At 43.3% G+C, this 72,089-nt stretch overlaps 1 protein-coding gene across 3 annotated transcripts; it reads right to left on the reverse strand.

Moving 5' to 3' along the window:
- Positions 1–16,449: 16,449 nt before the first annotated feature.
- LOC145394638 (DDB1- and CUL4-associated factor 8-like) lies at positions 16,450–51,882 on the reverse strand. 3 transcript variants are annotated; one of them, XR_013896476.1, is made up of 14 exons: positions 51,832–51,871; positions 45,807–45,872; positions 41,989–42,470; positions 41,129–41,266; positions 39,784–40,084; positions 38,763–39,021; positions 37,363–37,598; positions 36,229–36,403; positions 34,691–34,856; positions 33,469–33,599; positions 32,560–32,679; positions 31,507–31,629; positions 30,416–30,625; positions 16,450–22,842 (listed from the first exon to the last, which is right to left on the reverse strand). XR_013896476.1 is itself a non-coding variant. In XM_080268430.1 (12 exons), exons 2-12 carry the CDS (start codon positions 42,446–42,448, stop codon positions 30,476–30,478), a joined length of 2,259 nt encoding a protein of 752 aa, XP_080124556.1. In that variant the 5' UTR covers positions 42,449–42,470; positions 51,832–51,882; the 3' UTR covers positions 29,806–30,475. The 3 variants fall into 3 exon arrangements, 1 of the variants encoding a protein (XP_080124556.1); XR_013896475.1 differs by lacking the exon at positions 45,807–45,872 and having other exon boundaries at positions 51,832–51,882; XM_080268430.1 differs by lacking the exons at positions 16,450–22,842; positions 45,807–45,872 and having other exon boundaries at positions 29,806–30,625; positions 51,832–51,882.
- Positions 51,883–72,089: the final 20,207 nt, after the last annotated feature.

Raw genomic sequence — 72,089 nt, forward strand, 5'->3', positions numbered from 1 at the left:
GATTTTATTCATGCTTCCTTCAGATGATAGGCTATTCAGCATGGGAGAGACTTTGAACTGGAGGGGTTATATCGTATCATTTATGAAGGTTCCAACATGCTTGCATGCATTGCCTTTGGTCACCTAACGGCGACTTTCCATGCTGCTCGATTGCAGTAGCTCAGTAGTAGCGCTTGCTCTTCACAACCATAAAGTTGACAGTTCGAGCCCCCACCAGGGTAGCGTATACGAGGCCTCTCCTTGCCCTTCAGAGCTATGTGGTCCATTGATCCTAGCTGGTTGGGATTAGTCCTCTGGCAACCTCTGTGATCAGCCTCCTATCCCTGATGTCACACTCTATGACCTTGTTCCAAGCCATTTTCTGTGTCCAGTTGCCATCCTCCATCCTTTCAACATGCCCCGTCATTCAATCTACCCCTTCTTATTACAGCACCGATACAATACTCTTCAGTTCTGTTCTTTCTCTATTAATCCCTTTAATACAGTACTATATGTCTGTCTCAAGTTAGATATGATGGTCTGGTGGTAGAAATAGATAGTAAATGAGAATATAACTACATCTTTTGGATTACAGGGCACAAACTGCTCCAATGATTAGCCTTTATTCTTGCTAATTTAAGACTGTTATTCAGCTTGGGTAAGACTTTTCAAACTGGAAGGGTCACATTACAACCTTCAGGAACCTGTTCAGTAGGAAAGTAATTAAAGGTTGATAGGAGAGCTTTTGGACTGAAAAAAAAAAAAGGGAGAAATGGAGTTCCCCCGAGCTAAGCCCTGTATTGGACTATATAGCCCCGCTAGGGTTACAGGAGCGAGCTACCACTCCCAGCACGGCAGCCCGGGCGAGGCTCGAACTCGCAATCCCCCGATTACGAGTTCAGCGCGCTACCACTGTGCTACCGCGCCCCCCATTTGGACTGAAGGGGTTAGGGACAGGCTTCATTAAGCCATTCTTGTTACCTTTAAACTATGTTAATCAGCAGAGGAGAGACTTTTCAAACTTAGAGTCCCATATGACATTCTTTAACATGTGTAGGAGAGACACTGGATAAAGCCTGATTGGAGATATAGTATATTGAACTGGAAGGACTGCATACCTTACATCCTTCATTAGCCATTGCTGCTACCTTTAAATAAGAATTATCATACTGAAGGTAATTACTAGCAGCCTTCATTAACATATTACTGTACTGTAATTAGGAGAGAGGTTTCATAAGTTGATTGGAAGTCAGGAGACAGCAGGAATATACCACTACTGTTGAGGGGGATGAATTTGTGTGTAGGCTATGATATAGGAAGCATATCTCAGAATATGGATGTACAAGGTTAATCATATCTTGTATAGTACTTACACTTTCAGATTTGATAGCTTTTCCTTTTGTAATCTTTACTGAATGATGCAACTTCATCTGTGTCATTGTAGTTGGCTCACCTTGACAAATTTTAGTCCTTCTACTGCTTAGTTCCTGTATCTAAGTGGCAGAATAAGACAGTATTATGGTTTTGCATCCTCCCCATAGATCTTCATTGTGATTTGCATGATAATCTAGTCTTTGTCTCTAGAAACAGCTCAGCATTCAAGGTGGAGAGATGCCAGGTTTTCGTAATCGGGGGATTGCGAGTTCGAGCCTCGCCCGGGCTACCGTGCCGGGAATGGTAGCTCGCTCCTGTAACCCTAGCGAGGCTATATAGTCCAATACAGGGCTTAGCTCGGGGGAACTCCATTTCTCACAGAAGGTATAACCACGAGTACTGTACTGTCTTCCTGTGCAGTGTATATTTTGTCATTTGTACTCTCATTGTAAGTTTCATTAAAGAATTTGTATCATATGTTTAGTTTCTGTGTCACTCAGTGTGTTAAGTTTATGTAATAATGGTTAATCGTTTAAGTCCTGCCGTTGGATAGCAGTCTAAGTTGCAGTTTTTACTTTCTCCCTTTATATAAGTAGCAACTGCTCTATATTCTTTCCATTGCACTTGTTCATGATTAGCATTAAACTGCAGGCTTAGGTATTCCAAGTAGCTCAGGAAATTTCGAAATATCTCCTCCTAAAGAGACATTAATAGGTACATGACAATTTAGTTTAGTCTGTGCATGATAGTTCAATTTCCCATTTTTTGTAACATGTAAAGAAATAAAATACAGTAGAAGTTTTAGTAGTTAGCCTAATGGGGCCACGGCGGCATAGTCAGCATGGTGCTGGCCTGCTGATCAGGAGGACCCGGGTTCAACTCCCGGTGTGATAGAGGTTCCTTTAAAATGTGGCTGAGGGAAGTTTGCGTAGCAGGCTTTCCTTAAAACCACAAGGCCCCATACTTACACTTCAGCTCACATACACCAAGACACTTACACACATTACTACATACATACACACAAGACTACACACACACCAAGACACGTACATAGCCACAGCCACCTTCACACACTAGACACACCACACACAGAGAGGGTGGGACAGACACACCACAGGCAGACAGAAAGGGACATATACAAAACACAGGGAGTGAGAGAGGAGGGGGTTTTATTAAAAAGTCCAATTTTGGTATACCTCCTGTGGCAAAATTGATATAGCCCCCCCTTTAATATTTTTTGGATATCTTCATTTAGTGCCCCCCAGGCCCCAGACCCACTCGGCTGAACCAAATTGTCTGGCGTCAGCTGGAACATGATATACCAGAGTTATGCCGGTCATGTGGGGGTTAATGGTGACAGTATAGTAACTGTCAGGCTCCTATGACTCACTCAGCCGAATAAAACCGTCTGTCAGCTGGAATGGAATACTAGAGTTGTCCCAAGCACCAGAGGATTAAGAATCTTAACCCCCTGAGTGATGCTCGGGACAACTCTAGTACCCCATTTCAGCCGACTCAGACGATATTATTCGACTGAGTGAGTCATAGGAGCCTGACAGTGTCAATACCGTCACCATTAACCCCCTCACGACCGACATAACTCTAGCATCATGTTCCAGCTGACGCCAGACAATTTGGTTCAGCCGAGAGAGGATCCTAGGATCCTGAGAGACACTTATAACATCACAAACAAAAACAAAATGCCTTCCCTCCATCTTGAACGTACTATAATTCATTTACATTACTCGTAAGTAAGCTCATATTTTCGTATTTTTGCAGCTTATTTCATGTATCTTAGTTAAAAGAAAAAAATACTACGAGCTCTGTATCTTTTCATAGCCCTTCTTCGTGACTAGCATCGTATTCTAGTTATCTATAGTTACAACTGAGCATTCAAGTTGGAGGGATCACAACTTTAAGCAATTACAGTAAACAAACAAACAAAAAGCAAGTGTCGTCCTCTTGACCTCTCGTCTTCGCAGGAATGCAGCGGTGACGCCATCTTGTGCGTGGAATGCGTGAAGTGCAGGCTCTTGAGTGGAAGGAGCACGGAGCCACGGGAGACTTAATAATATTCGCTAGTCAGCCAGTCTAAAAGCCTGGGACATTTGCCTGAAATAATAATAATAATAATAATAGAAATAACAAAAAAAAACAGTCATATACATAATTCAATATCTTAGTCACTCGATCTGTCCATTCCGCCCCTTCAGTACGAGGACGCATTTCTGTAAGCTATTTTTTTCTAACATGGGAGGTTCGATACGTTTGATTGAGCCTATCCATAAGACTCCTAAAGCTGAGTAAATGCCTCTGAAAGTTGCAAAATATGAAATATAAAACGTCTATATGATATAAAAACCTTTGTTCACCTCCGGGACTCGATTTGTGGCGCCTAGACCAAGCTCTGACGTCATGTTTACACTTTGCTACCTTTAGACGATTTCCTGGAGCTTAAAGAAACCCTCTCGGGATGATGGGACAGACACAATAACCCCTTCAGACAGAGAATGACTTAGTTACTTTGTTCTAGGTAACCGGACGATTTTATTCAGCTTAGGAGATCCCCTCCAGTAAGAAATTTCTCTCCAGAGTTGAAGAAAATCGTCTGGAGGAAGAAAGATGAATATGGAAAAAAAGTGTTAATGTGGACAATGAGTTAGATAAGACTGGTTTGGTTAAGGTAGGGTAGGGATGGGACGGTTGTGGCAGGGTGGGGTAGCGTTGGGTCGGTTATGGCCGGGTGGGGTAAGGTTGGGTTAGTTTTGACAGGGCGGCGTAGGATTGGGCCGGTTTTGGCAGGGTGGGGTAGGATTGGGTTGGTTTTGGCAGGGTGTGGTAGGAATGGTTCGGTTTTGGCAGGGTGGGGTAGCGTTGGGTCAGTTTTGGTCGGGTGGGGCAGGATTGAGTCTTTTTTGGCAGGGTGGGGTAGGATTGGGTCGGTTTTGGCATGGTGGGGTAGGGTTGGATTGGTTTTGGCAGGGTGGAGTAGGGTTGGGTCGGTTTTGGCAGGGTGGGGTAGGACTGGGTCAGTTTTGTCAGGGTAAGGTAGGATTGTGTCGGTTATGACAGAGTATAGGATAGGTTTTGGTTGGTTTTGGCAGCGTGGGTTAGGATTTGGTCGGTTTTGGCAGAGTGGGGTTTGATTGGGTCGGTTTTGGCAGGGTGAGGTAGAATTGGGTCGGTTTTGGCAGGGTGAGGTAGGATTGGGTCGGTTTTTGCAGGGTGAGGTAGGATTGGGTTGGTTTGGACAGGGTGTTAGGACTCCATATTATAATTACAAATCATAATAGTTCCGTCATATCCAACGCCTATTTCACTCAGTTATACTACACTGTCTCATCAAATTTGGGGCGATCTTCTCTACGATTTTTGTTCTTCCCCGCTTAGTTCAGTCCTTTAGTTCATTCATGACCCTTGGCTTTCCTTTTTATTTTTATTTTTTTATGTGGTGGAGCGCAGGTGCACGAGGCTAGACCACCATAAGTCCAGAATATTTAAGGGTAGGCCACCAAGCTACGCCCTGGTAACGTCTACATGTCAAAACATCTGTCCACCTCTGGGACTTGAACTGCGGAGCGCTGGACGCAGAGCTCTCGGTTTGCGAATGTCACTTTTACTCTGCTAGCTTCTGATGATATCCTACAGCTTCAGAAAACCCTCTTAGGATGACGGGACAGAATCATTTAATCTTTCAAGCCGAGAACAACTTATTTACATTGTCCTAGCTGACCGCATGATTTTATTCAGCTTAGGAGATCCCCTGATAGAGATGGGGTTGATGATGGCAGTATTTAACCCTTCCAGTTCGAAATTTCTCTCTACTGTAGAGGTGAAGAAAATCATCCGAAGGTAGAGAGAAGAAAACAGGAAAAGTAATGTAGTGGTGAAAGGGCTGTACAGGGGAGGGTAGGTTAAAGTAGGGTAGAGTTGGGTCGGCAATGGCAGGGTAGGGCAGGATAGGCTGAGGTAGGCTAGTGTAGGGTTGAGAAGAGTAGGGTAGGGTAAATTGAACTGAATAAGTATATACAATAAAATCTGGCGATACAACAACCAGGGTCATATGCCGCCGGACGACAACGAGAATAAAAGCACTCGAAAAGATGAAATACACACACAAACACACACACACACACACACAAAATACAATTCATAATTAAAACAAGAAAAACACTAAAACACTAAGAACACTCAAACCACAGTATACTAAATTTTACACGGTAGTGCAGCTGCCTACACCAAGCAAAGGTTTCCCCCTCCACCACAACAAGCATCCTCTCCAAGTACCAACAGAAAACTACAATCCCTCTCCTGCCCAGTGCTCAGAGAGGTAACGATGGCGCAATTCCTCAACAGTGGACACCATCAGCAAAAGCCGAAGAGTCAGGGGGACGAAGCATTCCACACAGAAAGTAGGAGGAGAGTCCTCCATTAAAAATCAATGAGAGAACCAGGAATGGCCCATCTGGAGCCAGCATAAAGCCGTCTCCCACCTGCATTCAGACCTCAGTAAATGAAGGGGCCCGTTTACCCACAAATATCACACATTTTGTTGGCCCCCACCGCATCCCACCTACTCTGCCAGTGGGAGCAAACAGTGAGTGGTTAGATGAATATCACTGAGCGAGGCAGGGGAGAGGTGAGGATGGGCGAGAGGCAGCAGCCTTTGCCAGAGCGTCTGCATGCTCATTGCCCACAATGGTACAAAACCACAAAGCAGTCCCTAGCAAGCACAGCCATTCTAAAACACTGTAGACAACAAAAGAGGATTGGACGGGAAAACACAAAATGGAGATCGGCAGAGTCGCTAAAAACTGTATAACAAACAGGAGGGAAGCTAAATATCAATTTGACTGCGAGTAAAATAGCAGTAAGTTCTGCGATAAAAGTAGATACGATGGGGGGAAGACTCCTACCACGAATGAAATCGGGAAATATAACACCCAAGCCTGTCCCCTCATGGGATTTCAATCCATCAGTACATATGAGAATCGAGACACTGTGAGAGGAAGCATGTTCTAAAAAAATAGCAAAGAGCTGCCTGTGAGGAAAGAAAGGCCCCTCTCTCAGAAAAGTAAACACACGGTTGCACCCCTGAGAGGAGCCAGGGAGCCATCCTTGGTACACGCACAGGACAAACAAGAAAGGTTGGAACATCCACATCCCCCATGGCAGCCTTCACCCTGTACCCAAACGGATGTGGATAGCGAGGATACGGCGAGGCAGACACTCCCTTCGGAACAGAGCCAACAAAATCTTCCTGAACTTTAGCAAAGACGGTGACACTAAGGACACTAGTTTGAGGCACTCCCTCCTCTTGAGGATATGAGGGAAACAAGGTGGCACCAATAGGGAAAAATTCCATAATCAGTAAAGGCAACCTACCACGCAAACCAAGATGGTGACCTGCAATACCCGGCTTGTGAAACGGTAGGACAACAGCCCCCCGCCAAGAAGCAGGAGTGGACGAATCTCTCCAAATTCTATTTATAAGACTCAGGAGGAAGGACACTGCTTCATCATCCAGGTACCTCAGCACTGCATGGGGAATATTATCGACTCCGGAGAAGTGTCATGACAGGGAAAGGGTAGACCAAAGTTTACACCAAGACAAAGGGATGTTGTAAGTCTCTCCGCCCCCAGAACGGATGTCCAACACCTTAATCTCCTCCACCTCCCTAAGCCTGGCAAAAACCGAAGAACGAGTATCCCTACAGGAGACCTCAGCGGTAGGATAGGGTAGGGAACGCTAGGGCAGGGTAGGTTGGGGTAGGGTAGTGTAGGGCAGAGAAAAGTAGGTTAGGATGGGTTGGTTTAGGCTAAAGTAGGACAGAATAGGAGACGGGTAAAATGTGCCTAGTCCAGGAACGAAAAATATATCAGTTATCCATGTAACTAGCGTTTTCTATTTCGGTAGATTATTTTCTTGTCTGCCTAAAGTATCGTGATGTACGAACAATGAGATTAGATATCGAAACTGTAAGATGCGAATTAGTTACAAAGACGGTATTTTGTTTTGGCTAACGTTACATCGATACGTTCAGCTAAGAGCAACTCGGCAGAACTGAACAGTATATGACGTGCTAGATGAACGCTGTGACCGGAAAATAAATATATATGTATATATACTTCAGCATACAGTAAGCGATTTTATGTTAACTGAAGAGAAGCCACCACAGCTAATGGGTTAAGTTTACACACACACACACACACACACACACACACACACACACACACACACACACACACACACACACACACACACACATACACACACACACACACACACACGTTGCGAAAAGTTTCACTGACGAAGTGGGTGGTTACTGTCCCCCTTGAGCAAGGGGGCTGGTGTGTGCGTGTGTGGTCACAGCCTTGCCCTTAGATCGGACTATATGAGCTCTCAGCTCCCTTCCGGGTGGTTAAAAGCTGACGATCACGACCATCAAGTGATCCTGACCGACCCGGTGAATTACACACACACACACACACACACACACACACACACACACACCATTACTTGCAACTGGCTGGCCTATCATACAGCCATATCCTATATTCATGAAGTACAACACATCTTACATTTATGTAGTATGTAAAAAAAAAAAAAAAAAAAAAAAAAAAATGGTTATATAATACAGAACTGGGAAATATGATGATGATGATGATGATGATGATGATGAGAGGGGAGTAAACAGGGTGAGATGAGGAGAATGAGAGAGATGGATGGACATAACAGTGAATGTATTATGTATATTAACCTGACAAATGCCGAAGTAAGCTGGTAAGGGTGAGGTAATATGGAGCCTGACCCTACCGTGACACCATATAATTATTGATTTATCCACCGATAGATCTATCTATCTATCTATAGCCCGACGCCCTAATCCCGCAAAGAGTGGCCTCAGGCAAAACGCCTCCAAGTCGCTCTGTCACCCACCATTTGACTACCCTCCCCCAACTCACCCCCTCATATACCTCTCAACTCCATCCCTCCACCTCATCCTCGGTCTACCCCTCCCTCTCCCTCCCTCCACTTCACCTACATACACCCTCTTCATTCTGTCCTTGACCTCCGCGGCAGGCAGACGTGCTTCCCAGAGCGCTTCATCACACAGTAATTTAACAACTGAGTTGAAACTGATCGGATGCACTACAAAACCAACGTCCCCTGAAATGGCTAGTGCCATGGCCATGAACGAGGGAAGGGAGGCCCCCTTGGGTGACAACGAGGAAGAAATAGATATGGATACCAGGTTTACGGAGGTCATCAGTACAAGAGAGAAGAGAAAGAGGATGATACGCGGCAGCGAGAGGGAAGCGAGTGATGAAGAAGAGGACAGAGACAACAAAAAGGTAAAGAATAAGTCGTGTGGGGTAGATGGAGGTGTTACTATACCATGTGATACGGGGAAGGCAGCTGGAGTGCAGCCGACTACACCACGTGGGTCAGGAGCAATGCCTAGCCAGGACCGTGACGAGGCCACCCCAAGGAATAGAGTGAGGCTTCTCTTCCCCACCAACACTGACCTAAATTATCACCAAAAACTACTCTGGACGGTGAAGCTTGGACTTGCATATCGACGGTTCGAGGTCCTGTTCAAGGAAGGTAGGCAGAGACCTTATGTCACAGTAGGAAGTCAGAAGGCAGTGGAGATGCTGACCACGACTGGTTTTGAGGGTGTGACACTGCAGGTTCCGGAGGAGAGGGAGAGATGCACCAAGATTATCGTGTTTAGATATCCCATAATACTATTGTGTGAGCAATAGATCATCTAAAGTAATAATGAAACTTTATCTAGCATTAGTAAGGCCACATTTAGACTACGCAGTACAATTTTGGTGTCCTTACTATAGAAAGGATATTAATTCGTTAGAAAATGTACAGAGAAGAATGACAAAAATGATACATGACGTCCGGAACCTGTCATATGAAGACAGACTGAAAAGACTAAGTCTGCATTCGCTAGAGAGGCGTAGAGTAAGGGAGACTTAATTGAGGTGTTTAAGTGGATGAAGGGTATAAATAAGGGAGATATCAGCAAGGTACTTAAAGTGAGCATACAGGATAGAACTAGAAATAATGGTTTCAAACTAGAAAAATTCCGTTTCAGTAAGGAAATAGGTAGAAATTGGTTTGGTAATAGAGTAGTAGACGAATGGAATAAGCTACCTAGTAAAGTAGTTGCTGCCTCTTCCATTGAGAGTTTCAAGCATAGGCTAGATAAGCATATGACTAATAAGGGGTGGATACAGAAAAAAGAAAATCTTATAACCAATACTAATTCATAATTTTCCCTTTTCAGGTTACACTGTGATAGTCTCTATTCTCCTTTCACACTTTCCTGTAAAATGTCCACGCCAGTTTTTCTATACGGCGTGGTGTTCTTTCTGACTTTTTCCTGCCGGCTTCGGCTGGAGGGTTTGGAGGGCGGGAGAGAGCCTTCTTCTGTGCTATCCTTATCTCATTCTAGTAGTTCAGTTACTCTTCTAGGAGCTGCCTAGCATGGAAGTTATCCTCTCTTCTTATGTATTTCACTCAGCACACATTTTGGTGCACACTGTTTTTGGTTTTAATGACATAAAATTAATCCCTCCCTGTAAAACAACTAACTCAGTGTCAAAAGGCCACCCTTTACGGATTATGGTGTCTGGCAATAGACAGATAGATAGAATATAGCCTACACCTTTTCCTGAAACTAATTTACTTTTCCTACTTTCTATCTATCTATCTATCTATTGCCAGACGCCTCAATCCCGTTTGGGGTGGCCACAAACAAATCGCCTCCAAGTCGCCCTGTCCCCCGCCATTTCACTGCCCTGCTCCCAACTCACACCCCCCTCTCTCATATACCTCTCCACCCCATCCCTCCATCTCATCCTCGGCCTCCCCCTCCCTCTTTCCCCCTCCACCTCACTCACATACACTCTCTTCATCAGTCTTTGACCCTCCATCCTCTCCACATGGCCAAACCACCTCAGTGTGTTCCTCATAACGCTTCCTATCACATCCACATCCACACCACAACGCTCCTTTATATCCTCATTCGTCAGCCTGTCTCTCCATGTGACTCCACAGGCTCCTCTTAAATAACTCATTTCTGATAATAATAATAATAATGATGATGATGATGATGATAATAATAATAATAATAATGATAATAATAATAATAATAATAATAATAATAATAATAATAATAATAATATTTATTCATCTCACAAGCAAAAGAGTGTAGCCTACCCTATAGTGATTGTATAACGAGGGTGTGCTGCTGTACTTCTTATACTAGCGGCAAACATCGGGTAGCTATAGTATCCGGTTTTACGTTTTCTACACGTTCCTCTCACCAATAGCAACCTCTTCCTTTACCATTTCCTTAGCGTGATAGTTAAATTAATGCTTAAAACTGCCTACTTCACTGTCCCCTTTTTCTTCCACGCAGTCTGACTGGGTTGGATGAGGTTATATTAATGCTTTGGAGGGTCTGAGGAGCAAAGACACCCAGTTAGGTTACGTCAGATGTGATTAGGTTTGGATACAACATGGGTTTTCTGATTTGTTATGCAATTCATGTGATACTAACCAGCATTTTCCCGTGAAAATACTTCTTTTCTCTGCATGGGTTCCCACATACAATGGAGGGATTGAGGAGGCAGGAGAAACAGGGAAACAAGGCAATTCCAAAAGAAATGAGTCAAAATCAAATGAACCACAAAATATAATCAGAGAACCCTTCTTTTACTAACAAAATTGTGTCTGACAAAGTACAAATATATTCTTTGGGGAATTATAGTTTTAAAATGATAGGATCATGAAGTTAAGGAGGGTGACAGCACTACAGTATGTAGCATACACAAGAAAAATAACAAAATAAAGCAGAAAAAGAAACCCCTTACCCTCTCAAGAAGAAGAAATGCACAGGCCTTAAAGAGGTGACGATAAAACCCTTCACTACGCTGCACGGCCCATGTTGGTGAACGGTTTTGAGTATCGGCCAGAGGTCTTCATGTGAGAGTCATCACTGGTTCACTGAGATGTGGCTTTTGAATCGGCACTTACTCAGAACATCCTGCCAAAACAGAAAAAATAGAATTAGGTCTCTATGAAAAGCTAAGAGAAAATGGGTACTCCAAAGCCTAGTATTCCTAGTTCCTGGCAGCTTTGGCCTTCATCGAATATCATCTTTTCTTACACATTTATCTGATGCCTTGGTTAATTTTACTCACCTTACCAGAGCACGGCTTCTCTGATGCAGCACCCACATAAATACGTCTCCCTCATACTACCAATATTATACATACTGATGCCAGCATGCATATTTCCGCTCTGTATGCATATTCATCTCACCACCACGAACCCTCGGCCAGGAAGGACGCTCTCCCCGTCGTTTCAAAACTAACCATAGTTTTTTCTTGAAAATATGCCCAATGTGTTCCCCAGGCAAAATTACTCACAGTATCCTAACATGGCCTATCCCACTAAGGCTGCTTGGCTGAGGTGGCAGGCAGTTGTATTAAGACTAAAATGCCCGGGGCCGGACCTCCCGCCCCGCCACCCCCCACACCACCGCCGGGCCACCACCACCCGAGGAGGAGATAACGGACAGGTTAATGACCCAGGACAAGAGGGTCATCCAACCACCACTGACCTGTGCCCCTTCTCCCCGCAACTACCTCAACACCAGGTGAGCCCAGACCCGCAACAAGTTACACGGCGGGTTAACCCTCGACAGCATTGGGGTGGGACTGATACGTCAGTCCCTCGTAGTCTTGTGGTGACGACCACAACTTCACCCCAACGGGACAGGAGGTCCCTAGGTGAGCCACGGGGTGTTTCCACCTACTGCCACCGCGAGCCACGAGGAAGTCCCTTCCTCTGCCGCAGTAACCCAGGTGAGCCACGAGGGGCTTGTCTCCTCTGCCACAGTGAGCCACGAAGGCGTAATACCCTCTGCCACTATCAGGACAGGAGGTCCTTTGACGAGGGAAGAGAGCCCTCTATAACAAATAGGGCAGGAGGCCCAATAGTGGATTGTACGGGGCTCACGCCCCTAGCCACTCTAAGGGTAAGAGACCCTCACACACCGCCACAAGTGGGTCCCAGGACCGATCAACCTGGTGCCACGGCAATTATAAAGACAAGAGAGAGAGTCGCCTCTGTGCTACCCTCCATAAGTGTAAGAGAGACCACGGCCTCCGTGTGTCCTCTAGAGCCAGCTAACTCCTGCAGGAGTAGCCGGACATCACCCGGGGGAGTTACCCCTAAAGTGTCACCTGAACAGAGGCCCGGTCCCAGTCGGGACCTACCTCCTACCCCCGGGAAATTCTTGTCTTCCCCAGGTACCAGCGGGAGACGAGGCCGCAGCCCACACCTGACGGCGCGTCCCCCGGTAGACTTCCGCAGTCCTCGGACCCCTAGGCGAGCCCGGCAACCCGTCAACGCCGACCTCCCCCTGCCGCAGACCCTACGACGTCAGGCCCGTCTGCTACACCTGTTTGGCCCCAGTCCCTAGGGCCAACACAGACAGGCCTCCCTTCACAGTGACCAGAGGAGGGCCTACAACAGGTCGAGACCCCAGGCAAGAGGGTCTCCCTGCACCGTGACCAGAGGAGGACCTACAACAGGTCGAGACCCCAGGCAAGAGGGTCTCCCTGCACCGTGACCAGAGTGAGGACCTACAACAGGTCGAGACCCCAGGCAAGAGGGTCTCCCTGCACCGTGACCAGAGGAGGACCTACAACAGGTCGAGACCCCAGGCAAGAGGGTCTCCCTGCACCGTGACCAGAGTGAGGACCTACACCTTACAGTGACAAAGTGATATCGCCCCAGAAACTCGGGCAAGAATAGTGACTTCCCCTTCCCTGTAGTGATCCAGTGACAGAGTGAACCAGCGGGATTACACCAAAAAGTGTCCGTAAATACCTTCCCCTAACAAAGACTATAAGTTCTGGGTTCATCCGAACAGTGCTATCCCAAAGTCCAATCTAGAGTAGTCTCCCCCCTTGTCAGTGTACGCGCGGGCGAGAGTTGCCGCGCCGAGCCTAAACAGTGAACTCTAGTGCTCTACCCCCCTTGTTAATTTATAGTAATAATCCCTCCTCGGCTCATCAAGCCCAGAAATCTCCATTGTCCCGACACGCTAAGACCTTTTGGACTTTGATACCAGTGAATCCCATCCACTTACGGACTCTTAACCTATTATAAAGCATAATTAAGGAGTGTGTGAATATCCCATATTACACTAACGTAACTCTGTATGTCTGCATCCTCTGTTTATAATACCATCTTATGTGATATTGTTAAGGTGTTGTAATTAAGGTAATAGATGTGTTAAAGGTGGACTGCCTAGTTTTTATGTCCTGTTCCCTTGTTAGTGCATTACTTCCGGTCCGGAAAAAGGACCCCGTTCAGTAGCTAGTGTCTTTAGTACGAGGAGTCGGCCTAAAAACACTCAGCATAACAAAGACGAATACCCATACAGAACGGAAAAATGCAGCCCTAAGGGGTCCCCGACAGACTCGGGATTGGGGGATACAGCTTACTTCCAGCCAGAGTCACATAATCATAATACATGACCTACCTTAATGTAATGGTGTCTGTGTCTCCCACAATTCGAAAAAGCAGCCATCCAGTGTGCACCGAGGTGAAAAACCGTGAAATCCACCTGCATCATAGCACATGCCTTCCTGACTCCTTAGTGTTTATTTTAACTTTTTAAGTATCTATACTTCCATCGAAAAGACGATCACACTCGAGTCTAAGAGAGAATCGGAATCTCTTCTCTAATCCCCTCGTTATACATAGGAATTTTCGTTATTCCCTCGTAAGTTCTCTGAATACGCACAAAACTTTTCAAAACCAATGTTGGAATACGTTTTATAATAAAGGGCTAAGCTGATTATGAAGTCTTTCCACTTCATCTCCCTGGAGTTGTACCCTTGTTTATCCGCTCTAATCGCGCTACAAAATGTATATATATATATATATATAAATATATATATATATATATATATATATATATATATATATATATATATATATATATAAATATCACTCGGTGTTTGTCGATTGTTCACTTGGTTAATGTCTCGTATGTATTGTATCCTAACGTTAAAGGATGAAGTGAAATATATACCTTAACTCATAGTGAACTTGCTAAATAAATTGAGATGTAAAGAACGACGGGGAATCGTCCTGATGGCGAATTGTTGCGGAACCGACTATGATAATGAATAAGGAATGTCTATCTGTCAGTTCATATCAGTCTATCTATTTGTATCTATCAGTCTGTCTGTCTACCTTTATATGTATGTATCTATCAGTTGATGTAGTGCTGCCTACTTCTTCCTTAGCCTTATCATTCTTTTTCTGTGCCTGTCCTCCTCTCTTCCTATTTCTCCCATCTTTCCTGTCACTTCTTATTGTTTTTCTTTCCCTTACAGGTGGCTTTACATTGAGTGACAAGCCAAATGGTTTCATGTAAGCCAAGAAACCATTTACAACGCTGGGTGGTAACCATATAACCAAACCATACGTGCTCCCTACGTGTCAACAGGTGGGTTGGTGGAGGGTTAGTGCCCCTCCCCGTAAAACAAATAACTCAAAGTCAGATGACCACCCCTTACGAGATTACGGCGTCTGGCAATAGATAGATAGATAGATAGATCTATCAGTGTCTGTGTCTACCTTTATATGTATCTATTAGTCTGTCTGTGACTACCTTTTTATGTATGTATCTATCTGTCTATCGCTAAATGCCTTAACTTAAACCCATAAGGGGTGGCCACAAATGAATTGCCTCTTTGTCACCCTGCCGTCTACCATCAGGCTGGCCTCTCTCCAACGCACACCTCCTCTCTCAGATAGCTTACCTCCAACCCATCCTGTCCTCTCATCCTCGGTCTCCTCCTCTCCCCCTTCACCTCGATCATGTACTTTTCTAGTCAATTTCTCATTCTTCATTCTAAGTTGTTTGGTGAATGAAGCCCCTGGTCAGACTCCGTATAATCTCATTTATCACAAGAATCAGAGGAGTAAGAAAGTACCAGGTGGAACTGAAAGAATTCCACCCAGCAATGGAGATACTTTTTAAGATGCAATAGTTTCTGCCCAACTTGGATCCTTCTCAGCTATAGTCTCTCTCTCTCTCTCGAATGCTGACTTGTAACAACACTAGAATATGATGCTAGTCACAAAGAAGTGCTATGGAGGGTGTTGAGCTATATTATTGTCTTTTTCTTCAACCGAGTTACCCGAAATGAACTATAAAAAGACAAAAATCTCGTTCAAATTAATGAGAAAAAACTAAAGCAATATGCATCTTTGTCCACTGCATCTCATTCAGGCAGCTGTGACTCCAGCAAAGTGAGAGGCGGAAGTAAATGGGCTATAGTAATGCATAACCCCTGCCCACCAGTTTCTGCACAGTAGGAGGTATGAGACAGCTTGTAATATGATGCTGAGTAATGGGGTGGCCACATCCTTACATGCAGAAACAGCAGGAGAGTCAAGTGAAGTGCTCTGTAATTTGCTGCATATGATTATAAACTCTTGATGATGAAGACTGTTCTTTTGTTCCTTACCCTTGGTCTGTCTGGCCAAGTAGACCCATCAATCAATAGGTAACTGGTTCTGTGGGGCCGTCCTATAGGTTCAGTACAGTACACGCACTGTGCGGCAAACCAGCACCCTCTTGTGGTAGACAATGCCCCACCAAGGTTGGACCAGGGTCCTTCCTATGGCAAGGTGCAGGGAAATATGGAGGATTGGCTCTGGGGTGGATGCCACAGCTGCTTCACCCACGATGTACAGTGCCACTACATGCAGGCTTCTCATCGGTGCTATGACCGCATAAAGTGACACACACATTTTATCCAGGTTCACCTGAACATCAACCCACAGTAGGCTAAAGTTGTCTCACCTGCAGTTCACCATCCCCTTTTTAGGGCACAGAGAGGGAGTTGAAGGATGTTTGTGCAACCAGGCAGTGAAGCATCCTGGTTAAGTTAGTGCCACCACATGCAGGCATCCCTCATCAATGCATCAGAACCCCGAAGGACACTTACAGCAATAAAACAAAGTCTTAAAAACATCTCTAGTTTACTGTACTTGATATTTACAAGGCAAAGTCATTAGTACAGAAATATGGGAGTACTGTAAATGGTAACTCTTACAAACCAGTATTCAAAATAAAAGACAACTGCAACCCCATTCTGCTTCAACTTAGTGACGGCGCGGGATTCACAAACATACAGTTGATCCGTCCTCTCATAAATCTTTCAGCTCAATGGCATCATTTACAGATCAATTCTTTGTTACCAAACAATTCATGAGGCTTACATGAGTCTACAATGTGTTTACTCTTACCTGTCAAAGACTGCTAACCCTTTCACCTTAGTTAATGGCCAGGTGTAGTCAGACTGGATGGCCAATTTGACTAGTAACCCAGAAGACTCATTCCTACCTCATAACTACGACTCATCTTGCTACCTTCCAAATAACTTCTTTCAGTTTACAAAGGCAATCTATAGTGTTTACTCATACCTGACAAAAATCCCTAACCCCCTTTTAGTTCAGCTGTTGGCCAGTAGTCAGACTGGATGGCTGATTTGACTAGTAACAGGGGAGACTCATTTTAACCTCATAACTAATGCTCAACAAATTTCCTGCAACCATAACTAAGTATTTGGGTGTTCGCCAGTACCATCAGGTGAAAAAAAATGATCTATAGTCATGAAGGGGTTCATGAAGGCTATATCAACCTCTCCATTTAGTATACTTTTCCCTAAGCTAAATATAATCATTTGGTAGACTTGTTTCAACCTAACTTGGTCTAAAATTGCCATCTCTCCAACAAGAATGCTGAGTTTTAACAACAGATTAACACAAAAAATTATTCTGTAGTTTCACCTTAACTTGGCCCAGATTTTCCTCCTTTTGCAGCTTATTTCACACAGTTCAGTGGCAGAACAAGTCAGTACTGTGGCTATACATTCTTCCCATAGAACTCTGTGACTAGCATTATATTTTAGTGTTAATATATTTTACAACTAGGCATTCAAGATGGAGAGATGGTAATTTATGGCCTTAATTTTTTTTTTTAATGCAAGGAAGAAGGAACCAAAGGCCACAAGCCTATAAGATTGTTTCCACCAAGAAAAAACAAAAACAAAATAACAGAGAGCCAAGTCCAAGATCTGTTCATTTCAAAATGCCTGGACACACTGCATTTGAAAGACTGGATGTCATAGGCAGTAGGAAATACAGACTGAGGAAGACAGTTCTAGAGCTGACCTGTTGCATACATGAAGGACTGCGAGTAGAGGTTAACTCCTGCACTACTGAGATGGACAGAAAAGGGATGAGAGCTTGTTACTGGACAAGTGCTCTGTGTCTACCATAAAGGTGGAGGGATGCAAGCAGACAGTTCAGAGAAGCAGCAACCACTGAAGTAACGACGGAAAAGAGATAAAGATGAAACAGTGTGGTGAAGAGGCAGAGGTTGAAGGGAGCCGGTAACAGGACGCGAGTTAATGAGACAAAGAGTCTTTCACTTCACCTTGTTGAGATGAGCTGTATGTGGGGAGCCTCCTCACGTGAAAGTTGTACTCTACACAGGGGTGAATAAAACCCATGAATAAAGTCAACAACTGTGCAGGGGTAAAGAAGGCACAGAGTCGACTTAGCACACCTAATCTCATGGATGCAGATTTTACATGAGAGATAATATGATCTTTCCAAGATATCCCGAGAAAATGAAACCCCACGTATGCTTAAAGATGATGCAGGATTGAGTTGGATATGGTTAAAAATTAGTGGATACTCCTGCGGAAAATGTTGTCAGGTTGAATGACGTAAGAACTGAGTTTCTGATGCATTAAAAACAACAAGATTACATTTACCCCAGAGATATGAGCTAAGTCAGACATGGAGATGGATGCTGTGAGAAGCAAATGGAAAGGTGAAGGGTGGAGTAATCAGTGTATGCGTCGATAGGGTTAGATGTGCAGCTTAGTTCACTGATGAAGGAAGAGCTCTGAGGAACACCAATACTGATGGCTCTAGACGAATGGAGACCATCTACAACAGCAGCTATAAAACGGCCAGAAAGGAACCTAGAGATGATGGCACTGATAAAGGTATAGAAACCATAAGGGGGCAGTTTAAAAATTGGAGATTTATGCCAGACTCAAGCAAAAGCCTTTGAGATGTCAAGTGCAACAGCAAAAGGAGGATGACTAGGGAGTCTGAATGGTAGGTAAGAAGATTGCCAGTGGAGCATCCCAGGCAGAATCCACACTGATGACTGGAAAGAGGGTTGTGATAGGAGATGTGCTTTAAAATTTTTTAAAGAACAGATTCAAAATACAGGATGTTAATGCAACTAGGTGATAGTCAGACGACTGGGAATGGTCACCCTTCTTTGGAACTGGCTGAATGAGAGCAAACTTTCAGCAAGATGGAAAGGTACAAGTTGACAGACAAAGGCGAAAGAGTTTACCTAGGCAGGGTGCATGCACAGAAGCACAGTTCTTGAGGACAACAGGAGGGACCCCATCAGGCCCATATGCCTTGTTAGTACTGAGGTCAGTGATGGCAGAAAATGCACTGAGGAAATTTTAATGTCAGCCATGAAGAAAAGAAGTCAGAGGGGAGTTGGAGGAGTGAAATGAGTACAGTCTTGAAGGAGTGCTACAGAAAGAATTAAGCGCCACAATACTGTCTTATTCAGCCCCTGGGCTATATGAACTAGCCTGTAAAAGGACAAAAATCTGGGCCAAGTTAAGGTAGTCATGAAGAAGTGCTCTAGAAAGGATCTGAGCCATAGTACTGTCTTATTCTGCTCCTGACCTACATGAAATAAGCTGCAAAAGGACAAAAAATCTGGGCTATGTTCAGGTGCAATGACTCTAGGATCAAGAATACAAGAGGAAACACATCAGCGAACTGAAACGGGTTGAAGAGTAGATGTGTACAGCTGAAACGCTACTCTAAGTGAATGACCTGGTGAAACATGCTTCTTGTTCCTGACTGAGGGGTTAAATGCACAAAAAATACACTCACTTCTAACTTCAAAACAACTTCAAGAATGAAACACTAGCACCTTCAAGTGAAGATACTATTCATCAGAAACTTAGCAATGAAATACCATTATGTGAAATGCCTAGCCCCGGGCTCCTATGATCCTTATGGGGCAATACAGGCTCCATGCTTCTAGCCATTCTTGTAAAAACAAATCCACCTCGGTGCGAAGGGTGAGAGGTGTGAACTCTGAGGGTAGAGTTGCAAGAGGCAGACCAAAAAATGTCTTGAGATAGGATCATACGAAGTGAACTCAGGGATAAAGGACTGAATAGGGAGGCTAGAGATTAAACAGCATGGTGACCAAGGCTGATACTTGCAAGTACAAGTACTGTACTGTATATTGGAGCTTGAATAAAAGAACAGAATTACTGTTCATCCATTGTAAGCGATGGAGCGTGTCATCCTTTTGCATCTATTTCCTGTAGCTCAGTAGCAGGATATAACAATACTATGACTCAGCATCCTTTCCACTGAACTTCTCCACGACTAACACCATATTCTATTGTTAATCACTTGACAGAGCTCATTATTCAAGATGGCAATTTTAAGCCTAGTTAAAGTGAAGAGAGTATAGTAATGAAAGAAACATTATCCCAAGTTATTTTATTTTCCAAGAATGATAAGGAAAAATGAGAGTAGAATCTTATGTCTCTTAGTCTTCCTGCTGAAAAAAGAATCATAGTTACAACAGGGAAATGTTCGTAAGTTCTGTCTGTGAATCCCGCCCCACTGCTGTAATTGAGCCACACATCTCAAAAGAACAATTGAATAGTAGCATAACAACATCAAAGCTTGTTATTATTACAGATTGGCAATTATCCGGAACAACACTGCCCTTATGGGTTAGATTAGGTTAGCATTGGTTAGGCTACATATCAACCAATTTAAAACTTAACCTAATCTAACCTAACCTAACCCATTCTAGCCTAACTTAACCTTTACTCACAGGGGCAGTGTTCTTTTGGATAATTACCAAGATATTTAATGGTACAGTGTAATCTCTCATTTCAAAACACAACTTGATGAGGAAAACCTGTCTAACGTAAACATGAGTACTGGATAATGCCACCCACACACAAAGAGAGTATGAGAGAACAAAAACAATTAGAATTATGAAGGCAATATCAATATACATTATTTTACAGTTGTCAAAAATATATATTGCAACAACGAGAGCCTGAAAAATCTACACAAAACCAAACCAGAGAAAGACTGAAACATTAACTATCCCAGGGTCATGAAGAGTTTTGCTGAACGAAAAGCTGCGGCAGTTCTGATGTCACAATATACATTAAGCCAACCAAGCCTCACACATCTCTCAGTTCGGATGCCCCGATACACGTTAAACACTACATCTTAACCCTCAAATCTGACGATGCATTTTTCTTCCCATTCCTGTTCCCTTCAGATGATTTTACTCAGCTTGGGAAAGACCTACTGAGCCGGAGAGGTTAGATACAGCCTTCATTAATCCCTTCACTCCAAGTGGTCTTTCTTAGTGAGGATAAAATTGTCTGAAGATAATAGTAGTAGTAGTAGTAGTGGTTGTAGTAGTAGCAACAGTAGTAGCAGTAGTAGTAGTAGTAGTAGTAGTAGAAGTATTGCAACCTCAAGCTCATCTAGTTGTGAACCCAATAGACTGCAGGCTCAAGTTCCCCTTCATGTACAGTCCACCAGCCTCCTTTTTGGGGGGAGGGAGTGAGAGAGTTGAGGGACATCCAGTTCAATCAATGCCACCACATGAAGGCATCCCTCACAGCACATCTGAAGACAGCAGGGATAAAATAAAATAAAAAATACATAATCTGATTTAAGGGGTTAAGCCAACTGACCCTAAAACGCTGGCAACTGTGTGTGTCAGCCTTGCACGGCTTTTGTTTTGAGTGGCACTGCCTTTACCCTAGAACAGGATAGCATCATTAACCCCTCCTATCTGACAATGATATTTCTAGTTTATTTTTGCCACCTCTATATGATTTTACTCAGCTTAGAATCTTCAGAGTCAGTTTGTTTTGATACCTAAACCCCTTTTCAGTTCCGTTTAAATTTATCATTTTTTAAGCAAGCAAGGAAGAAAGAGCCAAAGCTAGAAGCCCACTATAATCTTTCCTTAGAAAAATAAATAAATAAATAAAAGCTAGATATAGTTGCACTGGATGGCTAATTTGACTAGTAAACCAAGCAGACTCGTTCCTATCACATAACTAAGGTTCACTGAATACCACGCACCCATGACTCAGTATTAAAGATGTGAAAGTGGACCAGCTCTATTCAAAAAACCGACTGACTAATACTGAAAGGGTTAATTAAACTGAAAGGGCTAATTATGGTGAAAGGGTTAATTATGAAAGGATTAATTGTAATACTGAAAGGGTTAATCAAACTGAAAGGGCTAATTATGGTGAAAGGGTTAATTATGAAAGGATTAATTGTACTGGAGGGATAATTAATGTTGTTTAATGGCTCAACGTCAAAAAGTCTCCTCTTGGCAGCATAAAACTGTCTGGATATGGGAAGAAAAAATAAATACACATACCACCCGAGAGCAGGTTTAAGTTCGGTCAGTCTTATATACTGATCTAACACAAACCTTACCTAACAAGACCTAACCTAACTTCATCTAACAAGACTTACTGTAACCTAACCTTGAAAGCCACATACTTGTACTGTACTTGCCTTTCGCTTCTCTGCTGAGACTATGGCTGACAGATGCTAAGGTTACAACTGAAGTGTGCGGCTTTCACAGTTACACTAGGCCTCGTCAGGTGTGGTCTGTGTATTATCTGTACGTAAGACTGTGGAACTGAACTTAATCATTACTTAAAGGACATGTTTTTGTATACTACAGTAGCTGTGTTGTCTCCCTACTTAACCTCCTCAGTCTGATGATGAAAGCTGCTATATATTCTTGATACTGGTAGACTTTTTCAAATGAGAGTTACATACATCAACCCCTTCACAATCAGAGGGTTGGCCTAAGCTGAATAAAATCATCTGGTGGCAGTAGGAACAGAATATAAAATTGTCATTGGATTGAAGGGAGAAAAACAAGGAAAAAAAAACTGTATTCCCAACCTAAAATCTTCACCATGAATGCCCCCACAATGGACACCTCTAGGGGACTGTTTATTTTTGTAAGTTACTCTAGTTGTGTTGCCTCCCTACTTACAAACTTGCATTTCACACCTAAAGGCTCCAACTAGGATGAAGCTTCTCAGTTCCTGAAATACAAAATACCAAGGCGAGCTGAACTGCGACCCCCTTACCCTATGCCTCTCAGTACGAAGATGTCTCCTTTTGTTTATGCTCTGCCACCTCTCTGGGAGCATCCAGCTGAAGTGGCCAGTTTCCTGCCGTCCCACCAGGTTTACGTCCAGATAAGCCTGGGCCAAAACATCAGTTACCTACAGTCAGAAGCGAATGACAGTGTTAAGAGAAATACTTGAGATGGTTTGGCTACGTGGAAAGGATGGAGAATGAAAGACTGACTAGAAGAGTGTGTATGAGTGAGGTAGAGGGGAAGGATGACATCAAGGGAGAGAGAAAGAGAGAGAGAGATTGATGGGAGGACAGCCAAATGAACAGGGTGACATGGATGTGGTATGTCTGCAGGCACATCTTATGGAATTAGGGCATCTGGCTATAGATAAATAGGCTTTAGACAACAATCTTATCTTACTCTTGGGCCATGGTAGCCTAGCCCTGGATCCCTGTGTTTCTGATGGGGCAAAAAAGGACTGAGTGGATGGATGGCTGGGTGGATGGGTCTCAGCTACAGAAAACACACAGAGTAAAGGAGCTGTGATGCCTGGTGGTGTAGTGGGTTATGGCACACCAACTGGATGTGGCCCATGAGGGTTAACATCCAAGGGATGGTTGTGGTGCATAACTCACAATGTCATTCAGGAAAAAGCAAGTGGTCATCCTTGCATTAAATGTTGTGATCGAGAAGCCTAACCCTGGGCCTCCACCCTCCTGGGGGGGCAGGGGGTTGAAAAGGATGATAGCCAGAAGAAAGGAACTCTCCCTCTCCAATTTTTTTTCGTGTAGGCAAAACTCTCCTGGATATTACACCATGTACATGTGCAGACAGGTATTCCTTCTCACCTGTCTATCTTTAACCTGTAACTACGGCACCATCACACATGAGCTCAGAACATAATACGTTTGCATGGCAGCTGATACCAGTAAGTATTGGATACATTCATGGAACTTGTGTAACTCTGCCATACTTAAAGTGTAGAGATATCACGGTGGGAAGGAATACCTGGCCACAAGAGTACTTGATGCTGATTTGCTCCGAGTGGGTGAATACCTATATAGTTACGTCCATTTACTGTGTTACCTATTTTGACCATCTTTTTAGCCAATATTCAGATACCTGTATATTAAACCTGACAAAGATCCCTGACCCCTTTCAGCTGATGGCAATGTGTAGTCAGACTGGATGGCCAGTTAACCATTTGCTAAGGAGACTCATTCCTGCCTCATAACAAAGGCTCACTGAAAATCCAGCAACCATGACACGGTGTTCATGATATGAGAGTGGTTGTTTCCTCGGGTGAAAACAAACTAGTTAGGCCTACGGTAATTACACTGGTACCTATAAACCTGACATGTCTACTTCCCTAAAGCAGTATCATCAGGTTTTACAGTATTTCACTATGTAATCCTTTACTGTCCTGTAAGGAGCAGGGTGGCCCAGGACTACATAAACCACCCCACATAGTAAAGGCAAGTGACCAGTTCCTTTTCCTTGAGTGGCATAATGTGACCAGTAAACTCCAACCACTACTTAGATTTAAAACCTTATGGGTAAACTCCAGTTAGAGCACCTCAACTCAGATATCTAGTAATTTACAGCACCAATTCCATTTAAAAAAAAAAATTATATTCTAGAACTTACACCTGGCTTATAAGGACAGCCTGCATATCCTTTGCCACAGTTTTATAACACACAACAACCACGTCGTTCTTCTTTATGACTGTGTATCTCATTACGTTCCCTTGAGTTTTTTCACACCATGTAACCCCAGATCATGGTTACTAAGGTTTTGGTAATAAGTCCTGGCCTAATAATGTACTCAATCCGTGCAGCACCTACAGACCACCTTCTATAGTTCATTCATCTTAACCTGGCAAAGATTTCTGTCCTTTTGCAGCCTATTTCTACTAGTTCAGTGGCTGAATAAGACAATATTATTGCCCTGCACCCTTCCCAATGCACATTTTTGTGATAAGCACCATGGTCTAGTGTTAACCTCTTGCTACAGCTCAGCATTCAGGACGGAGATGGCAGTTTTACACCTAGATAAAATGAACACAGTACAGGCAGCCTAGGCTTCTTAGCACCTCTTCCTGACCATATGTACTTTGGATATTGCACCTTCTCATGTATGTAATTCATACTGATGTAATATCAACCTTATCTGCATGAATAATATACAAGAAAATGGGGTATTTGGCCACAGCATGTGCCCAACTCAGGGAAGATGGACGCCCCCTGCCCTGCTTAGTCCTGGGTCACCCTTGGGCAGGGTGTTGCATCTGTTAGTCCACCAAAAAGGTAGTGGGTGGATGGTAACCATTGTCCCGGGAGGTACTACTATGGAGTGAAATGATAGCTGGCCTTGCACAACACTCCCAAGCAGGGAACTCAACCACAGATACCAAGTAGTCAAAGTCCAGGCTGAGACTACTACTCACACATATCTCCTATACACAGCTCATCCTCATGGGGGTTATACCTCCTTCATTTTTCCCTGCACCTCACCATGTGGAAAGATTCTGTTCCCACCCAGGAGAGGCACTGTCTGCCACAGGAAAGTGGCTGCTTGCTTGTGGTCAATGGGTCTGCTTGGCTGCTCAGCTAAACAGACCCAAGTGGAGAAAAACCAACAACAACACTTTGATATTCTCTTGTATGATATATATCACTTAATACTGGCACTGGAACAAGATTGGAACAATATACTGGTACAAGAGAAGGTAGATGAGGAGAAGCATTTGAGAGAGTGAGAGTGTGTGAGAGAATTAGGTGGTTCAAGGTGTTCCTGTTACAGCCAGGGGTTCCCAGGAGGAAGCACGGCGCTGGAGATGATGATGATGAATTTTCACATAATTGGCTCATGTAGGATAAGTATATAATTTTACAGGTAAGAAACTATTCATTTAATTTCCATTACATGTAGGTACAGCAAGTATTCAATGGGATCAGACCAGCAACCTTATGATTTTGTTAAATTGGTCAGCAGTTTGGTTGCCTATCTGTCCATCACCAGATGCCTCAATCCAATAAGGGAAGGCCACAAACAAATCACCTCCATGTCACCCTGCTCTCTTCCATCTGGCTGCCATTTCTCCAACTCACACCTCCCTCTCTCATACGAGGTCTGCTCAGATAGTATCCAACCAAAGGCTCTTAAATAATAACTAACTTGTTGGGCGAGGACACTATTCCCCCTCAAAGCAGGCCCCTTCTGACTTAACACACTTAGCACAGCATTCTGTCCACTGCCTGGAACATTTTTCAAGGCTGGTTTTTGGTATCTCCTGCAGGAGCTTTGTCGCATACGTCGTGATCTCGTCTCGTGAATCAGGAACCCTTCAGCGGAGTTTTGAGCTTGGGGAATAACCAAAAGTCACACGGAGCCGTGCCTGGTGAGTAGGGAGCCTGCCAGACCTGCGTGGTGTTGCACTTGGCCAAAAATTCCTGAATCAGTTCAGAAGAATGGGCAGGGGCGTTGCCATACTGCAACTTCCAACTTGCCGCTTTCCAAACATCTGGTCTCTTCTGCTGAACTGCATCACAAAGATGACGGATAACGCTGAGACTGTAATGTTTGTTGACAGTCTGACCTTCTGGTGCGTATTCGTGATGCACAACACCCTGGTAATCAAAAAAAAAAAACTGTCAACATGCATTTCACCTTGCTGTGAACCTGTTGTGCTTTTTTTGGCCAAGTTGACCTGCGTGCTTCCACTGGGACGACTGTGCTTTGGTTTCTGGGTCGTACCCATACACCCAAGTCACATCTGCAGTGATTACAGTCTTCAGAAAGTTTGGATCGCAATTTGCACACTTCAGCATGTCTTAAGCAACGTTCATCCGAGAGAAGAGATCATGATGAATGCGACAAAGAACCTGCGGAGTTACCGAAAAACAACTCTGGAAAATGTTTCAGGCAGTAGAAAGAACACTGGGCTACGTGTGTCAAGTCAGAAGGCGTCTACTTTGAGGAGGATTAGTGTCCTAGCTCAGCAGGTTAGCTATTTATTTGTTTTAGAGCCTAAGGTCGGATTCTTTCTGAACAGACCTCGTATACCTCTCCACCCGACCCCTCCATCTCATCGTTGGTCTCCCATTCCCCTTGCCCCCTTCATCTCACTCACATAAACTCTCCTTATCAGTCTCTCACTCTCTATCCTCTCCATGTGGCCAAACCATCTCAAAGTATTTTAACTAAGGGAGTATTAAGAATATTTTTGCATTCATCTGTCTCAAACCTACATGTTAAATTATATTACTTTCATTTTTCACATCAGCCAAGATCAAACAGCAGTGCAAAGAATCTATCGACAGACGTTTGAATCCTGTAAGGGGTGGCCGCAAACAAATCGCCTCCATTTTACCCTGTCCCCCGCCCTGCCCTTCCCCCGGCTAACACTCCCCTCTCTCATATACCTCTCCACACCATCCCTTTATCTCATCCTCAGCCTCCCCCTCCCTTTCCCCCCACCCACCTCAATCACATACACTCTCATCGTTATTCACTGCCCTTCCCCCTGCTAACACTCCCCTCTCTCATATACCTCTCCACTCCATTCCTCTATCTCATCCTCAGCCTACCCCTCCCTTTCCCCCCACCCACCTCAATCACATACACTCTCATCGTTAGTCTGTCGCTCTCGATGCAAAGAAAATGTCGCCAAACGAAAGCAAAAATTTAAAAAAGAAAGAAAAATATACTATACAAAAATTTATTCTCAATCTACATATACTGAATGAAGATAATGAAAGTGACATGAATCAGAAGGATTAAATATACAAGCCAATGTTTTATAAATAACAGTGAAATATTATAAAGGCATAAAAATAACAGCCAATCATTAACAAAAAAATAAAATAAAAAACTAATGGCCAATCATGTAATACCACAAAAAAATAAATTGACAATACATAATTGTACATACAGAAACCAAATTCACAGATTTTGTTTTATACACTAACAACAAACAGAAATGAAAATAATGATCATACTCTAAGCTTGTGAAGGACATGGGGCCAAATTTCTCTCATTCAGGGTTCGTGGGTTTGTGTTCTGGGTGACATACGGGGCTTTGCGGCGCCATTTCCTCAGCCAAAGATTTCCAGTACTACACCTAAACATTCTCTTGGCTGTTGGTGATAAATGGGCGACTGCCGTGGCCCATGGGAGGTACTACCAAGAGCGATATGTGGCTACAGGTTTGGTAACCCGCCACACGAACATCATTCTTGGGCAGGAAACATTCAGCCACAAGAACACTCACTCACTGATTCTTCTGCTGACTAACTGTGCGTACAGTTGAAGTCCAAGCCAAGACTCCCACAGTGTTATGAGTCTTATTATGGACCTCAAATTTTGCTGCAAGTCTTATTATGCATCTCAAATTTTATTACAAGTCTTACTACGCATCTAAAACTTTGTTACGAGCCTTAAGTATCATCATAATCATCCAGTCCTCCTTTCCCATCCATGGGCAGGGGTCTAAAACTCTGTTACAAGTCTTACTATGCATCTCAAATGTCTTTTTTTCCCCAATAGCTTTCAGTGTCTGTTGGGGAGTAATCAGTTGGTTCTGGTCCATAGAAAACATTAGCTGTATCATACCAACCCTAAACAGGATGCGTTATGGGGAAACATGGTGTCATTTTTTAGGTTAGAGTCCCTTGGTGCTGGACAGGGATGCCTTCTTGCGGTGGCACTGATATAGCCAGTCTGCTCCACTGCCTGGTTATACAAACATCCCTCAACTCCTTACCATCTATCTATCTACTGCCGGATGCCTTAATCCCATAAGGGGTGGCCACAAACGAATCACCTCCATGTCGCCCTGTCCTCCGCCATTTCATTGCCCTGCTCCCAGCTCCCACCACCTGTACCTATCCACTCCATCCTTCCTTACCTATCCACAAAAGAGGATGGTGGGCTGATGGAGGAAGGCAAATTCATCCAGCAGTCCACCTAGTTCACATTTTACATGGGCCTGGGGTTAGAACTACTAACATACTACTCCAAGCTACATATATGGCTGTCCAATTCAATCATCATCATCATCCTCATCATCATCCAGACCTCCTTTCCCACCCCTAAAGATCCACAACCTCTTTCAGCTCAGTTGACAGCCAAGTGTCATCGGACTGGAGGATGAATTTAAACAGTAACCAAGGAGACTCATCCCTCCCTCAAAACTAAGACTTGTTCGATTAATTACCTGTATCTCTCTAATACAGTATTTCAATTGTCAGTGTGGCCTAATTCTTCAGATGAAAACAAATCGATATAGAAGTTCACAAGACAGTAATTATGTTGTTGATGGATCAGTCTGCTGATGTGGGTGCTAGTGTGGTGGAGGGAGTAGGATATGTCTGCCAGTGTGGGTGTGGTGTGGCAGAGGAAGCAGGATATGTCTGCTTGTGTGGTGTGGCAGAGGGAGTAGGATATGTCTGCTGGTGTGGGTGTGGTGTGGCAGAGGAAGCAGGATATGTCTGCTGGTGTGGGTGTGGTGTGGCAGAGGGAGTAGGATATGTCTGCTGGTGTGGGTGTGGTGTGGCAGAGGGAGTAGGATATGTCTGCCAGTGTGGGTGTGGCAGAGGGAGTAGGATATGTCTGCTGGTGTGGGTGTGGTGTGGAAGAGGGGGTCAGATATAAATAATTGACACAGGACAGACACTGCTAACACTGTGCCGTCCCCCCAATACACGAACCATTAGTGGGCAGAGTGAAAGACGAGCCTGATAGCATTAAGGTGTGACTGGCAACTCATTATTTATTTTGCATACTAAACTTTCCTCTTCTCTTGGAGATTATTTCTGTTATGTCAGTACTGATATCAACTGAGTAAATAGCATAGAAGTGAGGTAGAGTCAGGATTCCTGGTGCCTGAAGGGTGAGTGTGCAGTCCATCATTTAATTGGATACTGGGTGTGCTAATGATCAGCTCACATTATCCTGTTCTTTTTTATTTTTTCCTTGCTTTCTAGGGGTGGGAAAAAGAGGCACGATGATGACAATGATCATGGTGTATCATGATGACCATGATGATGATGGTCATGATTCATCATGATGATGACAATGGATGTATGATGATGTATGATGTATGATGTTACTGATCATGTATGATGATAATGATTATGATAATGAGATAATTATGATGACAATGATGATGATGATGATGATGATGATGACAATGGACAATAATGATGATGACAATGATAATGACAATCACAATGATGTCATTATCCTCTTGCATGGTACTGCTGCAAGCTATGTCAACATTACTATGATATAAACAGAAGGAAATGTTAAGGTATAATATGGAAAACAAAATGCAAAGGCAGAGGTTTTACGAAGCCTGTCAAGCCACTCAGAACACAAACAAAACCCTCCTGTCATTTAGTGGTTGTTGGTCAAGGTAATGTCTAGGTGGGAGTTAGATGAAGGCCATTGTGTGGGTGTGGGTGTATGTGGGCCTCTGACACCTTGATACACTCAGTTGCACTCACAGGACATTTAGGAAAACGGCCATATAACACATTCATACATTCTCTTTAAATAAGACAGTCACTAGGAACCAGCCCACCACCTCCCACTGTGTTGGTGTTGCTAGTGGTGGTGTGTATGGATGCGAGTCACGTGATGGGTACTGTGTGGGTTGCTGACATCCTGGTACACTCGGTTTTACTAATAAGACCATTAGAAAGCATCCCAGTACCTCCCACAGTGTTGCTGCTGCTGGTGGTGGTGGTGTGTGATGGCGGGGTTTAAGTGTTGGCTAGTGTGTGGCGCACTGAACGCCACGGTGACCCTCAGAGTCGTCACTGTCATTGCTGTCGTCACTGGAGGACCCACCCGTACCAGCGTCACCCCCTCCGCCGCCGCCACCGCCACCGTCACCACCACCATTGCCACCACTTTCTGCCATCTGCTGATACAATGGGGAGTTAGACACTTAAATAAAACAAGGTGGCATTACAATGGTCTCATGCTTGGTATGTTTTCATTTTATGGCTTTCATGTTAAACTCAAGTAATTACTTTGAACTGTATAAAAATGTAACCACTAGTTGGCATCTGAAAGATGGTATTGAGGGGCTATAAAGACTCCTTTCTCACCCTCCCCCTTCACTCTTGTATTACCCTGAAGATGTCATGAAACAACAGACAAAAGTTCAGTATTCCACTCTTCTGCTTTCCAAATGAGTTATAATTCAAATTACTGTATTTATCACACATATTTGTGATTTGTTCTTCATAGACTATCATTTTATAAGGTAGTGTTCCACACTTGTACACAATAATCTGTTATTACATGATGAGTGATGTCAATGGTGCGTAGTATACTGCAGCATATTTGTTAAGTGTCCTAACCCTGAGCTTCCTTCTCATTATCTTCCATATTACAAGCTGAATGGTTTCCTGTACACCAGGAAACCATTTATTATGCTGGGTGGTAACCACATAACCAAATTATGAAGCCTGGTGGTTTAGTGGGTAATTAAGGCGCTCCAATCGGATTGAGCCTTCGAAGGTTTATATCGAAGGGGTGGTTGGGGTTTATTGCTCATGTAATGCCACTCAGGGATGAGTGAGGCTGGTCACTCTCATTTTAAATGTCAGGACCAACTTTCCTAGCCCCGGGCTCCAACGCTTCTTGAGGAGCAACGTAGGATTGGAGGATGGATGGATGGATGGTCCTTTGCTGGGAGGCCAAGGAAAACATGGGATGATGTTCTGGGAAATGACCTCGAGGTTAAGAAACATGAGGCAGTCACGCATCCCCCCACCACACACACACACAACATACCCTGCGTCTGCGTCTGTCGGTGCGTCTAATATGGTGCCATAGAACCATCAGCATCTGTGTGTCTAGGCCCGTGAACTCCTCATTACGCTCCTTCTCTCGCTTCACCAGGTTGTTTTTCACCAACTGCAAGTAAAGTATTTTTAAGGCTGGTGCATCCATAACCTGCATGTCTGTAGTGTCTGCATACAGTACTACAGTGGCCATCCTTAAATTTCCAAGACACCACTGATCAAACCCGACTGGCGAACTCCACTCCAGTGACATTTCTTATCTTATTTTTGCTCCCTCCTAAAGGTTTTACTCAGCTACAGGGCAACTTTCTGAAGTAGGGAGTTAGTTCTATCCATCATGAATCTCTAGAACTGGAGGTCTGTCTGAACTTGAGGAAAATCACATGACAATTGTTATCATTTTGTATCAGTTATAAGGACTCCAACATGCTTCCAAGCATTGGCCTTGGTCCCCTAATGGCGGCTCTCCACACAGTTCGATCTCTAGCAGCCTCCCTATTTAGTCCTTGAGGTCAGACTCAATGACCTCATCCCAGGTCTTATTCAGACTGCAACAACAAAAAAATGCAACTGCAGGCATTCATACTATTACTAGCCAAACAACAGCTACTGTCTTAGGTATTTCACTCCCTGCTGATTTTACTCACCACACAGAAATACCCTGTTAGGCAACAAGCAAAAAATGAGTTATAATCACAAACAAATAGATCAGTTACAATTCATCCTCGTAAAACTTTATCAGACACATACTGAAGATGTGTCCAAGTACAAAGGAGTCACACGGAGCTCATGTGTTATTCTATGCACCAAGAAAGTTCAATATAAGCTTGTTAAAAATTATCACACATGTGGTGAAGACTACAGGCCTATCCATGTAAAGGAAAACCACATGGGCATCACATGTTATTCTGAGCAGAGTGACCTTACAATATACCATAATTCTGTAAAAGTTTATCTGACATATAATGAAGCCCAATTGTCCATATACAGTATATAAGAACCACAGGGAGTTTACATGTAATTCTAAGCAGTGACAACTTACATTATCGAGGTTTGGTAGCGCCGGGTCGTTCTCGCATGTGGGGACCCAGATCTTGATGTCGTCGTCAAGCCCACTGGTGGCCAACACTGGGATGTGTGGGTGAGGCTCAAGTACATTTACCTGTGTTGTAATGGAACAGGTAAAAATATATAATTAGTTTCAGTATAGTTTTAGTAATTCTGTTACAGATGTATGGATGAAGTTCAAGCATCTCTACCTGTGCAGTACTGTGGCAGACTGGGTAAATATACACATCAGTTACAGCCCATTCACGGAAGTTATACTGTAGCTTGTTTATTTCATCCTATATCAACTGTAGTGGCCCAGTGGCTACTGTTGGTAGTGATAAAGCTGCTGACCCAGTGGTGCCTGAGTCTGAATCCCAGTGCAGTCAGCTGGCATCAAGAATCAGGTGTCCATCCACCCTTTGTGGGTTGGTAGGTAAAATGAATATATACAGCAATACCTAAGGGAGGTGCTGTAATCTTTTATGCTGTCTCAGAATAGTGGGTAAACGACCCACCACAGACTCAAATGCCAAAGTTAAAGAGATGAGCACCCTAGCCAAGCACCTCTGCAGAAATCTGGTAAAAGAATGATCTGTTAAAATCATGTCACTTACATTTTTATTTTAGCCATCTCTTAACATTTTATCAACCCTTTTAGTCCAATGATGCATGTTTCTATTATTCTGTCTATCTTACATTAATCCTCTAAGAAGTGGCTACAAACCAATCCCCTCCACATCACCCTGTCCTTTGTCATCTGGAAGCCCTCCCTCCAATTCACACACACCCTCCCTCTCATATCTATCTCCACTCCATCCCTCCATCCCAGCCTTGGTCTTCCCCTCCTCCCCTCCCTCCTCTACTATTGCTACAGAACAATGACTTAACCCTAACTACTCACCACTCCATTCTCATCCCCCGCCATACACTGTACAATGGCTTCTGTCTCTCGGTGCCAGAAGAATATGTTGCCACAGTCCGAACCTGACACCACGTACTGGCTTCCAGGACCAAAGAAATTCACCCCCTTCACTGTGGAGAAAATATAATCATCACTCAATGTCCTCTTTTCTATCCTTTTTACACAAATGCTGGTTAGTCAAGAGAAACCACTGCCACCACCACCACCACCACCACCATCATAACCTTCCTCCTTCCTATCCTCTTCTCATACATGTTGGTTAGCTAACCAGACACAAATATCACTGCATCCAAAACTTAGCTCAAAATTCTCTTCCCAACCTGATCACCGACAAATAAATTATCATCACTGCCAGGAACATTTTTCCTTCTTGAAAAATGTTCGGATGATGTGGATGATTTCTTAAAATCTGTGTTCAAGTGAGGGACAAGAATTTTATTTATGGCCTGAATGCAATTAGAGTATTTTATGTTTGTATTTACTCAGCAACATTGGGTCTGGTTAGTACTTGGATGGGTGACCGCCTGGGAACACCAGATGCTGTTGGCATCCCTAAGTGTCAAGTGGGGTTGGTGGAGGATTAGTGCCCCTCCCTGTAAAACAATTAACTCTAAGCCGTTGGCCACCCCGTTTGGGATACATGGCGTCTGGCAATGAATGAAAAAAAAAAAAAATTACTCAGTTTTAACTAGCTGTTGTGTTTGGGCAAGCAGTAGCATATAGGATTCAGCTGTGCTTGTGTTTTCCTGTCTCCATATCTACTTTTATTCACCTGCTTTTCAGGGGATGTTGTGCTCAGCTCATTGGCCATACTCTTCACAGCTTCAATATAACAGAAACCAGCAGAGATACAGTAGTTGCAGCCTCAGGTTCATCCGAAACTTGAACCTGGTGAACTGCAAGCTGAAGCTGCCTTATCCTGCATTACACCATGGGAGACTGGGAGTGAGCTGAGGGATATTTTAAAACCAGACAGAGGAGCCACTCATTTATTCCTCTCCAGCACCAGCACTGACCCAGAAGCACATCAATAATCTATCAATCTATCTATCTTGCTACAGCCAGATGTCTTTATCATGTAAGGTGTGGTCACAAACGTGTCACCCCCATGTCACCCTGTCCTCTGCACTCTGGCTGCTCTTCCTCTAGTTCCCCCTCCTCTCAACTATCCTGCTTATCACCAATGATCATATCAACCTACCTGTGGCATTATTGCGATGTCCTGAGTATCTATGGGCAGCATCGGCACCCTCCGACCGGGTGGTGTCAAAGAGGTAGATGTCGTCATCATTGTACGATGCCAATATACTGTCACCGTTACTGCTGTACACGGCACACGTCACTGTGGGGGAGGGTGACGCCTCAAACTGCAAACAACACAAACACACAAATGTATATGTGAGAAGTGTTAATATTGGGGGTGGAGTTATGAGGGGTAGACCGAGAAAGACATGGGACGAGGTCATTAAGTGTGACCTTAGGGTTAAGGGACTGAACAGGGAGGCTGCAATGGATCGTGCAGCGTGGAGAGCCGCCATTAGGTGACCAAGGCCGACACATGCAAGCATGTTGGAGCCTTTAAAAACGAAACGAAACGACAACTGACTTCAGTATCTATAGTCCTTTTACTTTAACTTGGCCTAGATTTTCATCCTTTAGCAGCTTATTTCATGTAGCTTAATGACAGAATAAGGCAATAACATGGCTCTACATCCTTCCATACCACCAGCAGTATTTTGTGACTGTCAACGTATTCTAGTGTTAACCTACTGTTGCAACTCAGTGCTCAACATGGAAAGATGGGGATTCTGGGCCAAGTTACAGTAAAAAGGGAATAACTTCATTAATCACCAGGTGTCTATTTACTGGCTACATGGTTACCACATAACCATCCACTCACTCTATGTAGCGCTGCTCTCAAGTGACTGCCCTTTCTCTCTTCCTTCTTGCCTTCCTTCCTCTTCTGTCTTTCTTTCCTTTATTCTTTCCTCTTCCTTCTGTCTATGGGTGACTCTACTCTGTGTGGCAAGCCAAATGGTTTCCTGTACACCAGGAAACCATTTACCATACCATGCTGGGTGGTAACCACATAATCAAAAGTGGCACCTGGTGGTTTAGTGGGTGATTAAGGCGCTCCAAGCAGACTGAGCCGGTGCAGGTGGAGAGATATGGTGGATGAATGTATGAGGATGAGAGGTTTGGAAGTCAGTGAGGCTAGGGAACTGACAGCAGATCGAGCTGGCTGGATGAATTTTGTGAGGAGAAGTGCATAATCAGGGATTTTTGGCACCCCTTTTTAACGTGGCAGCGTCTGGATTGACTCTGTCGGATACAATTATGTGAAGCTACAAAACGTGGTGAATGTTTTTGGCGTATCCGATAGAGCCAGGATTCCGGGGGCTTGAATGATGAGTGAATGGAAGTGTGGCCCATTGGACTGGGCAATTTTGGGCTGTCTGGACATTGCTACTCCTCACCCTGCCCTTGCGTGGGAAAGGAGGTCCGGATGATGATGATCATGATGATGATGATATATATATTTGTATGTATATATATTTTGTATGCATGTTTACTTTCCAGTCCATTAAAACATCAGCTGCATCATGATCAACCTCAAAAACGTACTGTATGGCATTATTTGAACTGACTGATACTGGAATTCGAGATCATGGCTTTGGTTACCCAGGATGTTCTTATTTCACGGCCACTCCTCCCCACGCTCCACCCACTCCCACTCACCAGGTGTCTGGGGCAATACTTGAAGAGCGGGAATGAGCGTGAAGCCAGTCGACGGTCGTACACACGCACATACTGATCGTGGCCGCTGACACAGAACTGGTGCTCATTGACTGGGTGGTTGTGGATGCTGTAGAGTGAGATCCGGCTGCCAGAGATGCCTTTCACCAGTGCAACTCTGGAAACGATGAGGGAGTATCACAGTTATGGCTTTGTATCTAGTCCCTCTTCCTCAGTGATCTATTATGCCAATTAAATCCATGTATCCTCTCTTACGTGTCAAGTGGGGTTGGTGGAGGATTAGTGCCCCTCCCTGTAAAACAATTAACTCTAAGCCCTTGGCCACCCCGTCTGGGATACATGGCGTCTGGCAATGAATGAATGAATCCTCTTTTACATTACTGGTCATAGATGTTATTTGATGGCTACTGAACAAAACAGCCTCCAACAAACTACTCTACAGTACAACACACTTGTTCTACTCTGACAAAGATCCCTAACCCCTTTCAGCTCGGTTGATGGCAAAGCGTAGTTAAATTGGTGCTGTCTACTAACCAAGGAGACTCATTCCACCTCAACAAAAGGAATGAGAATTTCATACAACCGTGACAAAGTATTCAAGTTAAGAGAGTGGCCTACTTCTGTCTTGAACACAAACCAACTACACTCTTTTCACTTTAACCTCACTTAAAACTGCCAGCTCTCCATCCTGAATAGTAAATTATAACAACAGATTAACGCTAAAATACGATGCTATAGTCACGGCACACGACTCTGAGGTTGTTATTATTGTACCCTAGCAATCTGTCATTCAAAATGTGCGTCCGATTTCGTATCATATTATTATGAATGAATATATTATACAGGAATATTATTATACACGAACATATTATACACTAATCACATGCGTCTCTTATTATACACGAAATCAAACGCACTTTTAGATGATAGGTTGCCAGGGCACGATAATAACAACCTCAGAGTCACGCGCCGCGACTTTAGTTATCATGAAGTGCTACTGAAAGGATACTGAACCACTGTACTGACTTATTATGTCACTGAGCTATGAGAAATGGCCTGCAAAGGGATGGAAATTTGGGCCACGTTAAGCTGAAATAACCATGACAACCAACTAACTTGCTGGGTTGCTCCTGTCTGATGTCCACACTGAGTACAAGAGCATCTTCTCCCGCTGAAAGCACCACATGTGGCGAGGTGGGTAGTGTGGCCAATTTGTGTGCGGGGCCATGGTGTTTGGCCAGTTTCCTCGTGTCCTTGCATACACCCGTTGATGACAGCTCGGCCAACCGCACTTGGCCATCCCGAGCGCAGGATACTATGTGGGTGTCATCACTGAATGGCAGGAACTTGCTCTGATGGGAGGGAATATTGGAGCCATCTTTGTGACAAATGATAACCACGACTAACAACAACAACAATAATAAATACTTTATGTGTGTGTGTTTGTGTTTGTATTTGCTTGTTTTATAAAACAGCCTCATCTCACTTCTCATTCCAACACAGATGCTGAAGTACTTGGACATATGCATGAATGTGTGTGTGTCTGTCAACTCTGGGAGCACATTCTTCCTGTGTCCACTGCTGAAGGTAGCTAGCAGCTTCTCCTTTGCCCTGTCTGAACTCCTCACTCAGATATCCACATAAGTTACACTTGCATCTCTACCATAACGGAAAGCCTCTACAACACTCAATATTTCTGTCAAAATCAAACAAACAACTACAGTACAATCTCCCTTATCTGAAAATTGGATTTCAAAAAATCTTCACTTTCCAATACTGTATATTTTTTCATGACAACAGGAGGGTGCTGATATCATCTGTCATCACACAATCAATGTATACTTGAAGACAGTTTATTTATGGATAAGTATAACAACAGACTTGTAGTAGGTGGGGGCGCTCAGTATCCATTCACTCGATGTAGTGCTGCTCTCGGATGGCTGCCCTTTCCTCCCTTCCTCTTCTGTCTTTCTTTCCTTCATTCTTTCCTCTTCCTTCTGTCTATTGGTGACTCTACACTGAGTGACAAGCCAAATGGTTTCCTCTACACCAGGAAACCATTTACTACGCTGGGTGGTAACTACAGTATATAACCAAACTATGGCGCCTGGTGGTTTAGTGGGTAATTAAGGAGCTCCAATCGGACTAAGCCTGTGTCGGTTCACAGCCAAGGGGTGGTTGGGGTTTGTTGCTCATGTAATGCCACTCAGGGATGAGAAAGGCTGGACACTCTCATCTTAAATGTCAAGACCAACTTGCTTTGCCCCAGTCTCCTACACTCCTCATGGGGCAACACAGGTTTAGATGATGATGATAAGAACAGATGACATATTACTAACAGAACATACTTCACTGCATTTAGTGTTCATGGTCTTGTAGGCTAATTTTTTCACATGATTTTCTCATAATTATCAGTATGATTATACTTTCCAAAATATTCCACTTTCCATACACGTTTGGAACCAAGCATTTCATATTTCTAAGTTTGTACTGCAATAAGTTCTCTACTACTGTACCTGGAACACATTATTCCTGTGTCCACTGTAGAATGTAACTAGTGGCTTCTCCCTGGCCCAGTCCCAAACCGCAATCTGAAAGTCGTCGGACCCACTGGCCAGCCTAGAGCCCGACGAGTTGAAGCTGAGGGCGTTGACACAGCCGCGGTGAAACTCCATCTTGTACATCAACTCGAGGCGCTTGGGTACATGAAGGGAGTCGTAGTAGTGGTGGGTGAACAGGATGGAGGACTGGTGGCGGGCGCGACCACCCATTTGCCTGATGGGTCGAGGAGAGATTATTAGAAAGGCATCATAATATTCACCATTAGTTATTATTTTTATCATCATCATCATCATTTACCACCACCTCCTCCTCCTTCCTCCTTGTCCTTCTTCTCCTCCTCCTTCCTTCTTGTTCTTCTCCTTCCCCTCCTTCCTCCCTGTTCTTCTCCTCCTCCTTCCTCCTCGTTCTTCTCCTCTTCATTTTTTCCAATCTCCAAACAACACACTCAGTGCATCCCCCACCCACCTCCTACCAATCTGGTCAACAGAATTCCACTGATGTTTAAGTTTGGACCTTGATCCTATTCCTCCACCAACTCCACCTCCTCCTGCTTGTCTTCTCCTGTTCCCCCTCTCCCTATTCCTCCTACTCCTCTTTGGTTTTTCAAATCTTTTTACTTAGTTTCTCCACTTTTTAATCACTACTCTTCTTCTGTAACTTCCTCCTCTCCTTACTCCTTGTTCCTGTTTCTCCTCCTCTACCTTCCTCCTACTTCTCCTATCTCCAAACAATACACTCTGCATCCCCAACTCACCTCTTAAAAACCTGATAAGAAAATTCCAATGGTGTGTAGGTTTGGGTGTTCTTAATCCTATTCCTCCTCCTCCTCTTCCTTGTTCTTCTTTCCATCCTTTCCTCCTCTTTATCCTCCTCCTCCTCCTTGTCCTTTCCTTCTCTCTGTCCTCCTCCTCCTCCTTGTCCTTTCCTTCTTTCTGTCCTCCTCCTCCTCCTCCTCTTCTTGACAACCTCACTTACCTCCTAACAATCTGATCAACAAAATTCCACTGGTGTGTGGGTTTGGGTCTGTCCTTGATCCTCCGTAGCTCCTTTTCGATGGCCTCCTCCACCCTCCTGCGTGCCGCCTCGTCCTCCTCCTCCTCCTCAGGGCTGTCGCTGTTCCGCCGCCGCCGCCGCCGCTGCTGACGCTGGGGCTGCTGTGTTGTGGCATCCTCATCCTCCGAATCCTCTGAGTCAGTGTCGGAAAGGAGACCACCAAAAATTGTCTGTCGGCCACGGCTTGGGCGGCGGTGTGGGTGTTCAGAAGTCGGGGATTCATCTGAGTGATACAGAGTTTTGTGTGGCAACAGGTTACTTCATTTTTTTTTTTTTACCTAATTAACCCTCTTATGGTTTTCATGCACAGTTTTTATGTTAAATGCTGATGAAACCTGCCATTTTATAATTACAATATATTGTACTGTAGCAGAACAGGGTATGCTGTCATAGCATGTATCCAGCTCATGGAAGATGGACACCCCTGTCCTACATATTCCCAGGTCACCCTTGGGCAAGGAGTAGCACCCTTTAGCCCACCAAAAAGGTAGCAGGTGGATGGTTACCATCATCAAAGGAGGTGCTAACATGGGAGTGATATGATGCCAGGGCCTGGTAGGTGGCCTTGCACAACACTCCCAGGCAGGGAACTCAACCACATTTACCAAGTAGTCAAAGTCTGGGCTGAGACTACTACTCATACTTATCTCCTAGACACAGCTCATCCTCTTTAGGGCTATGCCATCTCCACTTTCCCCTGCACCTGTCATATGGAAGGACCCTGTTCTGGCCCTGGTAAGGCACTGTCTGACACAGAAAGGTGGCTGCTCACATGTGTCAGATAGGATTGCTTGGCCAGACAGACCATGGCAGAGCAACAACAGGAACTTTTATGGCAAAATTAGAAATCAGTTTTGTGGCTGTAAACATTTTTCTCAGCAATTTAATTATTATACCTTCAGACAGTTCTGATATGCTCTGTAGCAACCTAGATCACCAAAAATGTTAGAAACTATCACAATTAACATTTTGGCCATGTGGAGAGGATGGAGGGTGAAAGATTGACGAAGAGAGTGTATGTGAGTGAGGTGGAGGGGGGAAGAGGGAGGGGGAGGCCGAGGATGAGATGGAGGGATGGGGTGGAGAGGTATATGAGAGAGGGGGGTGTGAGTTGGGAGCAGGGCAGTGAAATGGCGGGGGACAGGGCGACTTGGAGGCGATTTGTTTGTGGCCACCCCAAACGGGATTGAGGCGTCTGGCAATAGATAGATAGATAGTATACAATAAAGTGATAGAATAAACCTACAAATACTGTATATAAATTTACCTGTGTTGTTGTCGTTGTCTGTGTTGCCACTTGCTGCGCTGCCGGTCTCCATGGCTGAGGGGCTGGTGGGTTCCATGTGGTCTGTCTCTGTGTCGCGGCTGGTGTCTGCACTTGTGTCTCCCCTTTCTGAGGTTGAGTCTGGGGGTGTATACTCATCAATATATGAGGCTACGTAACACCTTCTCTTTACCAGTTTAATTCTGCATGTGGTACGTTGATATTCTCACTTATGATATTTATATACACAATAAGACCTTGTTTTCACAGACCCGTTTCAGCTGGACCTTGGATATAATGGAGCCCCTGACCCTACCAGACAACTTATGTCATATACTACAGCAAGGTCTGGAATGGGGAAGCCATCCAATGACCTACAAGACAAGTTTGTCAAATACCTAACCCAGGCCTGGTATTTCCTTTTTTTTTTTTTTTTTTTCAGTACTGAAGTGAGGGCCAACATTAGTTATGTATTGCTTACTGGCCTATTATACATCAGAGAACACAGCCCAAACCCATACAATACTGACTTAATTATGTCGAACTTGGCTTATGTTGGGCACCTACAGGATCAATTTTCATGTATATCTAGCCCAGGTTCAGTATAGTGGGTCCATCTGCCTTTTCCCCCAATAAGTCCACAACAACAAGGTCTCACTGTACCTGTAGAATACTAGGATTTTCCTTACAACTTTACATCTGCATCTGGCATATTCATTTTCTAACTTGAAATATTTATATGTTCACTACAGTATTACACAGATATATCTTGGCTATGAAGAGGATATCAATGTACAATATGCAATACAAATCAATAGGAAAGACATGTCAGAATGCCTCCCAATCTCACAAAACATACGAACCTGGGGGTACATCTGATTTTGCATCTGCCTTGGTATCCGGGGCCGTGGCACTTTCCGTAGCACTGTCTGGCAGCAACTCACGAAGTGTCTTGAATTCCTCGTCACTGGAGCTTGACTCTATCAGCCTGGGACGGTAGTTGCGTTGCCGGGAAGGTCGGCTGTTGCTGGTGGATGAACCTGAAGCCTCTCCGGATGCCTCGCCATCATCGCCGTTCTCCTCGCTGGGCTTCAGTTTCTTGTTACCCTCTTCAGTGGACTTCACTCTTCTGCTACCATCCTCACCAGACTTCAGTTTCTTGCCGCCATCCTCCTCTTTGGTGACCATTATTGAATTTGCAATGCTGGATTCTTTGTTTTTGTTTTTCCATTCATTCTGTGTTGCTGAACTACCATTCTCCCCATTAATACTGCCATCCTCCGCTCCCATACTGTCCAGGGAGCTCTCTGCCTCCTCTGCCATTAGGAGAGGTCACTCAAACCACCTGTAAAGTTGGAAGTTACTGTTAATATTACATAAAGGTAGACTGAAAAGACGTGGGGACCAGGAATAAGATGGAGGGATGGAGTGGAGAGATGTATGAAAGAGGGGTATGTGAGCTGACAGGAGGGCATCCAAAAGGCAAAAGACTGGGTAATGTGGATGTGATATATTTGTGGCCACCCCTTACAGGATTAAGGCACCGGGCAACATACAGACAGACAGATGGATAAAAACTGATGGGGGGTATGAAGTGAAGCTGCTGCTAATGCTATATCAAGGCAAGCCCATGAGTGGTGCGCAATGCATGAGTGTGGATACTTATGCTTGTGAGGTGGAGCCAGGATTCCAGGAGCTAGGATGGTGAGTAAATGACTGTGAACCACTCAACTGGACAGACTTTTGGTTAGTTTTGTCTTCTTCTTTTTTTTCTGTTTTTTTTTAATGGATCTAACCTCAAACCAGGGAAGAAATTACAGTGATCCTTTGGTTATATATATATATTTTTTTTTCCCCAATGTGAACTGAAAATCTGAGCTTCTGCCATTATAGTGCATTCCTCTGCTCAAACATATCATCATCCTGCACCTGAGCTGGTTTCTGCCAACAAAGATGGTGCAAAATCTAAGGTTTCTGATGGCTTCGAGGGGTTCAAAGATGAGGCCCTATTTGAGGAGTGAATCTCAGGTGGTGGAGACTGCTACCTCTCCACCCCCTTGCCTCATAACCCCTTAACTCAAGCCCAGCACAGGTCCCTCTATGTTACATGTTTCTTCCTTACTGTGCCCTTTTCATCGCTTTCTACTGACCTAACCAAGCCTGTGTGTGTTTTTGGTGCTTGCCGTAACAGTATGTATGTATTTAGTGGGTCTAAATTGCCATAAAAGGGGTAATCTAGGCTTGCAGTTGGGATGCCTGGTACCAATTACGACAAATCCCTTAGCTTCTGTTATAGTGCAATTCTGTTATCATACACCACGACTGGTACCAATGATGGGCGATAACCAAGCGATCACTGTACTCACATGTCTAAGCTGCGGTGGGTGGGGGCACCTACCATCTACTCATTTGATGTAGTGCTGCCTTTTAGGTGACTACACCTGACAGGCCAAAGGGCATCCCGTAACCAGGGAAGCCATTTCCTACATTGGGTGGTAACCATATAACCAAATGACAACTGGTGTTCTAGTGGGATGAGGTACTCCATGCGGATAGTGTCCACAAGGGTTTACATCCAAGGAATGACTGGGGTTTACTGCTCACAAAATGCCACTCAGGAATGAGTGAGACAGGTCAACCTCACCTTAAATCTCTGGACAAAGCACAATAACCTAACCCAGGCCCCTATGCTCCTGATGGGACACTACAGGATTGGGTAAAGGATGAATTATGAACTTAATAACAAAACAGAACATCAAAGTGGATGACACAACCAGGACTTACTGTAGCCTACACCATGCATATATCTACAACATATGCAAAATTTCCATTAGCCTCTTCAGTACAGTGATACTTTTTTCATGCAGTAATCAGAAACTTTTATCAGTGTTAGGAAGGGCTGCCACAGTCGTTAATGAGACACACCTCACAGTGCCACTTGATTTAATCACCTGGCTCTGCTGCCAGGTTATACAAACATCCCACAACTCTCTACCAATCCCCCAAAAGGAGAATGGCTCACTGCAGGAGGGGGTCAACTTCAGCTTGCAGTCGACTGGGCTCGTGTTCAGATAAGCCTGGGGCTCCAATTACAGTACCACTGCAGCTATCACTGTGATGGGTCACAACTAAATTGCATAAAAGAGTTAGCTATAACCAAAGGGTTTAAAAGATCCGAGATTCTGATTTCTTTGCATGTGGTAACTGTCATGCATTAACCATCTAGTGTCTGGGGGGAAACAACAAAATTAACCCCTTCACACTGAGGGACCTCTCCTCTGTTGCATATACTTGTCTGGCACTGGTCAGGATAAAATGCTGAGCAACATCTAGCCAAGAGTTGAAATTCACCAACATATCTCCGCTGGCTGTGGCAATGGAAGGTGTTTACAAGAACTGTTTATATGTGACAGTGGTGCTGGAGAGGGACCCTTCATGTGGTGGCACCAATATGGCTAAGGGGTGGAGCTTGCCAGGTATACAAATGTCCCTCAACCTCCTCCTTATCCCCCAAAAGGAAGATGGCAAATTAAGCAAGAAGGGTAACTTTGGCGTACAGTCCATCAAGTTCACATTCAGATGAGACTGGGGTTGCAGCCACTAGTACTACAGTACCTGTGTGATAGCAATATGAAAAACACAAAAAAACAGTACTGTATGTGAAGGAAGGATTTCCTCTATCATTAGGGAAGGAATAAGAAATGAAATCTGGAAGGCAGGACACAGTGCAGGTGAAGGATTGTTGGCAAACCTTTGCTCATGGCTGTGCACTCTCATGCTGAAGGGGTTAATACATCATGTTCTTCGTACAATACAAAAAGGAACAATTATTCCTGCAGTCACTACTCTGGCAACCACACAGTGCAAACATTCACAGGATCCGGAAGTAAATAAAAACTATACATGCAACCCTCCATTAACACGAGAGTTACACAAGTCACTAGAGTAAAAAATATACATATACCGGTACAAATAATGTACAATAATAAAAAAATAAATAAGTAAAAAATACAGTACACCCTCACTATACAGTATTGAACCTCATTATACCAAATTTTGGCTGTATCAACCTCTGTTTACCTAGCAAAAAATTATAAATATACAGAACAAAAGGTCATTTTATTGATGTGATGCAGCCACCAGATGGAATGAAAAGGAAAATATGTACGGCAGTTACTTTAGATGCTTTCCCTGTTCTGCTGTTTACTACTAAGTGAAACTATTTATCTATACAGTAACTTTGTACACAGTATAAAACCCACAAAAGATGAAAATATATGTGAAAGCATATAAATTCATCAAGCATCCATCAAACAAGATTTAGTTGGGGGGAGGGGAGTCAAATGGTGGGTGACAGAGTGACTTGGAAGCGTTTTGTCTGCGGCCACCCTTTGCGGGATTAGGGCGTCGGGCTATAGATAGATAGATAGATGAACCAAAGGTCATTATAGTCCCCCCAAATGAACATCAGCTATATCAAATTATCTGCTACCTTGTTACCCTTCCCCCCAATTAATATAATGAGGGTTTACCATACAATCAACTGACTCTTATAACCCAGATTTATTTTTGCACGAAGAACTAGCAACTTTGAGATATTCCGCATCCATACTGAATGTGCTAATGGAGGGTTAAAATCCTAGGGACTACAAAAACTGTCTCCTAGAGTTTGAAGTCTTACACAGCAGAACAGACTGACATAAGCGCGTAGAACCTGTGCTGTACCTTCAATGTTGCATAGAAGTTCCTGTGAAGAGAAGAGTACCAACACTAATTTAAATATATCACTAAATTAGACACACTAGAATTAATTAAAATATGGTATAGCACTAACCTAACCTAACCCACCCAACATAATCTAACCTAACCTAATCCAACATAATCTAACTTAAATTGGCCTGACACAATCTAACAATATGTGAGAAGAGTCCCACCATTAATTTAAGTATGGTACTGTAATTAACAAGTTAATGTACAACACTAATTTAAATACAATAGAGCACTAACCTAACCAAACCTAACCTCACTTAACCAAACCTAACCTAGAAGAGTTCCAGCATGTACGTTATACTATCCCGACCCAACCCAATCTACTGTAATTTAACATAACCTAATCTAACCTAGGCTGTGAAGAGAAGAATACTAACACACAGGCAATGCTCTATCGCCAAATAAGCGTCATTTTATCAACACTAACTTAATTAAACACAGTACTACAGTATATTTCTTTCACCTTAACTTGGTGTAGATTTTCATCCTTTTCCAGCTTATTTCACATAGCTTGGTGAGAGAATAACATGATATTACTGCTCTACATCCTCTCCATAGCACTCCTGCATCACTATTATCATATTCTGGTGTTCATCTATTCTTATAACTCAGCAATCACGTTTGGCAAGATGGATGGTTAGAGGAACCAAATCCCTTAACCTAATCAAATTTAATCAAACTTAACCTATGAAGACAAGGAATGTGGAAAATGAAGAGTCAAAATGGGAAAAGCCCCAGGAATTGATGGTGTGTGTGTGTGTGTGTGTGTGTGTGTGTGTGTGTGTGTGTGTGTGTGTGTGTGTGTGTGTGTGTGTGTGTGTGTGTGTGTGGTGAAATGTTGAAGTATGGGGGAGAGAGAGTGGTAGAATGGATGTGGAAGATGTGCAGATTGGGCTGGGAGGAAGGCTGTGGTAGAATGGATGTGGAAGATGTGCAGATTGGGCTGGGAGAAAGGCTGTGGTAGAATGGATGTGGAAGATGTGCAGATTGGGCTGGGAGGAAGGCTGTGGTAGAATGGATGTGGAAGATGTGCAGATTGGGCTGGGAGGAAGGCTGTGGTAGAATGGATGTGGAAGATGTGCAGATTGGGCTGGGAGGAAGGCTGTGGTAGAATGGATGTGGGTAGAATGGATGTGGAAGATGTGCAGATTGGGCTGGGAGGAAGGCTGTGTCCCAGAGGATTGGAAGTGAGGTATAATTATTCCCCTGGACAAAGGAAAGGAGGAAAAAGAAATGCGTGGTAATCATGGGGGCGTTTGTCTTCTTAGTGTAATGGGAAAAGTGTATGGCAGGATTATTACTGACAGAGTTGGGGAAATAACAGATGAATTGGATGGTGAAGAACAGGGAGGTTTTAGGAAGGGAAGAGGTTGTATAGATCAGATATTCATTCTTACGTCTTTAGTGGAAAAGTTTCTAAAGAAGGGAAAGAAGTTGTATGTGGCCTTCATGGATCTGGAGAAAGCATATGACAGGATGGATAGACAAGGAATGTGGAAAATATTAAGAATATACAGTACGGAGTAAATGGGAAGTTGTTGAATGCTGTGAAGAGTACCGGGATGTACGAGGGTGCTAAGGCTGAAGTGTGTGTAGATAGTAAATTGAGTGAATTTTTCTATTTGAATGTTGGATTGAAAAAGGGAAATGTCATGTCTCCATGTTTGTTCAATCTGTACATGGATGGGGTTATAAAAGAGATACAAGGTAAGAGAGTGGATGTTGATGTGGCCCTAATAAGAGAGGGCAGTGTTTGGAAACTACCTGTACTGTTGTTTGCAGGAGATACTGTACTGTTAAGTGAAGACGATAGGGAACTGCAAGGCTTGGTGAATGAGTCTGGATGAATGTGTAAGGTAGGGAAAAGTGAAGTTATGGTCTTTGAGAGAAATGAAGTCACTGGATGTACAGCGATGTTGGAGGATGAAATGTTAAATGTAAGTGCATTTAAGTGCTTGGGTAGTGTGATGAGTAAGTATGGAGGTTTGGAGGGGGAAGTGCTTGAAAGGGTACAACAAAGAAGGTTGCTGGTTCATTGAAAGCAGTGATAAGAAACAGGGAAGTGAGCATGGAAGTAAATGAGTCACTGCAAGACAGTATTGTGATACCAATTCTAACGTATGGAAGTGAAGCTTGGACGTTGTTGGAAGGACACAAGTCAAGAGTGAAGGCAGTGGAAATGAGTTACGGGTATTTGAGAGGAGCAGTTGGAGTTACAGGGGGAGACAGACTGACAAAATTATGAGGAAGTGAAGGAGGGTTGTGGTGTGGATGTGACAGATAACGTTAGGAGAAATACACTGAGGCGGTTTGGCCATGTGGGGAGGATGGAGAGTGAGAGACTAATGAGGAGAGTGTTTGTAAGTGAGGTGGAGGGGAGGAGAGGGAGGGGAAGGCCAATGATGAGATGGAGGGCTGGAGAGGTATAAGCTATGAGGGGAGGGGGGGGGGTGAGCTGGGAGCAAGGCAGTGAAATGGCAGGGGACCAGGCAACATGAAGGCAACTTGTTTGTGGCCACCCCTTATGGGATTGGGGCATCTAGCAATAGACAGACAGATTAGATAGATAGATTAACCTACTCTACCCTAATCTAACCTAACCTGTTAACTAGAATACCAACACATAGGCACTACTCTGTAACCAAATAAGGGCAATATTTTCAACACAAATTCAGTACTAATTTAAATACATTACTAACTAAACCACCATATGTCTCCTAACCTAACTTTCAGCCTGCAGTCCACAAGGTTCATGTTGCAGATAAAATAAAATTCTCTGAAGGTAGCAAGAATAAAATTAAAGAGTAAGTCATCAGGTCAGTAGTGGCAGTATTAGCAGCTGTTATCCCAGGCTCATCTGAACAAGAACCTGGTGGACTGCAAGCTAAAGTTTTCCTTCTTCTGTAGATAGGGAAGGGATTGAGGGAACTCGTGTAAAACTTGGTAGCATCCCTCTCCAGCACTATATCATCAGACTGAAGGGTATAACTAAGGCCTGACTGCATATAAAATTCCTGACATTGGTACACCCTGTAAATTAACCTACGCCCATCAAAAATTATTAAACTTAAGTGACTATCTATCAATAAAATTAATCTGTGTTCACCTGTTCACCTATTTCTGTCTGTATTTCTGTCTACCTAAACTTAAGTGTCTATCTTTCTCTCTATCAAAGAAACTGTATCCATCGGTATACTTATTACTGTTTCTGGTCGGTCTGCTTGTCTCTATCTATATATCTACCCACCTACCTATAGCCAGACACTTTTTATCCAGAAAGAGGTGGCCACAAATGAAATGATCCCTTATGTCCCTGTCTGCCATCAGGTTGCCCTTTGTCCACCTCACACTCCATTGGTTCACTCCATTCTCCCTCCTTCTTTCACTCATGCTGCCACCACCTTCTAAGATTAAAAAAAAAAAATCTATTGTTAATAATAATTTACAAGCATAATTCACAGAGAATGAGAGATACTCTTTTTACCTTAACCTGGCCCAGATTTTCATTCTTTTGCTGCATATTTCACTATAGGTCAGTGGACAAAAAAGATCATTACAGCTCTACCTCCTTTCCATTGCGCTTCCTCATGACAAGCACCATATTCTAATGTTTATTTTTACAATACAGCACTCAAGATGGACAGATGATAATTTTAGACCAGGTTAGAGTAGCGGCAGTAGAGAAGGCTGCTGGAATATAATGAAAAAGATGTAGGTGGTGGCGACCATTATCCACTCACTTGAGGTAGTGCTGCCTACTTCTTCCTTAGCCTTTACCATTCTTTTTCTGTGCCTGCCCTCCTCTCTTCCTATTTCTCCCATCTTTCCTGTCACTTCTCATTGCTTTTCTTTCCTTTACAGGTGGCTTTACATTGAGTGACAAGCCAAATGGTTTCCTGTAAGCCAAGAAATAATTTACAACGCTGGGTGGTAACCATATAACCAAACCATACGCGCTCCCTACGTGTCAACAAGTGGGTTGGTGGAGGGTTAGTGCCCCTCCCCGTAAAACAAATAACTCAAAGTCAAATGGCCACCCCTTATGGGATTATGGCGTCTGGTAATAGATAGATTAATGTCTTTGGCTGGAAAATAATGATGAAATAAGGTCACTGGAAATGCACATCAACAAACATCTAACCCAACAACCATACTGAAAAATTATATAACCTTTACTGAGGGCTGCAGGTTGCTTGAACAATATTAACATGACGGTTTTGACTGGAAAATAATTATGAAATACGGTTGAGAAATACAATACACATCACACGAACAGCTAACCAACCCCACCTAACCCTAACCAAACCACACTGAAGCACTATGCAGCCTCTATTGAAGCCTAAAGGTGGCTAGAGTATGAAAATGATGTCTCTGGCTGGAAAATAATCCTGAAAAAAGACCCATGGAAACCTCATACAACCACCTAACTGAACTTAACCATACCAGCACTGGAAAATTATGAAGTGTGTAATGAAGTCTGGAGCTAGCTAGGATATAATTAATGTAATTTCCTTCACTACAAAATAATATGGCAAAACTTTACAACACAGGCATGGCAGTTCCACCAGTCTTCTTACATTCTCACATTCTTAAGGAAAGTAACTGTATGTAATACATACCTGCTTGTTAATTTTATACCATAAAGTGTACACAGAAAGCACTAGGAGAAACACATTGAGGTGGTTTGGCCATGTGGAGAGGATGGAGGGTGGTAGACTGACGAGGACAATGTATGCGAGTGAGGTGGAGGTGGGAAAAAGGAGGGGGAGGCCGAGGATGAGATGGAGGGGTAGAGTGGAGAGGTATATGACAGCAGGGGGTGTGAGCTGGAAGCAGAGCAGTGAAGTGGCACTGGGCAGGGCTACATGGAGGTGATTTGTTTGTGGCCACCCCTTATGGGATTAAGGCATGTGGCAACAGATGTATAGAGAACATACATAGAATATAAACATTTTTCTTACTGTAGGGTATTTAAGGAAGTTACGTATATGCCGGCAGCAGCTTGTTTACCGATGAACCCCCAACCTAACCTAACTTAGCCTAACACAGCGCTTCATCACCAGACCCTCTACAATCTTAACTATGTAGGACTGTTGCCTCACCTAACACTGGAAGCCCACAATTCTTATCAGACCAAAACTTCTAACTTATCCTAATCAACCTGTCAATGATCCATCTGAACAAGAAATTTAGAAAACTTGCATCCATATGGTAAAGTGTTAATAATATAAGATCACTAGAAACACACCATACAAACATCTAACCAACCCTATCTACCCCTAACCTAACCAAGGCTAACCTTATTGAAACAGTATGTATCATTTACTGAAGCCTGATGTTAGCCAGAATATAATTAATGTGCATAGTGTTAGCCAGAAGATTAATTAAAGTGACATATTTGGCTAAAAATTAATTATGATGTAAGGTCATTGGGGATATACAAACACCTTATCAACCAATCCTAAACGTACTGAAAAACACTAAAGCCTTTTCTGAAGCCTGAGTTAATAGAAATAAATCAAGTAGACGCCTTGGGGCTAAAGGAGGCTAAATAAAAATAAAAAACTGTGGTGATATATCAAAACCGTCTCTATGGCTGGACAGGTGACACAAGTCAATAAATCATGGGGAATTAATCGCAAAAATAAGGTCACAGGAGCCACGCACAACGGCCATGGGAACCCTTAATCTTCCTGTAAAATAAAGTACATTATAGTAAAGCCTTAATATTGACCTCTAGGAAATACTACGACTCCAATCTGTTAAACTCGACAAACAAAAGTGACACGAGAAGTCCCACATCTCTGCCGTATTTAACCCTGTAAATCATCTTACCCGCCCGATTACTTATGCTCTAAAGGGAGTTAAAGGGTTCACGGATCCTAAAGGGAGGCCAAGGAGCCAGTTAAAGGGTCAGGAACCACTTAAAATGCTACCTTAAATACGAGGAAAGGGTGAGGGAGACTCGGACTTAAGATGGTTTGTTGTCGTCGAGCTGTGGGTAGGATGGGCTGCCAAAACCCAATATATTTATTTCTCCTGATCTCTATATATTCAAAAAGCCCTAATACCAGAAAAGACCCCCAATATACCATTGAATAAATTTCAGGTAAATAAAACCCAGAGATATTACTCCCTTATGGTAAAATAAACTATACGTGTTATATTGCAGGCAACTTCTTCTGTCGTTTCCCAGCTGATTGGTGAAGCTCGCTCCCCTATTTTATTTATAATTCTGGAGTTTACAATAACTTATGGCGTTTTACATTGGATTATTTTGTAGAATAATATTTACGATGGCGATCTAGCGCGATGTAATGCGAAAATTATATGGATGTGGGATAGAGGAAGGCAGGGTTGATATATTCTAGGCAACTTCAGCTGTCTGTTTCCCAGCTGATTGGTGAAGCTCAGCCCGCTAGATATAAAACATATACCTACAGCAAGTTTTTGATATACTATAGTGCTCTAGTATTGTGCGAGGTGTGCTGTTGGTAGCTTGGTTTGTTTTGGAAGGGTATAGTATAGCTGGTAGGCCCACTGGTAGATAGGCATGGTGCAGCTGATATAGTGTTGTAAATATAGTGATGCGACATGCTACAGATACAGTGCAATAGATGATTATAGGGCAGATATTATGCAGCAGATATAGTGTAAATATATAGTGCAAGTTATGGTGTAGGTATAGTACAAGTTATAATGTCGATAGTGCAAGTTATAACGTAGATATAGTGCAGCAGATATAGTGGACACCATAACAGTACAGATACAGTGCAACATGCACAATAAGTGAGTGGACAAAGCCAGGTATAGTGCAGCTCGCTTTATACTGTACTGTACCTGTTGGAAGAGTATAGTGAAACACGGTGATATGGTATTGTGAGATGTGAAGCTGTTGTGAAGGATATAGTGCAACTGGTAGGCAGGTATAGTGCTAGAGATACAATGCAGGAAATACAGTGCAGCTGATATAAAAAATTAATTCAGATCTTAGAATGGAACGCACTGACAATTTTTAACATGTAAGGATAATCTTTTGCTCTAATTTGGCCTAAAATTGCCATCTGTCTTGAATGCTGAGATGTAAAGATAGATTAACATCAGAATATGATGCTAGTCACGAAGAATTGCTATGGAAAGAAGGTAGAACCACAGTATTGTCCTTTCCTGTCATTCAACTACGTGAAATAAGCTGCAAAAGGACGAAAATCTGGGCCAAGTTAAGGTGAAATAACTTTAGTAATGATAATTCGCTTTTTTGTTTACTGGTTTCCTCCAGCAATGTTTTCCTTAACGGTCTATAATCACTATCTATCTATCTATTGCCAGACGCCTCAATCCCGTTTGGGGTGGCCACAAACAAATCGCCTCCAAGTCGCCCTGTCCCCCGCCATTTCACTGCCCTGCTCCCAACTCACACCCCCCTCTCCCATATACCTCTCCACCCCATCCCTCCATCTCATCCTCGGCCTCCCCCTCCCTCTTCCCCCTTCCACCTCACTCACATACACTCTCTTCGTCAGTCTTTCACCCTCCATCCTCTCCACATGGCCAAACCACCTCAGTGTGTTCCTCCTAACGCTTCCTATCACATCCACATCACCACCACAACGCTCCTTTATATCCTCATTCGTCAGCCTGTCTCTCCATGTGACTCCACATGCTCCTCTTAAAAAAAATCATTTCCACTGCTCTCACTCTTGACTTGTGTCCTTCCAACAACGTCCAAGCTTCACTTCCGTACGTTAGAGTTGGTATCACAATACTGTCATGTAGTAACTTTTTCACTTCCATGCTCACTTCCCTGTTTCTTATCACTGCTTTCAAAGAACCAGCAACCTTTCTTCCCTGCTCTACCCTTTCAAGCACTTCACCCTCCAAACCTCCATCCTTACTCATCACACTACCCAAGTACTTAAACGTACTCACATTTTCCAATTCCTCACCATCCAACCTCTCTGTACATTCACTGACTTCACCTCTCTCAAAGACCATCACTTTACTCTTCCCTACATTCACATTTAGATTCCGTTTCTTACACACTCTCTCAAACTCATCCACCAAGCCTTGCTGCTCCCCTTCGTCTTCACTCAACAACACAGTATCATCTGCAAACAACAGTACAGGGAGTTTCCAAACACTATCCTCTCTCACCAGGGCCACTGCAACATCCACTACCCTACCTTGTACCTCTTTTATTACCCCATCCATGTACAGATTGAACAACCATGGAGACATGACACATCCCTGTTTCAAACCAACTTTCAAAGAGAAAAATTCACTTAGTTCACCATCCACACGCACTGCAGCCTTCGCACCATCGTAAATACTCTTCACAGCATTGAACAACTTCCCATCTACTCCATATATTCTTAACACTTTCCACAATCCTTGTCTATCCACCCTGTCATATGCTTTCTCCAAATCCATGAAAGCCGCATATAACTTTTTTCCCCTCTCTAGAAACTTTTCCACTAAAGATCTAAGAATGAATATCTGATCTACACAACCTTCCTAAAGCCTCCCTGTTCTTCTCCAACTAATTTCTCTGTTCTTTCCCTAACTCTGTCAGTAAGTATCCTACCATACACTTTTCCTATTATACTAAGAAGACAAATGCCCCTATGATTACCACACACTTCTTTTCCCCCTTTTCCTTTGTACAAGGGAATAATTATACCTGACTTCCAATCCTCCGGGACTCTACCTTCCTCCCAGGCCAATTTGCACATTTTCCACATCCATTCATCCATTCTACTACTATCTCTCCCCCATGCTTCAGCATTTCACCACACACTCCATCAATTCCTGGGGCTTTCCCCGATTTAACTTTCTTCATTGCTTCCACAACTTCTATCCTACTGATTTCTTCCTGTCTTCTCACCTCCCTCCTTCTCCCAGCCATTCCCCAGCCACTTATACTCGCATTACTTCCATCCTCTACATTCAACAATTCCTTAAAGTGTTCTCTCCATCTGCTCACTTTTTCTCCCTTCTCCACTAGTAATCTACCATTTTTATCTTTCACTCCCATGCTAACTTCACTTCCATCCTATCTTACTCTTTTCACCTCTCTCCAGAACATTTTCTTACAGTCCCTCCACTATACACTCAAATTCCTTCCAAATTCCTCATCCACTCTCTTCTTACTCTCTCTTACTAATCTTTTCACCTCTCTCTTTCTTTCTACATATAACTCCCTCTTCCGCCTCTCAACTTCTTCCACGCCCCTATTTCTCATCCATTCATTGTATGCTTTCTTCTTTTGTGCCACAGCCTGTTTCACCTCTTCAGTCCACCACGCTGTTCCTTGCACCCCCCTCCGTCTTCTCTTCCTTCCACACACCACATCACATGCTGCACATATTTCTTCTGTAAATATGCTACACACACCTTCCACGTCTCCCATCTGCTCCAATTCATATTTGCCCAATCGTTCCTCCACTTCTCTCTTATACTCTGCCTTTTTCTCATCCTCTTGTAACCTTTCCACTCTCCTTGCAACTACTTCCTCTCGTCTTTCCCTTCTTCTATTCCTCCATCTTACTTGAACTCTAATTCTGGCCACCACCAAGTAGTGGTCAGAAAGTCCACTCCCCCAACCTCTATACACTCTTGCATCCATTACACATCTTCGCATCCTTTCATCCACACACACATAACCAATCATTGCCTTCCTTTCATTCAGTTCACCACCCACCCTTCTCATCACTCGCCATGTATACCTGTGGATCATATTATGCCTGAAGAGGGTATTGGCTATCACCAACCCCCTCCCAGCACAAATGTCCACTAACGCACTCCCATTCTCATCTATCTCAGCAGGCACACCCCACTCACCAACTATTCCATCCACCTTCACATTCCCAACTTTACCATTCATATCACCAATCAAAAACACTCTCTCATTCCTTCCAAACTTTTCCATGCACACTTCTACATTTGTCCAGAACTCTTCTCTCACTCTTCTAGCACGATCTTACGTTGGTGCATACACACACACAATCGCCCACATTTGTATTCTAACTTTCAACTTTACCCACACAATCCTTGACCCAACTGATCCATACTGTCTTATGCTCCTCTTCTATCTTTTACTCACAACTATACATACTCCTTCCTTCGCCCTCTCATTCTCACCTACTCCTGCACATATACCCCATCCATACTCCCATTCTCTCACACTTTCTCCTCTCCATTTTGTTTCAGTTATTCCACATACATCCACTTTCGCACCCTCAAGCACCTGGACAATCTCTCTCTCTTTCACCTCATCATTCGCTCCCCTTACATTCCAAGTTCCAATTACCATGTCCTTTGTCCGGTCCTTGGTCGTCATCGTTTGGTCAGTCCTTGTCCGAGGCTTATTGTTTTTTTAGTTAGTTGTTTTCCGGGGAGGGGCACTAACCCTCCGCCAACCCTTTTAGTCGCCTTTTACGACAAGCAGGGATACTGGGGGAGTATTCTTGAAACCCCCCCTACCCCCAGGGGGAAGTTTTGTGATACTGTTCGTAACGATTTATTTTGCATATTACACTTTGATATTCTCTCTCTCTCTCTCTCTCTCTCTCTCTCTCTCTCTCTCTCTCTCTCTCTCTCTCTCTCTCTCTCTCACATGATACACAAGATAACGTAGTGTTTTTTAAACCACAGCCGATATAGTAGTAGCTGCAACTCCAGGCTCATCCGAACGTGAACGCAGTGGACTACAGGCTTCAGCTTCCCTCCTGCAGTCAACCATCCATCTTTCGGAGGATAAGGAGGGAGCTGAGGGACGTTTGTATAACCAGGCAGTGGAGTCGCCGGGTTATATCAGTGCCACCACGTGAAGGGGTCCCTCTCCTGCACCATCCAGAGGGAAATAAATAAAACAATTCTGTGCCTGTCCTCCTCTCTTCCTATTTCTCCCATGTTTCCCGTCACTTCTTATTGCTTCTCTTTCCTTTACAGGTGGCTTTACATTGAGTGACAAGCCAAATGGTTTCCTGTAAGCCAAGAAACCATTTACAACGCTGGGTGGTAACCATATAACCAAACCATACGTGCTCCCTATGTGTCAACAAGTGGGTTGGTGGAGGGTTAGTGCCCCTCCCCGTAAAACAAATAACTCATAGTCAAATAGCCACCCCTTACGGGATTATGGCGTCCGGCAATAGATAGATAGATAGATAGAAAAGTACAGTAACGACCAATTTATTATTTATTATCAAAATGACGCTTCGTAGTGCCTCTTCGGTAGCGATTTATTTTGCATATAACACCTTAACCTTTTATTTTGTAACATATCCGTTTAATTTAGAACCATTTAATTTATACCCGTTTAATTTATACCCATTCAATTTACACCTAGTTAATTTGCACCCATTTAATTTATACCCATTTAATTTACACCCATTTAATTTATACCCATTTAATATATACCCATTTAATTTACACCCATTTAATTTACACCCATTTAATTTGCACCCGTTTAATTTACACCCATTTAATTTACACCCATTACAGTTATACCCATTTAATTTACACCCATTTAATTTGCACCCATTTAATTTACACCCATTTAATTTGCACCCATTTAATTTGCACCCATTACATTTATACCCATTTAATTTACACATGTTTAATTTGGACCCATTTAATTTACATCCATTTAATTTACACCCATTTAATTTACACCCATTTAATTTATACTCCTTTAATATCGACAGCTTCCATTAATAACACACAAGAGGATATTGAAGTGTAATGAATAGAATAAATCGCTAAGGAAGAGGTGTTAAGAGTTTCAAAAACCACTTAGAATACGGCTTATATTCTATTACTTATTTTTTTTTTTTATATCTATAGTTCAGTTTGGTTAGATATTGATTTTTATAATTGTCTTTTTAAAGCATACATATGGATATTAATACGCACAGACACGTACATCCAGAACATATACATACACAAGGATACTCACACACACACACACACACACACACACACATTACAGGAGAGAAGGAAAAGAGGTGACATGATAATGCTACATAAGTGCATATCAGGAAAGGAGAAAATAGACATAAATGATTACTTAACATATGGAGAAGCATCAGCAAGAGGACACTGCAAAAAACTGCATAAGAAGAGAGGTGATAAAGACGTAAGGAAATTCAGTTTCCCAAACAGAGCAATTGATCAATGGAATGCACTACAGAATGAAATAGTGTGTGCCAAAACAATTCACAAATTTAAGGATATGTACGATAAATATGGTCTAAGACACGGGACAGTACGAGCTTGACTCATTCCTGTAAAGATACAATTAGGTAAGAACAATTAGGTAAGAACACACACACACACACACACACACACACACATTGAGTTTCAGATGATAATAGGGAACGTCGAGCCAAGGGACGAGCTTTATAGTCAGGGAAGATACAACTTTGGGAAAGCAAATTTTACAGGATTGAGAAAATTTTTCGAAAATGCGAATTGGAAAATTTCAAAGAAACAAGAGAGACACAGAGGAAGTGGGATATCTTTCTAGACCTCTATAATTTGGGAGTGGAAAAATTTGTACCAAGAGTAAGGGGGAAAGAAAACAGGAAAAAGGAGTGGTTCAATAGAAGGTGTATGATAGCAAAAAAAGAGAGAGATAAGGCGTGGAACAACTGGAGAAAGAGAGGTAAAAACAGAACAAAGGAAGAATATAAAAGCACTAGAAATGAATACACAAGAATACGCAGGGAAGAAGAAAGGAATTTTGAAAAAGGTATAATGGACTAATGCAAGGATGAACCCAAACTGTCTTATAGATTTGTCAATGGCAAACTGAAACAAAAGGAAGGAATCACCAAACTGAAAGTAGAAGGAGAGGTCTATAAAGATGCGGCAGTGCAAGCTGAAATAATGAACAAATGTTTCCAATCGGTTTTCACTAATGAAAGGGAGTTTGTGGAAGGGGAGGGAGTGATTAGAAATGTACCGGTGATAAAAGATATAAAAGTGGAGGTACAGGAAGTGTATAAATTACTGGAAACTCAAGATGTAAGGAAAGCCCCAGGACCTGATGGAGTTTCTAATTGGGTTCTGAAGGAATGCAGAGAATAACTGACGGATAAAATTCGCAGGTTAATTGTGTGTTCTCTGGAAGAGGGGAAAGTGCCTCAAGAATGGAAGAGGGCAAATGTGGTACCAATTTATAAAGGAAGGAAACAGGGAAGAACCCCTGAATTATAGACCAGTGTCCCTAACCAGCATAGTCGCAAAATTGTGTGGGAGAATCCTGAAAGACAGATGGATAAAATATCTAGAAGAGATGAATATTTTGGCTGAATGTCAGCTTGGATTCAGAAGTGGAAGGTCATGTGTTTCCAACTTGTTGAGCTTTTACTCAAGAGCGATTGAAGTGCTACAGGAGACGGTTGGGTAGATTGTGTGTATTTAGACTTGGAGAAGGCCTTCGATAAGGTACCCCATAAGAGACTAATGTGGAAACTAGAGTATATACGAGGACTGAAGGGGAAACTCCTGGAATGGATGAGAGACTTTTTGAGAGACAGACAAATGGGGACAGTAATAAAGGATAGGATGTCTGGATGGAGGGAAGTAACAAGTGGAGTCCTTCAAGGCTCGGTGCTGGCGCCAGTAATATTCCTGATTTACGTAAATGATATGGTAGATGGAGTGAACAGTTATGCAAGTCTGTTTGCTAATGATGTAAAGATCTTGAGGAAGGTAGAGGTTGAGGGATTGTAAAATGCTGCAGGAAGATCTGGATAGGATACATGATTGGAGCCGGATGTGGGAAATGAAATTTAACGCAAAGAAATGTAAAACACTGAAAATGGGTAAAAGTACCATGAGGCCATCACTGAATTATTTGATGGGTAACGAATCAATCACAAAAGCGAGAGAAGAGAGAGATTTGGGAGTGCTGGTCCAGTATAGTTTGTCACCTGAAAATCATATTAACAAGATAGAAAGACGTATAAACTCTTGACTAACATAAGAGTAGCATTTCATTCTATGGATGAGGAAATGATGAAAAAATTGATAGTGGCCATGATCCGCCCCAGGTTAGAATATGCAGCGGTAGTGTGGTGCCCACACAAAAAGAAAGTTATAAACAAGATTGAGAGAATACAAAGAACAGCAACCAAGATGGTTATCACCCAGCGCTGAAATGGTTTCCTGGCTTACGGGAAACCATTTGGCTTGTCACTCAATGTAGAGCCACCTGAAAGGGAAAAAGGATTAATAACAAGGAAACATGGGAGAAATACGAAGAGAGGAGGACAGACACAGAAAAAAAACAAAAAACAAAGGTGAAGAAAGAAATAGGCAGCTCTGCATCAAGTGAGTGGATGATGGTAGCATAGGCATTTGTACAGTTAACTATAGTCATTTATTAAATAGTTATTACTGTAGCAGCAGGTTTTTTTTTTTTTCGATCTTTCTAAAATTTGGTTCTCTTCTTAGCATAAAATAAAGTTCATCCAAATGTACACCCAGTGGACTGCAGACTGACGTTACCCCTCTCCTGCAGCCTACCATTCTCCTTTTGGGGGATAGGGAGGGAGTTGAGGATAACCAGGCAGAGGGTCCGCCCGGTTATATCAGTGCCACCATGAAGGCGTCGTTATCAATACATTACTTATACAGTCCGGCAGCTCGGTCCTGGTCCATGTCCCATTCTCTTGGCAGGTGGTATTGATGTCCACGGATGCGTTGTGTCCCAGGAAACGATGTCCCGGTACGCACCAGTAATGTACCACCGTTCCCACGACCGGTACGTGGGTGTGGTTGTGATGCGTCGGTGATGAGGGCAGTGGAGGAGGGCTGGCACAGGCTGCGGGTGTGGGCAGAGTGGGTTAGAGGGTGGGTAAGGGAGGGTATCAGAGAGAGAGAGAGAGAGAGAGAGAGAGAGAAAGAGGGAGCGTGTGTTGGTGGTAAGGGCAGTGAAGGAGGGCTAGCGCAGGCTGTGGGTGTGGGTAGAGTGAGTCAGAGAGTGGACTTCAGTGTGCCGTGTGTGTGTGACGCTGGACATGGTGTAAGACGTGTTGGGGAGACATACTGTACTAAGACATTCTAAATGCGCGTCCACACGTGTGCTGGAACAAGTGTTGACAACATGTAAACAACTCAGTAAGGAACACGCTGCAAACATGTTGGGAACAGCAGCGTCCAGATCATGTTGGCAACATCATGATGAAGTCCCAGCTTCCCCGTGTGGACACACTTATCCCATCACCTCTGCTGCCAGTGTCTGAAGCTGCACTGAAACATGTTTGCATACATCTGTCCAAATACTGCAGCATATGTGTATCCAATCATGTTGCCAGCTGTGTTGTCAACACATGTTCGAGTACACGTGTGGACGCGAACTAAGACATACTAAGACATTCTAGGACATTATAAGACACGCCAAGGCTTACTATTCAGACACTTGAAGTCCTGAGTGAGTGGTGGCCAGTGAGTATCATTGAGTGCAATGTTGATGCTTGATTCCCCCTCCACACTCATGGTTTGGGGCGAACACACGAAGGTTGCTGTTGTTCCCACCCACCACACACTCCCTCCACCCCCGCCCAAGCCTCCTTCAGGGGGTAGGAGGGTGAGGCCACTGCCGGGGGAGCGGGGGGGGGGCTGTCTACCTCTTTTGGGGGGAATATGGATTTTCCCTGTCGTTAGGAAGGATGGCGTTATAGTTGTCCATATCATCACCATCATCATCATCATCATCACCATCACCATCATCATCATCATTATCATCATCATCATCATCATCACCATCATCACCGTCATCATTTTTTTCCCCACCTATTTTCACTGATCATCATCATCATCATCATCATCATCCGCTTCTGTTGGGAGTTTACTACTGTTTTTATTAAAGGCAGAATTCGAAGGTGGGGTTTTTTACCATCCACTCACTTTATGTAGTCCTGTTTTGTCAAGTTAGTTGGCCTCGCTCACCCTCCACTCACCTCATAAGATTTGTTTTTTCTTATACTACTGATGTGTGGCTAATTTTTCCGAGCATACAGGTGATAATCTCCCATTTTTGACCTTCTTTCTCCTTACTTCTGGATCCTGTCTCACCCACATCCTTAGATAGAAATAATAAGGATGATGTTGTTGTTGATGATGGTGATGATGATAGCAAGAGCACTGTGACTGTGGTAATGTTATAGTAGCTGCTTTGGTATATAAAAGAAGTAATAACCAGTTTCGCAAGACTAGGTTACCGTTGTCCAGCACAATTATGAACAGACGACCAGCTTATATGCTATCTGTCTATCTATTGCCAGACGCCATAATCCCGTAAGGGGTGGCCATTTGACTCTGAGTTATTTATTTTACAGGGAGAGGAACTAACCCTTCACCAACTCACTTTCACGTAGGGAGCACGTATGGTTTGGTTATATGGTTACCACCCAGAGTTGCAAATGGTTTCCTGGCTTACAGGAAACCATTTGGCTTGTCACTCAATGTAAAGCCACCTGTAACGGAAAGAAAAGCAATAAGAAGTGACGGGAAAGATGGGAGAAATAGGAAGAGAGGAGGGCAGGCACAGAAAAAGAATGATAAAGGCTAAGGAAGAAGTAGGCAGCACTACATCAAGTGAGCGGATGATGGTCGCCACCACCTACCACTAGCTTATATTCCTTAATAATTTTACATGCTTGATGGGGTATGGGGCAAGAGCATGTGGCCGGCTCAGGGAAGATGGACGCCCCAGCCTTGGATAGCCTCGAGTTAGCCTTGGGCATAGCGTAGCACCCATTAGCCCACTAAAAGGGTAGTAGGTGTGTGGTTACCACTGTCCCGGGAGGTACTACCATGGCAGTGACGTGGTAGCTGGCCTTGCACAACACTCCCAGGCGGGGAACTCAAACCAAATTTATCAGTTTTCAACCAACTTTCCAGTCTTTCAAACGCAATGTGTCCAGGCATCTCGAAATGAACGGTTCTTGAATTTGGCTCTTTTGTATTACTATTTTTTTTTTCTTGGAAGGAACGGTTTGCGGGCTCCTGGCCTTTGGTTCCTTCTTCCTTGCATTAAAAAAAAAAAAAAATTGAAGTAAAACTCCGGGCTGAAACCATTACTCATACATATCTTTCATACACATGCCTCTTGGGGGTACTGTGGAAGGACCTTGTTCCCACCCTAGCGAGTCTGCCACAGGAACGCGGCTGCTTGCTTGTGGTCGATGGGTCTGCTTGGTCAGGCAGACTGGGGTAGAGGAACAACATTAACATGCTAGAAAATCCTGCAGTCACCTCTTAGGAATCGAACCAGGGCAGTATCGTCTCTCCGACTGGGGCATCGTAACCACTAGACCATCTGTGCCGTCACTAAGTTACATCCTGCCAGCCGTACAGATATTATTATTATTATTATTATTATTATTATTATTTTTAGGGGGGGGAGAAAGATCTGAAAGGCTGGCATTCCAAGACCGCTCGAGACAGAGAATTGAAATTTTCAGAAGTGATGTACTCGTATCTTGATTGCAGGCTTCTTTTGACACAGTTATTATTATTATTATTATTATTATTTTAACCTAGTACTCGCGCCCTCTGTTAAATTTTTCAATTGTACCTCCCGACTCACCTGTGGGGCATAGCAGGGGGGCAGGGTCCAGGTGGGTCCAGGTGCCGTCGTCTTGGCAGGCCACGCTCACCTCAATGCTGCCCTCACTCACCTGTCCACCCGAGCAGCTTAAGTTTACCTGTATGGACAGCAAAGAGTAGACTGAAACTCGCCAGGAAACTTAACTTGACCCAGATTTTCGTCGTTTTGTAGCTCTCATACATAGTTCATTGATAGAAAAACGAAAGTATAACGGCTGCACATCATTTTCATAGCACTGCATCGTGATTAGCACTGTATTCTTGTGTTAAGCTATCATTACAACTCAGCAATGCAGATGGAGGAAGCAGTTCTTGGCCAGGTTAAGGTGAAACAACTATAGTCTCTAGTGATGTGCATTCGTTTTCTTTGGTTGCACAATGTTCATTGAAAATCGCATCAAGAAGCAACGACTCAGAGAAAAAATATGCTCCTGTTTGTAATATTGTACTCAGTTAACAGTTTCTGCCCCTTGTAAGCATCAGTGTATTCCCTTGATCTCATGTACCCTTCCTGCCTGGCCTTCAGCGAAACGATCCTCAAAGTGCTGTGGCTTGTACTGTCTTGTAAATAATCTCTCTCTCTCTCTCCCTCTCTCTCTCTCTCTATAAGAGCATAGTGGAAGAAAGGTTGGGAAGGTATGAGCTAGAGCAGATGGAAGGGGTGGAAGATGTATGTAAGATATTCACGGAAGAGATAGGCGCTGCGTGTGAGGCGGTTTGTGGAGTGAGGAGGAGATCCAAGGGTGTGCAAGGGACAGCATGGTGGAATGATGAGGTGAAACGAGCTGTGGAACAAAAGAAGAAGGCATATAGTGAATGGTTAGCGAGCAGAGGTAGGGGAGAAGATGAGAGAGAGAAGAGAGAGGTATATGTAAGCAGGAGAAGGGAGGTGAAGAGACTGGTGAAGGAGAGTAAGAAGAAAGTGGATGAAGAGTTTGGGAGGAATCTGAGTGTGAAATGGAGGGAGAGTAAGAAATTGTTTTGGAAGGAGGTAAAGAAAGTAAGGCAGTGTGAAAGGGGAAATAGTAGGGGAGTGAAATATATGAATAATAGATTGTTGGTGGAGAAGAGAGAGAAATTGAGGAGATGGAAGGAGCACTTTGAGGATTTGTTGAATGTAGAAAGTGAGAGCAGTGTGAGTATAAGTGGTTGGGGAATGGCTGGGAGAAGAAGCGATGAGAGGAGGGAGGAAGAGATCAGTAGGGCGGAAGTAGTGGAAGCAATGAAGAAGATCAAGTTGGGAAAGGCCCCAAGAATTGACGGAGTGTGTGGTGAAATGCTGAGGTATGGGGGTGAGATTGTTGTGGAGTGGATATGGAAGTTGTGTAGATTGGCTTGGGAAGAGGGAAGGGTTCCAGAGGACTGGAAATCAGGTATAATTGTTCCTTTATACAAAGGAAAAGGGGAGAGAGAAGTATGTGGTAACCATAGGGGTATTTGCCTTCTAAGTGTGACTGGTAAAATATATGGTAGAATACTCATTGATAGGGTTAGGCATATGACAGAGGAGCTAGTTGGAGAAGAACAAGGGGGATTTAGGAAGGGAAAAGGGTGTGTAGATCAGATATTTGTTCTGAGATGTTTAGTGGAGAAGTATCTAGAGAAGGGAAAGAAAGTGTACGCTGCCTTCATGGACTAGGAGAAAGCTTATGACAGAATAGATAGGCAGGGTATGTGGAAGGTATTAAGAATATATGGAGTGGAGGGGAAATTGCTGAGTGCTGTGAAGAGTATGTACGAAGGAGCTAGGGCTACGGTGCGAGTGGATGGTGAGCTGAGTGAGTTCTTTGATCTCAATGTAGGACTGAAACAGGGTTGTGTGATGTCTCCATGGCTGTTTAATATATACACGGATGGGGTTGTAAAGGAGGTGCAAGGTAGGGCAGTGGATGTGGGGATGACTCTAATGAATGAGGGTGAGATTTGGAAGATTCCGGTGTTGCTGTTTGCTGATGATACAGTACTGTTGAGTGAAGATGAATGGAAGTTGCAAGGTTTGGTGAATGAATTTGGGACAGTGTGTAGGAGGAGGAATCTGAAAGTTAATGTAAACAAAAGTAAAGTTATGGTGTTTGAGAGGAATGAAGTCACAGAGTGTGCAGTGAGGTTGGATGGTGAGGATATGGAGAATGTGAGTGCATTCAAGTACTTGGGTAGTGTGATGAGTAAGGATGGAACTTTGGGGGATGAAGTGCGTGAAAGGGTACAGCAGGGAAGGAAGGTTGTTGGTACACTGAAAGCAGTGATGAGAAATAGGGAGGTGAGTATGGAAGTTAAGAAGTCACTGCATGATAGTATTGTGATCCCTACCCTGACGTATGGAAGCGAGGCATGGACCTTGCAAGAGGGGAACAAGTCAAGAGTGAGAGCAGTGGAAATGAGTTCCTTGAGAGGAGCATGTGGAGTGACGTGGAGGGACAGGTTGACGAATGAAGAAGTGAAGGAACGTTGTGGGGTGGATGTGGATGTGGTTGAGAAGATAAGGAGAAATACACTGAGGTGGTTTGGGCATGTGGAGAGAATGGAGAATGAAAGACTGACTAAGAGGGTGTATGTAGATGATGTGGAGGGAGGAAGAGGGAGGGGTAGACCGAGGATGAGGTGGAGAGATGGAGATGAGAGGTATATGAGGGAGTGGGGAGAGAGTTGGGGGAGGGTAGTCAAATGGTGGGTGACAGAGCGACTTGGAGGCGTTTTGTTTGCGGCCACCCTTTGCAGGATTAGGGCGTCGGGCTATAGATAGATAGATAGATATATAATCTTCCTAACTTGTGCACAATGACATATTATTACCTCCGTCAGCGAAATTGGACGGAGGATGTGTATTCACCTGTGTCTGGTTGTATAAAGATAATAATAATAATAATAATAATAATAATAATAATAAACGATTTCAATGAGATCTGGTGGACTGGGGGAATTGGACCAAAGATTATGCTGGATTTTGAGGTGGATCCGGATCTGGATGGACGAATAAACAGGCTAATAATTTTTATTGGTGTGGCGGAGGTATGCGCTCTCTGATTGTGTGCAGTAAGGCAGACGAAGACAGTAGAATTAACTGAATATGTGAGGCCGTAAAAACATTCGTAGGGTAGGAAGAGGAATTATAATAGTAAATCGTAAATTTTATCGGCGTAGGCAGAGGTATGAGCTCTCTGAGTGCTTTCTAGTTGTTTTCGTGCGCTCCTCAGTCTTCATGATCCAATTTTGCACTCCTATACGTTGCTTGTTTTTATTAATTTCATTCTAGCGAAACCCTGGATGGTCCCACATCAGCCTATCTAGTACTGCTAAGGTCTACCTGTCGGAGCTGGAGGGGTTAGTATAGGGCGATATTTTACTACGGTTAGGAAGCTTATTAACACCTCTTCCTTACCGATTTGTTTATGATTCTGCTCCGTTACCATAATCTTGTGTGTTATTCATGCAATCTATGTCGATAATGAAAAGACATACGAAGCAAACCAGGCGATATTAGTGAGAAGAAGCAATTAAACGAGGGGATATTAGGGAGTAGTTTGGAAAATAAATCGTTAAGGAAGAGGTGTTAGGGAGCCTTCTTACCTGATGGGAAATCGGGCCATAGTCTCTGGTAAACCCTCACTGCTACGGTGTTCTGAACTAAATAATCGTTGGTAATGGTAAGAATAAAATGTGGCATTCGGCGGATACCCAGCACTTCTTCCTTATAGTTAGTTTTTGTGTATTGCACGGTCATACTCTCTTGTATGTTATTTTTGCAGTTTGTCGGTATTAAAATTATGTAAATTGCATGAAAGAAAACAAAAATAATACTGTAGAAAATTTACTGAGGAAGAAATGAGAGCTTCACAATTCCCACAGCACGGTAGGAAGAGACTGAGGAGTTCCAATATTCTCCATCATGCCCTTCCAAACCACACGTAAACTCTCGTACTCTCACTGCAACCCCTGTAACTTCCTAACGATATTTTGACGACAGAAGGCCTGATTCAGTAATGAAAAGGCTATATTTGGTATGATCTATGTGTAAAAATGACAATTTCAGTTTTCAACATTCTCAGACAGCACGTCACCGCTTAAAGCCCACTCGTTCGTTTTCTACCATTGTTTACATTGATCAATTTATCATTATATTTCCTCGAATTAGAGTTACTTGCCGTAAATATTGTTTCATTATATTCAATTTGTAATGTTAAATGATAGATTAATATAAGAAAATTGCTTCTATGAAATTTTTAATGTCAAAATATAGATACAACTATTCTTTCGGACACCACCGTCGTCATAGTTACTTCCGATTGTGTCGGCTGGAACGTGTGGGGTTACGGTCCATATTAATCGCGTTTTTCGATAATTAAGTGGTGGATATCGAAGCTTTTAGTGATCCCGTGTGACCTTGGTGAACCCGTGCAGCTGGAGATGACAGACAGGCGGCGCCATGGTGAGTACATGCGGATATATTTGGAATTTAAATATCGTGTGCTTTAAATGGCCGACACCATGTCACGGCATTTGATTAAATCCCACACCACTCCGTTTTCTATCACTCTGAAGCAGTTTGACCTGTTACCTTTTATCTTCTTTGTGTGAATTTTCAAGATAGCCATTGCTTGATTGTGTTACTGTTGTATTAATACGTTCGTGCTTGTTATGGCATGGAAGACAAAAGAAGGTATTTATTAATGAACACAGATTTCCCTGACGCGGTATGTCGGGCAGTCTGAGTGAAGATACTGATGCAGAAGTGCTGTATTCGGCAGTTTGATGTAGTCTAATGCCGGAAGATATAAAACTTGCGCCAACTAAAGCCCCGTTGTGGTTTGCGTTTTGGCTGCTGCTGTGCATTTGGTTGCGCTCTGGCCACTGCGCACGTAGCCTACTTGCTCTCCCATCCCTATCACCATATCCCCCAGACCCTCCCAAACTATTATAGTCACCCACATCATTCTGTATATACCATATTGAAGGCTGGTGAAAAAATAAGTACATAATTTACCTTTATATAAAACGTAGGTTAGTTGAACATATAGAAATTTAGTCGTGTCGTCAAAAGCAGGCACAAGCTAGGTAGAGACAATACACTGAACCTACATCACAGTAGTTCTTTCACGTTAACTTGGCCAAGATATTTCGTAATTTTTTCACCATATATCCTCTAGCTCAGTGACAGGAAACGACATCGCTACTGCTTTACAACCTTTCCATAGCACTTCTTGACTAGCATCATATTCTAATGTTTACTTCTTCCTTTATCCACCTATCTATCTATCTATCTATCTATCTATCTATTGCCTGACGCCATAATCCCGTAAGGGGTGGCCATTTGACTTTGAGTTATTGTTTAACGGGGAGGGGCACTATGCATTTGCCTAAACATCACTATCTTCATATTATAATTGGCTGAGTCTGTGGTTCATTCACTTGAATTTGGTCCTTACTGTCATCCTTTTGCAGCTTAATTCCCATTGCTCAGTTGCAGAATACTATGGCTCAACATCACACAGCACTTCTTCATGACTAGCATCTTATTATAGCGATAGTCAGTGTCACGGCCCAAATTAATGTACTTTTGTAACTAAAAATGCTAATATGTCTTTTTTTATACAGAGATTTGATTAGTTTAATTGTTCGTTTGTGCAGAATTTGCTGATGAAGTTGAAACTGGTATTACGTACTCATTTATTATGCTCATTTTGGCTGAGGAATTATTTGTGTTGAATTTCTAAAAGTTCAAGGTCGGCTTTGTATAGGTAGGCAAATAAAAGACTTGATGCTCTGAGGTAACAAAGGCAGTTTTTCTCCTGTGCTTAGAGTTCTGAGTAAAGTGGTCTTTGAATGAACAAAATGGATCAAGAAATAGCAAAGTTACAGTAGAGTTTGTGCTGAGAAATAGTTTTTGAGGACACCCCCTAGCAATATGACCACACATTTAACCTCGTATCTCCTGATTTAATTTTAGACACTGATATTAAACTTGAAAATATGGTTTTAATGATGGTAGAAATAATTTTTTGATAGACCAAATTGATTGTAAATAGGTTGTAGCAACTTTCAGTAAAAAAAAAAAAAAAAAAAAATAGATGGCTCATTGATAGACGACAACACATTTTCCCATATATCTCCTGATCTAATTCTCCTTAACACATGGATTTTGGCAAGGAATTAATACCGGTATTGTAATATAGGAATTATATATAGATAGATAGATAGATACTGTATATACACAGTGTAAACCTTTTCCCACAAGTTTTGCTTACTGTTTACCACACCACATACTTTCCTGGAATATGCCTGTGAATGCAGGTGCCACAGAAGGTGGGATATGCAGTTGTGTCCTGACTGTGGCTTGACTGGCAGTTAACATGTTCCATTAGCACTGTCTCTCCAACTCACCACCCAATCCTGTTCCTGTCTGACTGTCAGAGAGCCTTTCATAATCAGGGTAACTTCTGTAGTTCTAGAGGTACCAGTATTGATTTTTTTTTGTGCGTGTGAGGATGACTTATATGATGGAGTCAAACATATCCAGGGACTTACAAAGAATAGCTATGCATGTATACTGTGACTTCCCATGGTGTCCAAAGAATAGGGGTTAACATTAGCTTACCACTGGGGATCATAAGAATACCAGCTTTACTGTGGACAGTTTTTTTTTTTTCTTCTTCTCACTCCTTGCCTTGGTGCGTCCCAGCATGACCTGTTTGTAGTACCGGGTAGCTGTAAATGTCTTGATAACCTTTTTAGCTTGAAGCAGAAATAGATCATATGTTCCCAGTACCGTACAGTCTCAGAGTCATGATGTCAGATGGAATTGCAGAACTACACAGTTAAAAATTATTGCCTCTTTTAATTGTGACAAATGCCATATATATATATATATATACAGTATATACAGTAATCACTCCAATATCCGACGTAATAGAGCCATAAGTAGGTCCGGTTATTGGTTTTGTCCAGATATTGGGCCCCAGCTTATGGACTCGTACTTATGGACCCTAACTCAGAAAAACACCTATACAACTCCCTCTGGACATGCATAGCACCTATTTAAGACCCAGATCACACCAATAAGGCACATAAATGACTGAAATAAATGCAAAAAAAACATAAAATGAGGGTTTAGAACTATGTTCATACATTAATAAACGTTCTGGTACTTATGGACCCTAACCTAGCTTAACTCAGAAAAACATTCCTATTGCACATGCATAGCTACTAACACCCTATTCACACCAATAAAGGACATTAAAGAGTGAAATGAGGTAAGTATAGTATGGAAAAAAGTACAGTATGAAACATTCTGGCTACTTACAGCAAGTCCCTGGCCACCTCGATGAATAACTGCCTCCTCTCAGACTCTGACAGTAAGAACGATTTCCTGAAGCACTTGCAGTACACTGTTCCTGAAGTCTTGCACTGAACTTAGTCAATAACACACAGAAGTCCGTTCTCTTCACAGTGTGCACTTTTGTCTAAATAATGCTCCATTGTAACTTACTAAGTGTTGCATTTTAACTTTTCCCATTCTTTTCATTTTCCAAAGCCAAAACAAACAAGTCTATTTACGTTAAATTTTTTTTCTATAGAGTCTTTTCTCTCACAACTTTAAATCCTTAACACAACACACTGTTTTTTTCACTGCACAACACTCAAAATTCCCGTGTGGTCTAGTGGAGAAGTTCTTGCTGTTTATTCACTGTCAGAGTCCGAGAGTATCACTGGCAGGCGACCTAGGGGTGCATTGCTGGGTCGTGGTGATGGCGTACCCACTGCAGAGGACTCTGAAGACAGCCGCAAACTCACGTCAAGAGATGACTCCACCGTGGCTGATGTGCTGGGCTGTGGCTCGGAGCATGAGGGCCTGTCTTGGGGAGGCAACGGAATGGAGCCAGGGCTGGGCACAGCGGGGGTCACGGGCCTGAAAAAACTGTCAATGGTTGATTGACGCAATGACCGATGATTCTGACGATTGATGATGCGCTGCCTGAAAGCACGCACTTCCTCCACGAGTCCCAAGGGCCCCATCTCCCTGTCGCAGTCCGGGTGTTCCAGGTAGTCTAGGACGAACTCTAGATGTTCCCAGAGTGCGCTCAGCTTGGGGATGGCTGGAGTAGTGTCCTGCTGAGAGGAGTCCGCATCATCGTCGCCTTCAGCGTCAGAATCTTCAAGTTCGGTACTGACACCTGCAACCGATGACGCGATCTCGATATCAGATAACGTCTGATACCCAGGATCGCCCTCGTCGTCCAGGATCGCCCTCGTCGTCATTCAACCACTCACGAACATCGTCCACATCTACATCGTCGCCGTGCGTACGTAGCCGTGCATGGAAGTCATCCACGTCAAACCCTAGCAAATCGTACTCCACATCCGTTCCGAGAAGCAGACAAAACCAACCATTTTCCAGAGTTTTCACAGGGACTTCCTTCCATGCACTAGCCCAGTTGTACAGCGCAGACTTGATGTTGTAGCGGCGAAGGTTTCCCATTGGATCCCAGAGCTGCTGGGCGAGGCACCGTGCTGGGAGGGTACTAGGCGTACCGCCCTCCGCCTATTGACTCATAGTCGCGAAGCTCATAGGTCCCTA

The sequence above is a fragment of the Coenobita brevimanus genome, chromosome 4 (genome assembly GCF_032717465.1).
Source record: "Coenobita brevimanus isolate Jiangsu-jjx chromosome 4, ASM3271746v2, whole genome shotgun sequence".
Lineage (NCBI taxonomy): Eukaryota > Metazoa > Arthropoda > Malacostraca > Decapoda > Coenobitidae > Coenobita > Coenobita brevimanus.

Excerpts from the sequence above, each read along its gene's own strand:
- LOC145394638 (XM_080268430.1), bottom strand. The coding sequence starts at position 42,448 with ATGGCAGAGGAGGCAGAGAGCTCCCTGGACAGTATGGGAGCGGAGGAT. Across the intron at positions 34,857-36,228 it reads AGTATTGCCCCAGACACCTG|TTTGAGGCGTCACCCTCCCC; the intron begins GTGAGTGGGAGT and ends TGTTGTTTGCAG. Across the intron at positions 30,626-31,506 it reads CCGACAGACGCAGACGCAGG|ATGGCAGAAAGTGGTGGCAA; the intron begins GTATGTTGTGTG and ends TTGTATCAGCAG.